Source organism: Rhodnius prolixus, unplaced genomic scaffold (assembly GCF_049639745.1).
Source record: "Rhodnius prolixus isolate KJV_2025 unplaced genomic scaffold, Rpr scaffold_2, whole genome shotgun sequence".
NCBI lineage: Eukaryota > Metazoa > Arthropoda > Insecta > Hemiptera > Reduviidae > Rhodnius > Rhodnius prolixus.
In genome coordinates, this window is record NW_027411592.1 from 61763503 (window position 1) to 61835591 (window position 72089).

Sequence of the window (72089 nt, forward strand, 5' to 3'; positions counted from 1 at the left end):
GAATTTTCGGTGGAACCAGTGTTTGACATGGGGTGGGACCAGTGATTGACATACAAGTATATTCATGAAACGACATAAGGTATGCATTCAAAATCACGTTTAAATCTAAATAAATCACTTAAATCACCTAAATCACTTTTTCAATTGGATTTATAACAAAAATCGGTCTTATTCATAATTAATCAGTTTTTAAATAGGCAAACCTAAATAATCTAATATTTTTCAACATTACGCTATTTTATGCAGTTTTTGACGACCAATCCTTACACAACTGTCCTACTGGACAGTTTTAATTAAGTTCCCCAAGCCAAGACAGGTAATTTGAATAACAGCCCTTACTTTCAATAGTGCCAAGGAGATATTAGCTAACATACATGTTAGATCGTACAAAATGTCTGTCGGCTCGCTTTTATCTCTTTCTCTCAACTCTTCCGCTCTCTTATCCTTTAGTTTCCACTAAATATTTTGTTACTTAAACCTCTTTTTGGGAATTTTTTTTTGGTTCTCACTTTACCAAACTCTCTACTTCCGATTAGACTATGTGGTCACATCCTTGTTTTATCCATTCCGCCTATAACGTTGCTACTGATGGCATCTACGCGTCCTTGGGTTCGCTTTCTAGTGAACAAAATTTCTCCTACGCTTCCCTTCTTTTGGAGCGCTTCGCTAATATTTTCCACAATCTGTGCTGCCAGTGTCATTTGCTTCGAAACCAAACTATCTGAATGTAATTCATTCTTATTTTCTGCATCTAAACAGTATTTGATTGTTTATTATTACTGAGTTACCTCTTGGGCTCATTTATATATACACTGTGTGCACGTTAATCGCGTCCCGCCTCAGGTTGTAAGCATTCGCACTTACAACAGTAATAAATAAATGAAACATCAATGAAAAAAAAACTAGATTAAAAAGTAAGTAATGTGTAACATCACTAAGTCACCAACTTCTCCACTTATGTTTAATTTCGCACCTGGTACTTCTCTTGAGGGAGCTTCATTTTTCCCCTGGCCGTTTTATTTGATGGAATTCTATGGTTCAGCCATTTCCTCCCTTTCTTCTTTGGAATGTATCAAGGACCCAAAACTGAGGGAGAATGAGAGATTTTCAAACTCCGATAAGTGGGCGTCGTTTTTATCATTCACGTTGGCCGCGTGAAACTGTTCGGCGATCTCGACTATTCCAGTTTGTTGTTCATACATTGTTGTTCTGTACAGAATAATAATTCTGCATGCCCTCTTGAAATAAGGCGTACATTTGCTAATTCATTAATTTAAACATATTTTGTTGGAAGTTTTACTATTTATTTTATGTTGCCGATTTTTATCAATGATTTTATTTTACAATGTATTGAATTTTTAATTATAATAAAATTTATCGACCTATCTTATCATTTTCCCTGGAAGTCAATCACTGGTTTCAAAAAAAAAGCTGTAGGACTAGTAATTGACATACATGTCAATTACTGGGCAGATTGCCGTTTCAAGGACCAGTGATTGACAGCCCCATTTTAATCCTCAATGCTTCTTATAATTAAAAAAAAAACTACATAAATGAAATCTACAAGTAATACTAATTATAACAGAACATTGATAACCACACGAATATATGAACAAATAAACGAAAAATAAGAAAAAAGAAAAATTATTTTCTTATCAATCCTCCTTAGCAACGGCTTGTTTTTTCCTTGATTTTGAACTTTTAACACAAATAACCTTCCACTGATACCAAGGAACCTTCCAATAATTAATATTTTTCTGGAACTGCTGCCTAAAGGCTTCTCAATAACGAAATTGAAAGAATCACCACTAAAAATGGCTCATATCCCTTATAATACCAGTTTATATCTGGTATGTCAATTACTGGTGCCCAGTCAATTACTGGTCCCTTCACCCTAATTCAAAAAATTATATTGCTTTCTTAATTTAACGTAACATTAAAGCGATGATCTGCTCTTACACTTGTTAAGGGGAAGTATAGCAATCGTTATACTTTATACTTTATCGTTATACACTGTAAACGCACTATAACTTTTCTTACTCCTCTTAAAAGGAAGTACTGAAATCGCAGTTTTGTTTTATTTACGTACAACGTTCTTTTAAAAGATCTTTCCAGTGGTAGTTACACACCAACACACCATGTGAAGAATAGAGGTAATTTTGGATTAGGTATAGGAAAAAGAAATAACTTAAAAATGGCCTTTGGGAATTTAGATGGTTTTAGTAATCTCTGCAATTTAGATTTTAAAGCACAAGAAGTTATGAAAAGTTTTAAAATAATTTGTTTAGTTGAAACATGGGTTACAAAAAGAGAAATAAGTTTACCCAATTATTTAAAAGATTATAAGTGGTTTAATTCAACAGCAATCAGGGAAAAATCAAGGGGTCGGGCGAGTGGCGGTTTGCTGATTTTAATTCATAAAACTGTAAATGATATAGAGCTAATCGAAAGTAATAATTTGTATATCATTTTGAAGTTTACTATTGATAATGAAAAGTTTATTGTTGGTAATTTTTATTGGCCACCGTCTGCAGAAATTGAATTTTGTATAGAATTATTAGAGCAGTTATTATACAATCTAGAGACTAATTTTAGTAACAATGTGTATAAAATTATATGCGGTGATTTTAATTGTAGAATTGGAAATTTAAATAGTTTCGAAAATGATCTTTTTGATGGTTTTAATTTGGGTGGACCAAGATATGTACTAGACGAGAAAATTAATAATAGAGGTAGATTGCTGGTAGATGCGATGGAGTCAAGTAATATGTTCGTGTGTAACGGGAGGAGTCCCTCTGATACCCCAGGCAACTTTACTTATGTAGCTGAGAATGGTAAAAGTAGCATTGATCTAGTGTGGGTGGATTTATTAACTTTGAACGTTATTTTTGATTTTGAAATCATAAATATTTCGGAACATTCTAATCATTTATTAGGAGCTTTATCGCTGACTTTTATCGATACTAATGATGGACGGGCTTCAGTAAAAGTGGGTGAATATAACGAAATAATTAAATGGGATATTAATAAGCTAGAATTATTTCAACAAAATCTAAAATGTAACATTTATTTTAACAGCAAAAATGTAGACGAACTAAATAATAATTTTTTATTAGCAGTTTATACAGCCATAGTAAACAGTGAAATGTTATTGAAAAGACGAATCTGTATTACCGATAGTAAAGTTCAGCATAACAATCAAGCTTGGTTCAATATTGACCTTAAAAATATGAAAAAGCAAGTAAAGTCTAAATATAAACTATACAAAAAAGACGTATATAATTTTGATTTACTTAAAGATTATCTATTATATAAAAAAAGTTATAAGAAATGTTTAAAGAAAGAGAAAAATAATTATACGCTAGATTTAATTTCCAAACTTTCGAATACTAAAAATAGTAAAGAATTTTGGCTAACCGTTAAACGTTTTAGTACAAAATCTTTTCAAACTGACAACATTGACGTGAATGGTTGGATTAGTTTTTTCAATGCATTCTATCCGCCAAGAGTGGTATCGCTCTATAAATTTCACTGTTTCACTCCCCCTTTTGGATCGTAGTTTTGATTTAAATGAACTGCAGTTAGTGATAAAAAAATGTAAAAATAATAAATCCGCTGGGCTTGATAAAATCCCCAATGAAATTTTTAAATATTTAACTCCAGAATGAGAACATTATCTCCTCAATCTGTTTAATACAATATTAGAATATGAAACCGTTCCGTAAAACTGGTCAAAAATATTGATGACTTTATTATTTAAAAAAGGCGATAGGAACAACCCAGAGAACTATAGAGGCATCGCCCTAATTAACTGCATATGCAAACTATTTACGGGGATATTAGCTAATAGAATAAATGAGTGGGCGGAAGAGAATAATGTTCTACCGGAAGAACAAGCCGGGTTTAGAAAAAATCGTGGTTGCCAGGACCATCTTTTTACGCTCTATGCTATGTTGGCGATTCATACGCGATTTAGAAAGAGTTACTTTTTTTGGCGTGTTTATCGATTTTAAAAAGGCGTTCGATTCTATTGATCATGAAAAACTCTGGCATAAATTGTACTATATCGGAGTCAGTGGAAAATTAATAAGAATAATTAAAAAATTATATGACAATGCTGGTTTGTTTTTAAAGAATAAATCCCACGGTAATGAAATTGAAATCACGCAAGGGGTGCTGCAGGGGGACTGTTTAAGCCCGCTTTTATTCATATTGTATATCAGTGATATAATTGGCTTCTTTGAAGACAATAATTCTAAAGGTTTAAGTATTACTAGTAAAAAAGAACTAATTATGTTGCTGTTTGCAGATGATGTTGTGATATTTGGGCAGTCTTGGAACGATACTGTTTGTAAATTGAAAATATTAGAGAAGTATTGTTATAATCATTCCATAATTTTGAATCCCAGCAAAACAAAAGTAGTTCCCTTTAGTTCGTCAAATAAGCATAAGAATTTTAAAAATATTTTTTGGCAAAATAAAATATTAAATTATGAAAAGCAGTATATATATCTTGGAGTACCTTTTAGTACTTCTTGCAAATTTAGATATGCAGCTCAATATTTTGTAGATAAATCTGTACCTCAAATTGCAAAAATAATAAGTATTTTGGTGAGAAGTAAATGCAGCTCTTGGGATGCAAGAATTAAACTTTTTGATGCAATAGTTTCGGCGACTCTTTTATATGGATCGGAAATCTGGGCTATGAATTACTTAAATATGGCAGAACGAATCCATGTTAGGTTTTTCAAACAGTTACTATGCTGGCCTAAAAATACACCAGATTATATAGTCAGATTAGAAACAGCTAGGTTGCCATTGAGTGTCCTTATTTTGAAAAGAATTTTGTGCTATTGGACTAAACTTTTGGCCATGTCAGAGGATAGGATGCCTAAACTTTGTTTCAATGCATTAAGAATTGTCAGCTTAGATAAAAAACACTGCACTAAAAATTAGTTCACCCAGCTGCGTCAATGGTTTTGTATTGTAGGTGAATACGATTTAATTTATTGTAATGATTTAGATTATGTCAAAAGGGCAATACCAAACGTATTGGAAAAATGGACCAACCATGTACTTAGTTTGGATGTTCAGCGAGCGGTCAATTCCAGTTACAATTATATTTATAGAGATATAAGTGGTTTGGGGATGTCAGAGGAATATCTAAAATATATTGCGCAATTGATAAATTACGAGTAATTAGCCAATTAAGAGTGTCCAGCCATAAGGTTATTAAAGTATGGTTTAGAAAAGGTGGACTTCATGCAATAAATACTGACTCCGTCTGTTCATTGTGTGACCTGCTTAAACCAGAAAGTATGGAACATATCTTGATCCAGTGCCCAATTTATGATTCCATCAGGAAACATTATTTACCACAAGTACTCCAAAATTAAAATAAAATAAATTTATGCCAACAATTGCTAATAATTGAGTCTCTGGACCATCTGAATAAATTGTACTATTTTATTATTGAGGCCCTAAAAATAAGATCTTTTATTCTAAATGAATAGTAGCTCTAAAAGCTATTCATTTGTAATAGACTATTTGGAATTATATGCAGAGAACACCATTTGTTATTTCTTATTATTATTATATTTGATTGTTTTAATATTATTTTCTATTTATTATTATTTTTTTTTTTTTTGCGCATCAACAGCTGAGGTCATTAGCGCCCGGAGCTTTTTCCAGTGCACTTCCGGCCACCGGACAGTGTTCTCTCGTTACAGACAACACTGTCCATCACCGGACAGTGAGCTGTAAGAAACTCCTAGGAAGAGTTTTAGTTATTATATCAGCTGCCAATTTATCTTAATTTATTTTATTTTATGTATTTTATTTACTTTTTTATTATTTAGCACAGAACCCCTGTAATGTGTTAACACAAAATACAGAATTTTTCTATTCTATTCAGTGGTAGTTACGGGTCTGACTTAACACCATGTCAGGTTATAATGAAAGTATTGCTTATAATAGATGTTAAGAAAATCTGTAAAGCAAAACGGTAAATCTATCCAAAAGGTACACAAATCAGCAAGTACCCATCATTTCATTAATACTTCATTGATATCATTTAAGTAATTTTACTGCATTAATTTTCATTAATATTTTTTAGAATTTCATGTCACATACCCTTATGCTGGCCATTTTCATCTAGAAAATATTTGTTCAAGTAGCTCACCATTCAACTTAGATTGACTGTAATATCTATAACAATCAAACTATTAATCACAAGTTAAAAAGAAAAACGTTATATGTTTATTTTATTTATTTAGTTTTTAAATAAAAATCATCGGTTTAAGTCATTCTGCGATTAATGTGATTGATAATATATGTAGTAGTCAAGAGTTAATAATAGGAAATAATTAATCTGACTTAATATTAAAAAATTCTTCTACTACATTCTTAATCTAGGTGTTCTTCCCACAATGTTGTATTTATGTAATATAAAATAAATAAGATATGCATATTTTTAGGACAGTAAATTATTAAAGTATTATTTTACTGCAAGTACTCAATTAGAGGGACAACATTAAATTGCTATTGAGAAATGAATAATTATTGTTGAATAATTCACTTGTTATTAACTGTGTGTTATTTGTGCTCTCCAAACCTTCTGTAAGACGAATTGAAGATTCAAATTTTTTCCTAACTTCGGATTCAAATTTAAATAGTAACCAGCGCTACCTTTTTATTTTTTTCTATTTTATTGTGAATGTGTTGTGTTTATTGTGCATTCTGTGATTACACATTATAAAGGAAAATAGAGATCAATTAGAAAAATAATTTAGAATAGACTTAAAGTTCCTATTTAATTATGAAGAGGAAGTATACGTTTTATTATTATTTTCGCAAACAATTTATTATAAATGAAGTGGCCAGCATAAGGGTATGTGTGTGACATGAAATACTAAAAAATATTAATGAAAATTAATGCAGTAAAGTTACTTAAATGATATTAATGAAATGATGGGTAAAGGAGTAGATTAATAGATATTACAGTCAATCTAACTTAAATGGTGTGATACTTGAACAAATCTTTTGTAGATGAAAATAATCTGTAACATCTAATTCTAAAAAATATTACAGATGTGCAGTCCCGTGCTTTTACGCTATGGATAGAGGGGTATTAGGTGTTAGTTTTGTTAGGAGAAAATTCTGTGGAGCACTCGTTCTCTCACCGAATAGTGGTGGAGTTGAATTGGGGAATGGAGTGAATTATAGTTTAAATCCAATTTGTTACCTTTGCTTAATAGACTGAACTTTGATTTCACCTGGAACATTAATTTCAGTTTAAATGCTAGTGTTAAATATTGCACATTTTATTAAAATACTTAAATAATAAAAAACCAGCTTTGGTCACATAGACACTATCACTTACAATTCTCTTAACACACGTATATATATATATATATATTGCAGAAAAATAGCCTCACATAACTGAATTTTTTAAAATGTTTTTAAGATTTTTGGATATTCCACATAAAAACCTGTAAAATTTTCTTTGATGTCGCACACATTACTCATGCAGATGCTTCCTCTTGAAAACTGATATTAAGGAATATCTGAGAGGTAAAGGGTTAAAAAAAAATGGGTGCTCATTTCATTTCATTTTTTTTTTAAATGTACAGTGGACATAATTTTTTTTTATCTTAGTTTATTTGATACAAATGTTACTCAATTTTTCCAATGTTCTTTGCCGCAGTTGGGCACAATTTCTTGTTAAGACATTTTTCACACTGGGGAGTAACTGGCTTACAAACTGTTTGTCCAAACCCAACCATTAAACGATTAACTTCGCTCCATTGAGACTGAGGCAACCAATCTTGTAAAGCTTTTCGGGTAGCCTCTGGTGTTTTTGTTTCTTTAGGAACCCATCCTAATCTGTTAGCTATTCGATGCACATGAGTATCCACTCCTGTAAAGACAACAATAAAAAAATCTTTTTTAGAAGAGAAAATTGACAATATCATTATTACTTCAACATTTAATATAGTTAATATTAATATTTTAGACAACTTCGTAAGTTAAATAGCGAATGTGGCATACCTGCGTTTTTTGTGAAACTAGATAAAAGGAATATAAAAATAACAAAATTTCTGCTGGATATCAGAGATCTCGACATCCCAACCATATGATCCAACCTAATATACCAACAAACTTGCTCTAACATTCTTCCAAGCAGGGTTACAGAGGGTTGGATACTTAGATTTAACGAAATGATAGCTAAAAAACATAGCTATTTTCTCACAAACGCTGCTTGCATATGTTTGTCTTCAATATGTATGTAAACAAAACTGACATCTAGAGCCAGAATAGACCTTATTATGACAAAAATTAGCTGAATGAAACCAATGTCGACTGAAAAATGGTTCTTAAAAAAACTTGAAAGTTTTAAAAGTTAAATCTAAGGGTTGATCAAACGATAAGATAAAAGGTTAACAAATTGGCAGCTACCAACATTTAATTCACATTTTTCTATCCAAATAGAAACGTTCGAATAAAAGGCTTATGTACTTTATTTTAAAAAATAAAAAGGCGTCATACTTTAGGCGCCACGGTAGCCGAGCGGTTAGAGGCGAGACCTGCGAAGCTAAATGTATTGTGGTACTGGGTTCGATTCCCGGTCTTTAGGCCTTGGATTTTATTTAATGGTTAATAAAAAGAAATTTACAGTAAAGTATGTTTGCTAGTCGCCTCCGTCCACGACACCTAATTGGTAGTTGGACGTTAAGCCCCGCCTGAAAAAATAGGCGATTACTTTACTTTTACTTTACTTACTTTATGAAATTTATTTTTTCAAATCAATCTTCCCTAATCCTACTAAACTGATTTCTCTTACTACTGTTTGGGCTTCTTAAGTACTCTTAACATTCGTCATTTAATAATGTTTTCATGGATCCTTAAGAAGATATACTGTCATTTTGAAAACATTGGACCTTTCATCTAAAGGACAAGTCAGCAAAAGCCAATTGAGGCTGAGTGCCATTTGAAATCAATTTTTAGAAAATGAATGTTTTTTTTCCCCTCAAAAGTACAAATTTTTATAATTTAGTAAGCTAGTCAGTCATTACTTACGGAACTCAGATCTGGGGATGGCAAAAATTTGTTGAGGTAGAGAAACTTAGTTTTCGTAAAAAAAATTACTTAATTAGAGCTCTTTTATTTCCTTCTTCATTCAATCATCTAGAAACTAAAATTGGCCCCTATATTTTTATTTACACAGAAACTGCACTTAAATTATTTACTGAAAATGTTTTGAGGTTCCAGATTATAGGTATGCTAAAATTTTGGCACTTCAAATTGTTAAAACAAACATTCTATGGTTCAAATGCACACAGAATAAATTAAAAATATAACCATGTTAATTTAAATACAGAAAATATAAATAATGTTAATCTGTGGAAAAACATTTTTGATTTAATTAAAAAAGATTTTATAATGGAAGTAAACAACAGTTTAAAATTCCCTTTCGTTTACATTCTAGGATCATCTTGTTTCAATCTGAAGGAGTAAATTATTTAAAAGATGATCAAAACATATCTAATGAGATGGATATTTAACAAAAAGGTGATTTACTTAATTTAAATTATTAACATTTTAAAATTTCATCTTATTTTGTGAAATGTGTGATAGAGGGGTTATGAAGACTTATTTCATTTTCTAGCGAATTGCCCAGCAACGGTCGAGTTATGTGAAAAGTATTTAAGTTTATCTGTCCTTTCCGTAGATAGTGTTATGGATTACTTAAGTGGGAAAAATTGGCAGTCTTGTTAATTATTATAGATCTAATTATAGCCACCGTGTTTAAAAAGACTTTCTTTTCTTCTGCATTGTAATTTGTAAACTTTGTAAAAATAGATATTGAAATAAATTTACCGCATTGCATTTTGATAAAGATTTTTTTTAGAATTTATTAGATGTCATATACCCTAAAACTGACCAATTCATTAATAATATACATAAATAATGAGCCTCAGTTACAAACAACATAAGAAGGCACTCTTTCAAAGCATAGGCATAACGGCAGAATTGTACGCAATAAAAATCGCACAGAATGTAGTCGAAACCTAAACAAAACCAAAATAGTTAAAGAATCAAAAGTACCTCCAGACATTATTACTACAATCTAAATTATCAATAAACGGAATATAATATACACATAGACATCAAGGCAATTTTAATGCCTTGTTAGGAACGAAATTCCTCAGCAGAGGCGGAACAGGGATTGGTGTACAGTAGAAATGTGCATAAAGCGCAGATAGATTCGTTAATTTATACTAACTGTTTGACACGCTCTAGGCTTGTCAAATCAAATTAAATTCACTTATCCACCGAAAAAAATTCCTCATCACACATTTACGAGTATTATCTTTTTAATTAATTAATTAGTTCTTACCAATTCCTGAAACTTCACCCCAACCAATGTCCATTGCAAGATGTGCCATTTTTGGACCTACTCCAGGCAATTTGCACAACTCTTCTACTGAACTAGGAATGTCTTCTTGGTAATTAGTTTTCAAAATTTCTGTAGTCTTTTTAATAAAAGCTACTTTGCGCTAAGAAAGAAATACTTAATATTAGTAATTGACCTCTATACAAAAAAATTAAAAAAGTAAAGGAAAGTAATTCCTATTTTATCAGGCAGGCTTTACGTCCAATTACCAATTAGGTGTCAAGGATGGAGGCGATTAGCAAACGTACTTTACTGCAAAGTTCTCATTAAAACTGTCCGGTAGGACAGTTATGTATAAGGGTTTATTTATTTATTTATTGTTTTTGTGGTCTTTGTATAAGGGTTGATCGTCAAAAACTGCGTTTTTTTTTTTTTTGCAACAACACAGATCAAACATTACGGTAAAAACTTGTCTGAAAATGGGCAAAAACGGCATTTCCAGGAAACGTTCTTGTTACCTTTTTTGTAAACAACGGAATTTTATGCAGATGAGCCTTTTAGGCGTCTCGTCGCTGTATATAGAATGGGAGAGGAGTTAGCCCCATGTATGTGAGACCCCCTTCAAAATTATTATTACTAATCTTCTTAACAAAAACTTACAGTTTTAAAAGTTAAGTTTAAGGGTTGATTAAACGCCAAAAGATACATTTGTGTATTTACTGTAAGTTTTTGTTAAAAAGATATTAAACATTAAATAAAATCCAAGGCCTAGACCGGAAATCGAACCCAGTACACCCACAATGCATCATATTAGCTTCGAGGTCTCGCCTCTAACCGCTCGGCTACCGTGGCGCCTTGCTCTATAAAAAATAATAGAGTTCAAATAATGGTCAGGAAAATACAAGATAAGCAAGGTTTAACAAGCTTTGGCCAATTCTAATGACTTCCATTTAATCATTCGTATCCAATTCTTTACAAATTAATTTGTAAAAAAATGCAACAATAATTAGCGCTTTAATAATTGGTAGGAGATTATAGAAAACTGGCTTTGTCGGAGAAGCTACTTGGAGATCTATTGGGTAGATAGACATTGGGAATGGATGAGTTAAGTTTGGATTAGGATTTGGAGAAAAAAAGGAGGCTCCAGACCGAAAGGATTGTATAAAAGTATATGGGTAACTCATCCTGATAAAATAGTGTCATTAAGATGATCGCAGGCTTCTTGTTGGGTAACTGTTGACTAATAACTAAAAGCCTGTGCTTTCTGTAATGGGCTCAGTGGAGAATAGCCTGAGAAAATTTTATCATGAAGAAGAAAAAACGGCGGTATCAGCGCGAGGGGTACTCTTAACTGTTGGCGCCTTTAGTCGCAATGGCCTAAACTTTCTAGCCAACCACCAATAAATCTGATTCTGATTTTAGGAATCTGATTCTCCCTAAGTAGGATAAATTACAAGTTTTTGTAGGTGAACTGTTTAGGAATGTTTGAATTGCCAGAAATTTATAAAAATAAGAAAGGCGGTGCACACAGCAGAACTAGTAGTGGAACTATGATAGAAATTAAGAAAGCAGTACAGTATACCGTTACGTATACTGTAAACCACCAACCAGGTCGATGTGGCCCGCTACGCCAATATTAAGTGTTAGATCGAGACACACTCTCAACAGAATGCATGAGAATTGGAGCAACGCAAGAATATTATCTGATATTATAGGCAGGTTCGGAGGAAATTTTGAAAATCTTTTGTGTGTGTGTGTGCGTTAGGATGGGTGATAAAGACCACTCAAGGCTCAGGCCCGGGATGTTGAGCATCCTTTTGGATTTAACATCAAAGTCCTGAATATTCAAATTAGTTTAATTATTGTTAATTCTAATTAGATGCATAAATCTTCTATTTACTTTTCCAAAAACCAACAGGATATATGAGTTTTCCAAGCAAATTCTCATCTGTCTTCAAAATATTGTCAACAGTGAGGCCATGATTCCTAAGACGCAACATGGCAGCATGTGTAACCTGATCTTTCGTCTGACTTGATAACATCAGCGACACCAAAGTTTGGTAACGTTGCACCTATAGCGAAAAAAAAAACAATTTATTCCAACTACAGTTTTCTAATAATAGTAATCAAAAGACTTAAATGCTGATATTAATAGGCGTCTGTCATTATCAATAGTAATAATAAATTACTTCTGATCAAGCTTACAATAACGGATGGAATACGCGCCGTCGGTGGCAGGCTTGCCTATCTCGGACATTTCCGATAAATTTATGAGAGAAGTGGGCGATTACTTGCCTCTTTAATTAACTCTAGAAAAAGTAGATTGAAAATCTGGATTACAAACTACTGGAACAATATTCAATTCATCCGTCCAAGTGCTAACACATGTGGATGAAAATGACACAGAGTGGTAAAAGAAACTTTCCTCAACCTCTAGAAAATCTTACGAGAATAGGCAAAAAATCAAGATGTTACCATGTAAGATTGGTGGTGTCGGATGAACAGCCTTTCCACACTTCATGTAGTCACTGAAGCTTACACCTTTGAGTCTGTAACTAAGTTCACTTACCTAGCTAAAACAATTACTTGTCCACCGCCATTGACAGAATTCAATCTTCAAAGTTTGAGTGGCTTCGATTTTTTTTCGGGACCAAAAGATCCTTTCATACTAATCACTGATCCGTCTACGATTAACTTACGCTTTCGAGAATCAGGGACACCTCAAAAGCCAATACCGAAAACAGGCGATCTAAAAAAAAAAATATTACTGCAGAAATATGAGCCAATGTGGGAGAATATAAGAGTGAAGACCCAATCAAGTAGTCAACATCGTTAAACCGGGCTATGGAGGCAAGGGCAAAAGGGGCACATAAAGTTAAGATGGTTTTGCGGTATTCAGCAGTTAGTCATCTACAACTGGATTGTTGCGGCAAACAGAGACGACTGCCTAAAGTAAATGGAGAAGACTAGGACTAGAGGACTGTGTAAGTAATAAGTAAGTATTAATGGAATGTTCATTATATTATTCCTTAAAATTAGTCCTAATGTGTTCAGAAAAACAACGGAATCAAGCTTGGACACTTCAGGCTGACCAAACGTAAGGACGGACGACCAAATTAGGTTGATGAAACATACTATTTCGCTATGATAATTTGTGTGATAATTTTCAAAATTATCTTGTGATACGTTAAGTTACAAAGCAAACAAGTTATTTTTGGTATGCTTTAATGTTTAGCTTTATAAATCTCGAACTACGAAGTTAAACTCAAACTCTTTCTAAGAACTATAATTACAATTAATAATTAATGTTTTTTAATAAGTAAGGATTTCTTTCACCTGTGACGTGGAAAATCTGCAAACAGTACTCACAAAAAGAATACAATGGTAATAAGTAACTATTAATATCAGAATTGCACAAATTCAGTTTATCACGTATTAGACAAAGAATCTTATTAAATAATTTACATATCAGCATTCATTTGGAATTATTTCCAAGTCATTCTTAAGTTTACGATTGAAGATTGACCTAAAAAACTGCAAGTAATTTTTATATATACTATATATAAGTAATTTAAGATCCTAACCACACTTCCTTTTAGAAGGAACCACACACTCCTTTGTCTAAATTTTCATGTTGAGGAAGCTATTTCTATATGGCAGGATAAAAATTATTTTAGGAAACGGTACCTAAAAAATCTTTCATTAGTTACCTTTGTTGTAGAACACTAAGAGTTTAATGAAAATCTAATTCTTCACACAAACCTTATGAACCAATCTCTAATAATAGATGAATGAAAATTAGAAACCTGTTAGAAAGAAGACCATGTTGTGATAGAATCTTCGAAATTAAGCATGTACTATCTATTATCTTTCAATACACTGGCTAACAACCGACTTCACTTTAATGATGCATCTTTATAAATAAAATAATGACCTTAGCATCTGCTGTTCTATCGTGGCACATGTGACACCCCATTGTATCCACTGGCGCATTCAGGTCTTTCCTCATTTCTTTTATATTATTTAAAATAATTTTCCAGTCTTTTGGAATCCATTTTAACTTTTTATTCGTAATATTTTCTCCAGGATTAAGCTCGTTTTCATATTCAATAATGACTGTATTCCTTTTCACTTTTGGAGGTAAAAGATTTAGTGATTTGCGATTCTTAGCGCAATTTGAATCTGTTAGATATGAAGCGTTTTTACCCGCAGAGTTTTCACTTCTATGAAATGTAACTTCATCATTTTTCAGGGGGGTTTCTCCTTTTGTAAAATGACTTAATTTCTCTTTCGGTTGGAAAGCAAATTTTTCAGCCAAATTTTGGGTAAATAACTCACCATCTTGTTTATTTTTTTGTGACATTTTAAGTACCTAATTGACAATAAAAATTTGTTACAAACATTAGGCCCACAACTGTTTATCAAGTGATTACTATATATGTAGATGTTACCACTTAACTTACACTATTCTAGTAGAAGGTAAAGGTATAACTGCTGGCTGTGTATACATATTGCATACTACCTGAAACGTACTCCATATACACACAACACAGTACGCACTCATTAAAAAATTCATACGCCATTTTTCCGCGCTAAAAGCTTGTAGTCAAAACAGATTTATTTCTTCATTTCGCCGGTTTATTATATTACCAAATTTTTTATTGTTTAATATATTTTAATTTTAGTATTTTTAATGTAACGGAACAATTTAGTTACAAATTATTATACTGATATTTCCAATCTCTGCAGCAGAGAACATATGTGCTTTGTAAATACTAAACAGAAGAAATGGCTGTCAAACCTTATAAATCTATATTAATTCCGAATTTGTTATGTAGTTGACATAGTTTTTTCTTTTAATTATTTTTTATCATGGATCTCAGTTCCACAAGTTTACAATACGAAACGGCGCCAGAAGAAATGCTCAGTAAGTTTTAATTGCTAATGTGTTTACAATCCAACTGTAGCCACTGTTTTGCTCATTAGTAACATTCTAAAACTTTTTTCCAGTTTACGATGATGAACCTAGTTTTACTTTAACAAACGATACTTTCATAAGTGTTGAAGAACAATTTACTGAAGATTATATAAACGCTGAATTTCACGAAAGGAGCACAATTCTCGTTGATGGTGGAGAAAATTTTGGTGTTAGCGCCTTGGCATTTGATTCACACGAAGAATTATTGTGGATGGGAAATCATGGAGTAAGATTAACTTAGTTTGTCTGCATTTTGATTTGTATGATTTGGTTTATTACTAATTTAAGTTTGTGTTTAGGGTCACGTAACATCATATTATGGGGCCGATTTGCAGAAGTATACCTCATTTCAAGTTCATGCAACTGATGAAATAAGATGCTTGCATTCAATAGATGGTGGAATTTTAGCTTTAAGTCCAAATTCGCTGAGATATCAGATGAGAAGAGGCTTACCTTTATATACCCACAGGTACTGATTGATTATAATGTTTAAACACCCAGTTTTGTCTAGTATTATGTTAGAGCTATGGAAGGTTCTTTGCTTTACTTTGTTAAGTTGATCGAAAAAAAAAATCTTTCGAAACTAACTAAAAATAATCGAGGAGTTACGCAAAGTTCTGGAACCACTCTTTTAAAATAATATATATATATATTTTGTTTTAAAATGAATAGTATTAGTAAAAGAAAACTCTCAGTATGCTTAATTCTCTTGAGAAGGTGAATTATTATATGATATTTCTGGATGTTGCTTATGTTGCAAGCTTGGCTGGAAGTCGGGTTCAAGTCTTGGCAAAACTAGTTTTCCAAATAATTTTCTTACAAAGAAAATAACGTGAGTAGCTGAAGTTATGAAGGCAGTCTATTTTGTTCTGTTCTAAAACGCACATGAGTATAGTTATGGGGATGGTGTACCCATACTTCAACCATTTTCAGATCAAACAGTGAAGTTAATTGAGGAGTTTCGCAAAGTACTGGGACCACTCTTATTTCAGTGATACATTAATAATTTAGAAATAACTCTTCTGGAAGCAATAGAGTGCTGTAGCAAAAGTACAAGCTCAAGTCAGTTGCAATATTTTTTTTTCGGAAGTTAAATAAAAAGTGCCACCCTCAGTTTTCATTTTCAAACCTTTATTTCTTATGCGTTGACAACCAAAGGGCTTGATATTCTATTAAAATTAGTGTTAAAACATGTTAGTAATAAAAAAATAAACTAGTGTTGACAAGTATACTTATAATACTAAAGCTAATTTAGAAGTATTTTATAAACTACTTGAGACAACCAGACTTTTATCCAGTGTTTTATCGGCAAAAATATTAAGTAAAATCTCTTCAGGATTTCAACAGTCCAAGCGAGAAGTAAGAATCACTTCAAACGATCTATCAGTGGTTGTTTTGTAAAAAACCATTTGTATGACTTGAAGGATTATCATGAACGCCAAGTGGTGTGATAAACCTTCCAAATAAAATAGTAAGTTTTTAGTTTTTTGTTATGCTTATTTTAAAGTACAATGTACAGTTAGTTTAATTGTACAGTTATTCCTTAGAAAATATCTCTTTTGAATCTTTGTTTTAGGTGCTATTTTAGCCTGTAGCAGTGCATGACTGGAGCCAATAAATAAATAATAGGCGTGGACGGAAGGGATCTGCTAGGTTTCCGGGTTTGCAACTGCTGACAGCCAATAGCTATTCTCTTTTTAGGGGCTTCATAAAACTCACTATCTGATAATGTACAAGGTTGTCTGTGGCTTGCTATGCACTGAAGCCCAGATCCGATGACGGCAGAAGTTGACGAGTCAAAAAAAAAAAAAATTATCCAATAGGTCCCTTTGAGTTCTTTTATGATTTCCCGTTTACGAACAAATGTAAACTTTGCGAATTCGTGATCCACTTATTTTCGTAATTGGCAATTGACCGACTAGTTTTTATTATACATTTGATAGCATTACAGTTATATAGGTGGACACAACTTGCCCCTGCAAATATTGAAGAAACAGATAAAAACAATTGTGAAAAGGTTGCAAATTTGTTTTTACACCCTTTCCAATTCTTAGAATGGGTGTAATATTTATATGTTTGCTGTCCAATTTTATTTTAGTTACTTTGAAATGTTCATCTTATCATTTTTCAGTTCTGTTAACATGGAAGAGATGCAGTGTTTAATTCCGATGAAACATTCTCCTGATAATTTTCTTCTAGGCGGACACAATCCAAGAATCATAGAATTAAATCTAGCCGAAGGTCGTGAGCTGCAAATGGTAAGTTACAATATTGCGTATTAGGTTAGTTGTACATTTAAAACATGTATTTAGTATAATCATATTTCTAATAGATTGATGTCGGCGAAGGTGGATGTGCGATAATGAGACAACAATCAAGGTTTCTCTGCTGTGGTGACCCCGCTGGTAAAGTCGAACTGAGAGATCCTCTCACTTTAAAGGTTGAACATTCATTGGAAACTCATTCAGCTAGCTTATCAGATTTTGATGTACATGGAAATCTTTTAGTCACTTGTGGATTTTCTAACAGGCAAGCAAGTTACATTTGAGATATCGCTACCAGACGAATAGCTTTATGGTATTTAGAAAGGTATTTTTCCAAGAAAGTAATATTAGACGGAGTAGTCTACAGGCGAATAACATTTACTTATTTTGCATTTAATTTCATTGGATTAGATCTAATATTTTCAGCTATTAAATATACTTTATAATTTATTTAATGAGTTGTGGTCAATTATTGCTCGTACAGGCTCGTGCCTACAAAAATAAGTTAATAATAAGTAAAAAAGGGAAGGGATTAACCCAATGAACTGTACAATGGATTCCAGTGAAGGAATAGCTCATTTCTGATAATGAACAAGTAAAAAATTCTTTTGATTTCTGTAAGTTAAATGTTGCGGAGTGTATTGCCTGTGAAATCTTTACTGTCTGATATTTTTTATAATATTAATGTATTATTCTATCTTTCAAAAAACTTAAAATAACATGTTTTCTGATTAGACATTATTTCTGTCAAAATGCAATTAAATATGAGAAGAAGCAATTTTTTTGCCTTAGCAGGTATTGAAACAAATAGGCTTGTTCTAAGACAATGAGCTAATTAGCATTTACGTAAATACTATTTGCCAAGTCCAATAATTTTGCCTTTAACGACAAAGTCGATGTTTTGGTATGAGAGAAGAGAAAAAAACAACTTTAAAATTAAGAACAGAAGTGTTAACACTTCCGTTCTTTTCCGTTTTGTGTTGACATTTTATTTTTCAAATTTGAAGTGTTTACGAGGTTAAGCTGTGATCTATCTTCGTCAAATGCTAATAAAAATAAATGAAAATTATTTGAATAATAAATTTAAATACGTTTTTTGTCATACAGACAAGGCGCTCTGTCTTGTGATACGCTGTTGTTGGTTTTCGATTTGCGCATGTTGCGCGCTGTTGCTCCTATAAATGTACTTTTGGATCCACTGCTGTTGCGTTTTATGCCGTCTTTCTCATCAAGGTTGGCAGTGGCGTCTCCAACCGGACAGCTACAGTTTGTAGAAACTGTTGTTTCGGAGCCAGATATGACACTTTATCAGGTACTATGTACACATATGGCTTGAAGAATTATTTTGTTTTTAATTTTTAGATAATTTGGTAAATGTGTTAAAGGTAAATTGGCCGAGTGCAGGTTGCGTGGTGAGTTCGCTGGATGTGTGCTCCAGCAGTCAAGCGGTGGTGGTTGGCGGCAGCGGAGGTTCTTTGCACTTAATGTCCTCAAATCATTCACCACTGTATAATGCTTTTTCGAGACCAACAGAATTTGCTGATCCCCTAGAGACGTACGATCCGCTTATTAATTTGGACGATACAATGGCTATCCTCGCAGCCATTCCACTGCCACTCATCGATGGGCCGTTACTATCAGATTGGCCTAAACAATTTGTCGCCAGGGGCTATAGGTGAGTTTATAAATTTTTATTTATAAATTTAGAATTATTAATATTATGCTTGAACGCACTAATCTGTAAATATCACATGCATTTATTTCAAAAATTATTTATAATAAAATGTAAAATTATGAATAAAGATAGGTACCAACCCTATAAGAATGTGAAAATGGGCGATCACAAATAAGAAGAGTTACTATTAAAAGAACTCCAGATAAATTTATACTTTATTAGTTTCTTTTGGATGGTTGATAGATACGTGCCGATCTGTTCAAGGATTAGCTTACATTTAACCATGATAATGACACACTAGTCTTTTAGGAGCTACTTTACTCGCAAATTTAACAAAGTTGGTGACTCACAAGACCTATATAGGAAGGACGAGAGTTGGCCAATTTTGATAGAATTGGGCTTAAAGAAGTGGTTAGACCTTCCTACGTGATATTAAAGTGGCATCCTACTTTTAACCTTCTAAGGAGATGTATTGCAATCGTTTCAAATTACCTAAGCGTGAACCGATTTTCATGAACGAATTGTTATTCGATTCGAAATTTCATGTAGATACGTCTTTTGGGGATTAATTTTTCTTACATCCCTTTATATGAAGTCATGTAATGTCTATGTATCTCTCTGCTTCCCAACCTGACAGAAATTGAAAAATCACGCATGCTAAGCCGGACGCAATCACCAATATCATCCAAATTAAGAATTTGCTTGGTTTTAATACTGTATCAATATACTGAAGAAATGAATTTAAGTCACAGCTTCCTCCAAACCAACTGATACCACGTCCTCTAAAAAAAAAGTTTGAATCTCACAAGATAGGTCAAAGTTATTATATTCTGTGAACGTTAAATCGAAATACTTTGGTGACTGGTAGCAGATATAAGAAAAATCGAAAAACCGTTTCAAAATCGAGTTTCTTCTGGAGGAATGATGTTCTTTCATTTTGAATTTCTAGTTAGACATTTCATATTCAAAATATTAAAAAGTGTTGGAAGCGTACAATTTAATGAAACAGTGGCAATATGGTTCGCATTTTGTATTTTTCTTTTATATCTAATGTTATTTATTTATTTTTAATTTAAGGTGCGTCAATATCTGAGGTTATTGTCGACCTCAACTTTTTTCAGTGCACTGTCGGCCTCCGGAAAGTTGCTCTTGTTTCAGACAACAATATCCATCACCGGACAGAGAGCTCTAAGAAGCTCCTAGAAGAGAAAATCTAATGGCCAGCTGCTGGATTCGAACCCGGGACTTCCGTGTTGGAATCCAGTATACGCTAACCACCTTTATCTCTTCCGTATATTTAATTGTTATTAATATTATTTGGGAAACGTTTTTTTATTCAAAAGTTATAGAGCTACTTACTGCAATTGGTGTAACTTTATATAAAATCGTTGGAGCAATTTTTGAGACTTTTTTTGAAAAATTGTCAATGTTGGTCATTTGCAACATTTCGCTATTTCGTGCAGTTTTTTGGCGATCAACCCTTATTCTCATTAGCAGTTTTGCAATTAACAATTGTACTACCGAACATTTCTAATAAATCTTAATATTTGTTAGATTATATTTTTATTAAATAATTGCTTAGGAGAACTCCACCCATAAATCCAGAAATTTTGAAGACTATGAAAATGCAGGGCACGGTAGGGTACGCTCCAAATCCAAACACAAGAAGGAGAAATCAGGTAATTTATTTTCTTCATATACAATAAATTAGTAAAAATACATTGAATGTCGCATGACGTGGATCTTAGATTCAATGCATTTTATCATAGAATATTTTATTTGAACATTAGTATATTAATAATACTGACAAGTATTATAAGCAGGGAATGGATTAGCTACGCGGTTAACGAATTGGGTTCCCTCGCGGTGGTCCCGGGTTCGAATCCAGTTGCTGATCCTTAGACAACTTCCTTTAATGTTCATAAGAAAAAATCGAAATATTTATGGCTGCCAACGGTAGGAATACGGCTTATTAAAAGTTTATTAATAGGTGTATAATTCCCAGAAACTTAAAAGATGAAAGATCTTCTTGAATTAAGGGCCATTTTTGGTACAGCGAATGAGAATGTGTTCTAAATAAGAAAAATCGTAAACTTTAAGAATTTTTTGGGAGACACTGTTCATAACTTAAAATTAAGCGAACTCAACTAGGCAGACAAGTTATGTCTAGAAAGTAGGTCAGATTGACACATCTTGGAAAGATGGAAATCCGAAACTACGAGACTGGTTGTTGTGGCCACTTGTGGGCGTATCCTGCTGGGTTCCAGTAATCCAAGTATGGAAGTATTTCATTGAGGAAGCCGGACTCCCCTAGAATGGGAAGAGCCACTAAAATAGAAAAATTACGTACTAAACAATGAAATAAAATTAAAATCTTATGAGATGTAATAAATTATTGATTTGCTTGAAAAATAAAAATTTTATGTCTCTGGAACCCTCTCGTGACTTCACGTATGAAAATTTAATTCAGATTGAATTTCTAATAAAAAAATCGCTACGGATAACTAATATAATTAGTAGATTAGCCCTTTCGAAGAATGGATTACTTTAAATTTAGAATTTCACTAACATATTGATTAACGTTACTAAACTTAATTAATGAGTACTTTACTCTGATATGACACTTTAAACGAAGCTTAACCTAACCCCTCCTGAGAGCGTAAAAGTAAATAAAAGTTATAGATCTACCAATATGTACCGACTATGTGTGGTTTCGGATTTCGATCCGTAGTCAGAGGTAGGTTAATCAGTGTGGAGTTGAATTTGGTGACTCAGCAAGTGTAGTTTGAGACGAAAACATAGTTGAAGTCAAAATTGGTTTGGTTTATAAAATACTTCAATTACCTAACTAACTTTCTTTGATTGAGGTTCGAAGGAAATTTGTCAGTTGAACCTTAAAAATTTTAATAAACAAAATAAAAATTGTAATAGTACACACCAGATTTTTAGAATAATTTTTTTTGCTTCAATTAAGCTATTTCTAACAACCTTTTTCATGCTGACTTGTTTTTGCTCTTGAGATGTAGCGACTTTGAATTAACATTTGTATCTCAGGTAAACATCGGTAAGTATATTGGTTATTTATTTTATTATGATGAAGGTAAGTGAGACCTACACCAGACGATTAGATGGTGGTCGTGGAGGGACACCAAGCGTCGCAGGAAGTGGAGAAGACCAGGCAGGTTTTGTTGCCATTCCGAAACGCTATAGAAAACCAGATATAAAATACAATAAAGCAGGTGGTCAGCTGTTAGAAGGAGAAGCAGATATTGATCATTATAGCAAGTCAGGACTGTCCGGCTTGGAGGCAACGCTGCCAAATTCTTATTGCAACGCAATGCTCCAGGTAGGTTTGTAAGTGCCATACTTCGCTATCGTTTGTTTTATTTTTATTTTTAACATTTTTTGGATTCGTAGGTTCTTTATTTTACCGAGGGCATACGGACCGTGATGCTTGCACATCAATGTTCCGGAGAGTTCTGTGTCTGTTGCGAACTTGGATTTCTGTTCCACATGCTTGGAAGTGGTGCACCTTGTCACTCTGGTAACCTATTGAGAGCTCTGCGGTCTGCCAAAGAGGCATCCGCTCTACGACTGATACTCTCGGATACATCAGCCCAAGACGCTAACCTGCTGCTACTTATACAGGCACGGATTGTTCATCCTTTAAGAAATTATTCCATTGAAGGGGTTTCCATATAAAACTCGCTTAATATTTAAATTTAATTTGGGTAAACATTTTTTATTGAAATTTTTTAAAGTAAAGTAGATTTACTACGTTTGTTAAAATCCAATCGCTTGTGGATAAAGAATAATAAATTGGGGAAAATGAAAATACATATCCATTTACATCGAATCTTTTTTTAAAAATTGCATTGAACAAGTGGTTTCCTATTAATCTTTATTAACATAAGTTATTAAGAAGGTAGCAGTTTTTAGAATACCCAGTGTGGATCTTACGTTTTTTCGCTAATTTTACTAATGCTTAATGTTAAATTGAAGAAAAGCAAATTGCCCAGCGTTTGTTAAAAAAAAGTGAAGTTGTGGTACTAAGTTTCGTACCACGACCTCCATGAAAAACTTCTCCATCTCCATTGAGTAAATTCTTTCAATTCTTAAGATTTCTGTTCTTTCTGAGAAGAAAACGATTTATCGACGGTTTTAGAAATTTTTCTTAGAGCCAGTGAAGAAAAAAATATTGTAAAGTTTTTGTCCTTTTACTAAAAACTTCACAACTATAACTAATGCCTGCCACTAGTTATTAAATATGTGGGTTTGATTAAATAATAAAACTCGCTAAAGTTGTAAGTAATAACCTGATTTATTAACACATTACCTTTACTAACATTAACATGTACTAGCAACTAACGCTATTCATTACAGTTACCATTTACAACAGTCACAACAGTTTTCTGTTACTTACTCACTACGTAACGCCACAAAACTGTTCCCCGACTGACCACTGGTCCGCACTGCACCGAATTGCACTAGTCTCTGCTACTCAAACAAAGCTCTACTCACTAACTGACTAACCGCCTGGCTAGCTAACTTTGAAGCACTCCGCAACACTGACTCTCTCAAAACCAACTCATAAACTTGACTAAAAACTCTAATAACTGTCTGCAAAGACTTCACTAAAAACTCTGTCTAAAAACTTGATTAAAACTGACTTCTCCAGCTGGGTCACGCCCACCGGCCGGTCACTGGCTGAGGAAAACACATGCTGCCACCACCCCAACTGGGGCCGCCCTCCTCTAACCTTCTGTCTTACTCCAACTCCGTCTGTCTTGCTCCCACCTGCCGCTCATTGGCTGGAGAACGCATACTGCCACCACCCCAACTGGGGCCGCCTCCTCCAATTGTTTGTCTCACTCCTACCTGTCAATCACTGGCTGGGAAAACACATATGCCACCACCCCAACTGAGACCTTTCTCTTAGCTCTTTGCCTCTCTGCCCAAAGAAAAGTGTCAGTAAGAGATCCTACAGCAGCAAAAAGACAACTTACTGAGTCAGTCATATTTGACTATATTTGAGCATTAGTAAAAAAATTTATAAAGGTGGTGGATAGAATTTTAATTGAAAAATGGACTTTTTTTTCTTTTACAATCCATTACTTAGTGCAGTGTAACTAGTGATATAAAGAATCAAAGTAGCAAGCAATTATTATTATTAAATTCTTTTCAGAGTTGGAATAGATTCATTTTGCATCAGATGCATTCCGAATTATTGGAGACAAAGAGGAAAGAGGCAAAGATACCAAGTTTTGTATATAGAGATACAGATTTCCCTTGCATAGAATTACAGAATCAACGAAAAAAAAGGACCAAATCGGATATGACCGGTAACGTTTTATTGATTATTTTATTAATTTGTGCTGTGCAATATGGTCAATGGAGGTATAATAAATTAAGTTAATTCGCTATTAATTGCTCATTGCCATCTAATATGATACAGAAACTTCTAAATACAGTAGTTATTCAATCTGTAAATATGATTGTAGATTATAGATGATGATATAATGATCGCATGATTATAGATTCAAACTTCACGGCAAGACATGTGTTGACCTAAAAATCGACAAAAATAGGTGGCACTAACACAGTTTTCTTTTAATAATTGTGATTATTTTTTCTTCAGCTTGAATTTTTTAAAAAAATTACTTAGTTATATCAAATAAAACGGTATTTTTATGGTAAAATGAAAAATTATTATTGTGCACTTAATATCGAAGTGGGCCCAAAACCTTAATAAACTGAATATCTTTTTTAATTTTACTAGAACTTTCAATATAGATTTATAATCAGTCGCAAAACATTTGCCTAACTACAAATGGGTATAAAGTAACGAATATGTAAGGAAACTATGAATAAGCCAAGTTGGTTCAAGGCGACCGTTATTCGAATAGCAATAGAAAAATAGAGAAATTTACACTGAATTGGAAAACAAAAATATCGTGAAACGGCCCACTGGTTAACTTCGTTGCACCAAGTATGAGCCGGAACAAGAAGATGGTAAATGTGTGATATTGCGTCACGTAATGGGGAAGAACGAAACGTCACATTTCAAGCAGCATCGAATAATCAACCAAAGACCCTACTGGAACTAAACAAGGGTGCAGTCAAAGATCAGCACAAGCAGGACCATCAACTACAATAAGACCATAACAAAAACTTCAAACCCATACTCCAACGAACAAAAGAGAATAATCTGAGCAGAACAATCTCAAGTTCTCAGTGAAAAAAGAAGTTGTCAATTGCTTAAATTACGCCTATTTTAAGAGCAATCATACGTATACGTTTATTTGCAATAATTTCAAAGTTGCTGCACATTTTCTGCTTTCGAGAGACTATTGTGATGTCAGTAAATATGTACTTAATATTAATTCATTCAATCTATAAATATAATTCAATCCTTATAGTTAAAACATTAATATTTAATATTCTCTTTTGTTCGTTGGAGTATGGGTTTGAAGTTTTTGTTATGGTCTTATTGTAGTTGATGGTCCTGCTTGTGCTGATCTTTGACTGCACCCTTGTTTAGTTGATTATTCGATGCTGCTTGAAATGTGACGTTTCGTTCTTCCCCATTGCGTGACGCAATATCAGACATTTACCATCTCTTGTTCCGGCTCATACTTGGTGCAACGAAGTTAACCAGTGTTTCACGATATTTTTGTTTTCCAATTCAGTGTAAATTTCTCTATTTTTCTATTGCTATTCGAATAATGGTCGCCTTGAACCAACTTGGCTTATTCATAGTTTCCTAACATATTCGTTACTTTATACCCATTTGTAGTTAGGCAAATGTTTTGCGACTGATTATAAATCCAGAATTTTGAAAGTTTCCTCAACTAAATTCGGCCTGAATCTGGAAAATTTTTTGCTACTAATTGATAGAAACTGATGGCTGGAAAAGTTTAAATGAGAATCTGAGAACTACCTCTTTCCACCGTAAACTCCTAAAATGAATTTTAATATAAAATAAAAGAGATATAAAGATCTCTTTTTAATGGTGAGTAATGACGTGTAATTATAATGATAGATAGATAATTTCTGTGTTTGATGTAAATTTACATATTACAGGGGTTCTGAAGTGTACAATAATTTTAAATACCCACTACTATATTGTAAATATAAACATTACATATAATAAAATAAATTAAACAAAATTAAACACTTCTGTGTAAACAAATAATAATAATACTGATGTAAATTAAACATTTTAGCTATAATACATTTTTTTTCTTTATTCATTTCTTACAAATGATCTTAGTCTTAAAGATTCTATAACATAATGGTAGATCTCATTTAGGCGATCATATGTGTTTTCTTTTAGAATATTTATTAATTGGGACTTTTTTTTTAAGAAACTCTCCCAGGTAGTGACTTCTCAGCGGACATATAGAGAGAAAGTGCTCCAGGGTTTCAATTCTATTTAGATTGCATATTGTGCAGATTGAGTTGGTGTCTATGTGGTAATAACCATTTTCTAGACCTGATTCTCAATGCCTTGCAACTCGATTCTCGAATCTGGCTGACCACCCTGAGTTTGTCTAAAGCGCAAGTATAATAAATATATTCCTCATTAAGACCCAATAAACTGATATCTCTATACAAGCGGCTATAGCCAGAATGAACAGCCCTATCGACATCGAGTGAAAGAACATGATTAGACCATTTTTCAATCAAATCTGGTACCCTCTGTGTGTGTAATTATAATGAATTGCCTGTGATTTTGGAGTATTTCAGTTTTATCATTTTTGTGCAGAAGAAATAATAGAAGATACTTCTAAAGGAGAGACGGAAGTAAGTTGGCTTTTTGGAAGCAGGCAGACTCACATATTTACTTGCCTCAAGTGTAACAACAAATCGAGCAAAGAAGCAACGTTACTTGTGCATAATCTGATCTATCCTCAAACTAAAGGTATTTCTTAAGTGTTGAATTTAATTGCAGTTAAGAAAACTTTCTGATATTGAACAAGTTTCTTCTTTGTCTCTAGGCGAAAATAACGAGGCGAGTTTCTGTCAAGTGCTAGAAATGAGTGTAGGAGGTTCGCAGGTTACACCAGCATGGTGCGAACCCTGTCACAAATTTCAGCCGACTTTGCAGGAGAGAAAAGTGAAAACCTTGCCGCCAGTCTTGTCTGTGAATTGTGGAAACAACAATGAATCAGTAACATGAATTTATTTATTATTTTATATAAATAAATAAATTATTAGTTATAAATAAATAAACGATAGGCTTTTTTTTTTCAAATCTAAGTCGAAGGACAATTATAAACTTTGAGAACTGCACCTACAACGACTTGCCGAAATTTTTTTTTAACCAAAGACAAAAATGGTGCGTTTTACTGGAAAAAATCTTACAGCCAAGAAACATATAATTTTCTATCTTTAAAATGTGCTCTACATAATGGAGCGTTTAAAATTTCAATTAATTTATTTTGTTTAATTACATTTATAATCTTCTTCAAAAAAATAAAAAAATTATAATATTGTAAATAAAATAAATTTTGCGATTATAAGTACTATTGCTGTACCAACAATAGACGCAAGAATATAAGTGATATACTCGTCATATTAGGTGCCTATTCTTTCATTTGGGTTGCAATTTCTTTCATTTACACTGCATTGAAATTGATTTATTTTATTGAGATGCGACAGTTAATTAATTAAAATGTAGTTAAATATTTATTAAGTGGTGTTAAATTTTGTATTCCATGTAATCACTTACACTTAAACTTGAGAGAATTTTGAGAGAATTAAACTTGAGAGAATTCGGATGTAAACAGGAATCTCGAGAACTTAATAATAAATTGCTCTGTTTATGTGTTCTGTGTTATCTGTTTTCAAAACTCATGCCATAAGTAGCTACTATGTAAACATTGTCTTAAGAGCGCTTGAAAGAATCTGCAATTCTCTAAGTTGCCTGCTTAAAACATTCTTTGCAAAATATACACAAGTTAATTCCCATTGGACATTTCCATTTACTGGCGGACTTAAGAACTCTCGCAGAGAGGCTGAGATTTTTAATAGCAACTAATTTTTCTTGGACGGATATTACCTCCATCAGAAAATAATACTTCTTTCGAATTGAACTTACATCTGTTTCTGTTAAGGGTAACTCTGAATTCTTTTAGTCCATGCACAGATCTGTGCCATTCAATATAGCGAAGTTGTACTGAAATGACATCAGTTGTTACCAAATTTCCAAAATATAATGATTTTTATGTGTTCTTAATATCTTCTGTTAAGGATTCATGAAAACGTTGAGACCATTAAAGTACTTAAAAAGCTCCAATAGTATAAGAGAAATCCTGACAGGAAAAAATTGGGATGGGGAAAATAGGAACAAGGTTAAATAAAATACATAAGCTTTTTCGAATGTTCCTAACTGGCTGAAATTACGAGCTAAAATAAAAATGAAATGAAATGTAGGAGGGAGGGTATTTGCTGATTTGTGTACATTTTATCGTTCAATCATTCTTAAACTTAAATTTTAAAAATGAAAGTTTTTGTTAAGGAGTTAATACTAATTATTATTTGAGAGGGACACAACTTCCCTTCTAAAGAATGTATAGCACCGGAACTCCCAGGCAGCGTAACAACACTTGTCATCTTGATGTCGAATGACATTTTATTCGTAAAAATGACTTTTACACGTTAAACTTAACTTTAAGTGAAAAAATAGGCGTTAATTTACTTACCATTTTTAAATCTATTCTTTAGAAAGCATTTCGCTCATTTTAAATTTGCAAAATTGATATTTCATTGGAAGTAGGTGTTTCCGGAGAATTGGGTATTGTGATTTTGTAGAATTGCTTGAATTTTTTATTAAGGATTTTCTGAAAAATTGTGTTTCATGGTTCTTTTAGCTTTTCGATTTAGCTTTTAGCTTTTTGAGTTTAGCTTGAAAGATTATTAGTAAATTAAATAGAATTTTTAATAAATGCAAGAGAGAAGGTTGTGTATTTCTTATATTTTTTTATGTCGATGTTGCGTTGAAACCTAAAACAATCTTTGGAAATCTCTACAGAAAAAATAGTTTTCTAAATCTCTGGAATCAAGTCTGCTTTAATTGTTTTTTTAGTTTTAGTATTGGCCGAATGATTTCTTAATGAGTAATGATGTGATACAGGATAAGAAGTTTTGGAAAGATCAAATGGACGCCGTGGTATTGAAAGTACTGCAAGGATCTGGCGACTTAATGGCTCCCAGCAATGCAAGGCAGTGCCGTTACGGATCTGCATGTACAAGAGTGGGTTGTAGATTTAAACATCCCCAACAGATGACAGGTAGCTTGAAATAATTTGATATCAATGAAGTATTGCGAAGCATATTTACATGTGTATAATTATGTCATCGATGTGTTTTTTTATTATTATTTCTAATTAATATTTTCCTATTTAATTAATTATTATTATCCTAAGCCTAATTATTTCTTACAATTAGCTAGCTGGAATGACCCTTCCTTAAATTGCACTTAGAGCTCGAGTTTACTATCATCAGTTTGCAATCACACACTAATCTTGAATTTTCTTGATAGGAATTGCCAGCCTTTACAGAAGCGTTGATAGTAACATTGTATAATAAATAGAATTTGTAGCACTGTAAACAACCCCCTTTTAACGTATATTATAATAACAGTTGAAAGTTACTTCAGTTTTAGATGTACAAAAGTTTTTTGTCTGAAAAATAACTGATGCGCTAATTTTGAATTATGAATTTGAATTGTGTCGCTATATGACAATTACAGGGTGATCCATTTAAAAAGCACCAATTGCTAATAACTTTTTAGGAAAGCGGAAATCCAGAAAAAACCATGAAGTAAACTATATGTTTTTTATCTAGTTTTTAAATTTGCTATCCCCGATGGTGTATCTTCATTTTTGTCGGAGTTTACGTGCAAAAAACTGGCCGAGGCGTCATAAGCACTACTGGTTTTGACAATGATTATGAAAACTACAAAAACAATTGTGAAAAATGGCGTTGACCCCGTTTCGATATCCCTAATATCCCTGTTGTGCTGGATTACCTGTTACTTTATTATTCTTCTAATGATTATTATTTACTTGTTCGACAAGTGTTTAAGTTTATGCTGTTAGGTTAAATACTGGTCCAAAGATCTTTCTAACAAAAATAAGTAAAACTCAATTTTTAGTTAATGTAATCATCATCTGAAATTATGGACATTATTTTCTTTGTAGATGAGTGTCACGGTAATTTGCGTTAGGCAGCTAGACTTTACTGGGAACGTTTTAGAGGGAGAGCCGTAACTCCGCCAAAAATGAAGATACGACATCGGGGGTGGAAAATTTGAAAACTAGACAAAGAAAAACATAGTTTACTTCATGGGTTTTTCCGGATTTCCGCTTTCCTAAAAAGTTACTTGCGATTGGTGCGTTTTAATTACCCTGTATAATAACGGAATTGTTTAAGAGTTGGGCATCAGCGTGCCGTCGCATTTGTACCAGTCACATTCGTGGGTGCCTTTGACTTTGAGTGCAGCTCTGAGTAGCTCAGGCCAGCTGACCATCTCCTCAAACAGCACTGCAGTGCCAACAGACTCACCGCAACTAACCTACAACCTGTACGCTGTGGTTTGTTATGTCAACGATGAAAAAAAAAATATTATAGCCATTATCAATGTGGCTCCAGCACACCATACTCCCATGTGGTATATTTTCAATGATTTCAGGTATTTTATTTTTTTTAAACACATTTTAAAGCTATTTTTTCAAATTTCTTACATTTGAATATTCTTTTGAGGAAAATACTCAGACCAGATTATGTAAACCTCAGAACGCGAAATTTAAAATAATCATGTGCAACTGTAAACATTTCATGTCAACATTGTTTGCCTACAGTTATCACATCTATAAATATTTAAATTTTCCAAACAATAGAAGTTCTTATTTTAATTTTACATCTATATTCTTAAGAATATCATATTATTGTTTTCCAAAAATACTTATTAAATCTACCCGGTAGGGCAGTTTCTCAAAATCTGCACGAAAAAACGTAATTGTGAAAAGCACCCAACGACCATTTTTTCTCTTTTTCTAAAAAAGGGGGAAAAAATCAGATTTTCTTTAAAATGTAAGGCATAACCTCGATTATAGGTGGTATTTTTTTTTTTGCAGCAACGCAGATCAAATAGATTCAGAGAAAAACTTTGCTACAAATGGGCAAAAACCGATTTTCAGAATTCTTGTTACTTTTTTTTTGTAAACAGCGTAAACGCGTGAAATCATTTTCATGAATGCGGTATCTTTCGATTCGGAATTTTATGCAGATGTGCCTTTTAGGAGTCTCGTCGCTGTTTATGCGTAGGAGGGGAGTTTGCCCCACATATGTAAGGCCTCCTCAAAATCTGTTATTTCTAATAATTCTGTAAATCTTGCATTCTAATAACATATATGATCATCATAATAATAAGTATACATGTTTAACCCAGTTTTTATGAGATTTTTCTTTCATTTTTAAGATTATTGAAATAAAAAAAAAAATAGTAATTTTTAATTTAATTATTTGTAATAGTAATTAGTGAACATCGCTCCTCTTACCTAGTTAAAAGGTGCTCTGTTATAACAACTCAACAGCTTTTTTTACCTCAAAAAGTAATTGGATTTTTTGAAACTTAGAATTTGGGCTAAGATAGTAGGTTTTAATATGTATTCTTACTGCATTAAAAGGGACCTGGTAAAGGAAATATGACGTCACACTTCTCCCAGAATAGAATATATTGGACCAGTAATGAGAGACAGTTTAGAAGGTGGAGTTATCTTAAGAGATTTCTTAAGATATGGCTGTGGTTTAAAGAAAGTTCTGTTAAAGTTGAAAGTTCAAAGTAGTGGGGCATCTGAGAAATATTGTTATTTCCAACAGAAATATGCAGACGACACAACACTTATCGCGAAAAGAAGTGACCTTACCACAGCAACAGAGGGCGCACATAAAAATATTTTATGTTTGAAAGAGTGGTTGTAGCTGAATCTAAATGAAAATAAGTCAAAGAACATGATATTCAGCTTGTGTAAAAAAGGAGGGCATGGTGACACGGCACTGTCTAGGTCAGTCAGCTCTGTTTGAATTTTTTTATAGATTTCCTGAGTAATAAGCTATCTTAGATAGTTGACCTATTGAGAGAATTGAGAAATTAAGTTCTTTTGGAAGTGTAAAGAATTGCTTATTTCGCACTATTCCACTGAAGAATGAGCTATGGAACAGAGTTATGGAGATAAACAGCTGGCGCAAGTTCAGTTTACAGACTGCACAAAAAAGCAGTTTAAATGATGCTGCAAAAAAGAATTTATGAAAGTGGAAAACTGCTTTTTCAACAATTTCAGAGCATGACTCTGCCTTCTCTGTGTGTATATAAGCTAGCTCTAAGGCAAAGGGAAAGTAAAGAAATAGTCACTAGAGGAAATCAGCACTAATACAACATTAGAAGCAAATAAAATATTCGCTTACCTGCGGCAAGGTTAAGGAAAACAGAATTGCTTCCAAATGTTGTTTCAATAAGAATTATTAGTAAAATCCCAGAAAATGTAAGGCAGTCAGAATCTAAAAAATTGGAGTTGATTTAAAAAAAAATTGTAGTAACCAAGTATACTGTTTTTACGGTTAACTGCTACACTTTTTTTTATAGTGTAAAAGAATTTACTGAGGCAAACTGGTGCACTGACGACTTCGAACTGAAGTGAGTAGTGTTTTTGTCGTTGGTTAAAGTTCAGTGAAGTTCAATGTGTAAATTATATTTCAGTCTTTTAAAAGTTTGTTTACATTATTTTATTGTAAAGAATTGAAATAGTTTTGAGGCGTCTTTTGTATATTTTATAAGTTCAGGCAAAAAAAGTATCAAGAAATCAAGTATGTCAGAGAGTTTTGATAAGGATATAGACTAGTAGGTTGGTTGATCTGGTGAAGCGTTATAATTTTTTTTTTTTTTAAAAAGAACATACATTACGTCGTGCGGCATTATGATTTTCGGCTCTTTGCGTAGTGCATTATAGTTTCCTCCTGCAAGAGATTATTGGTCCTCAGACATTAGATTTATTTATTGGATTGGGAATGTACAGTAGCAATGTTGAAATCGTGCGGTTAAGTGGATGAGGTGATTGCAGAGGACTTCAAATAGTATGTAGCAGAAGGAGGGAGCATATTAATAAAGTACGAAGTTTCAGAAAATACCATGTCTTGTAGTCGTTGATGTTAAAGTGAGATCCGTTTGAAAAGTGTATTTCCGTTAGTAGGGCACCATCAATGCATAGCATAGCTTTTAAGCTCATCGCTATTGAAGTTTGACCCGTTTGCAGTTAACAAAAAGTGATTAAGGAAAGTTGAATCGGAGAGATGGGACCCAGGGTATTTAGTGCTTCTCGAAGACAGTATGCGCCTAAGTGTTGACCCGCATAATTGGCACTTCTTGCACTATAATATTTTCATTAGGCATTTACTCTTGACAATATTTACAATATTGTACTGTTCCGCTGCTCGCATAATTTTTTTGAGTATCCTGCTATATGGAGAAGGGTAAGTGACTCAGGACTACTCAGAGCTTTATCCTTGTTGAGCTGGTACTCAATATTTTTCTGGTGCAAGTAGCGAATAGTTGCTGTATAAGCTGTTATTGAGATGGTTGGCACCAGAATATTGCTTGCGCATGCTTTACATATGTAATTTTTTTTTTCGAGGAGTTTCAGCTCGTTGTGAATGTTATAAAATTTGTTACTTAATTTAGGTTAACTTGAAATAGGGACTAAGTTGAAAGCTCGAAAGTAAGAAAAAAAGTGACTGAAACTGACAATTATTTCTCATCTCTTTAGGGAAATATTTGTCTGGTAAGAGAGCGATTTAAACTAATTAAAACATTTGAAGATCAAAAATCAGGCTATTTTTGAAAGCAAATCATATTTAAAATTGTCGGTCATCAAAGTTGATTGATTGATGATTTCTCTATAGTGGTATTGCTATTAGAAGTTAGTATTAAATGTTTAGTATAACTCCAGTTGGAGGTCATGAAGCTGTCTGGTTTTCAATGGATTGGAAAGTGCCTTGTGTATTATATTGGCGCCAGAGTTCGGTTTCATCTTTAGAAAATGAATTTGGCGTTGGAGATCTTTTTGCTGTAACACCACCAGCTATCAGCCCGGAAGTACTGATAAATGTTCCCAAATGTGCCACCATAATTCCCCTTTCGCCAACGGAAATACCAAAGCAAGGTAAGTTCATTTTTTCCCTAGACTGTTGGGATCTGTTAATGTTTTTATTATTATTTTTTTCCGGTGCATCGACGTCTGTTGTCCGGTCTGTTATTAGTTAGAAACATGAACAAGTCCTGTTTTCCATGGCACTCTAACGTAAGAATCTTATTGTATCATAACGATTGAACCTAAAGCCTCCGCACTTTTCAAGGACTAAAGTGTTATTCATTTGGTTATATGATTTCCTTTCGTTTTAGGGCGCCAGAATGTCATACCCCAACCTAGAATCGCCACGCAATCAGGATATGAGAGACCTTTGCTTTCTCCTCCTACTGACGTAGTTTAAGTTGAGTCTCTTAAGTTGTGGTTTTAGATAGTCGAGGCATTATCCTTTTACCGAGTTTGATTCCTGGATATTCATACCAGTGTAAATTCTTTCTAAAATCATTACTAAACAACTTTCACAAAGTTCTCTTGGAAGTTTGTCGGCAAGTTTGTTTCCCCTGATGTCAGAAGTGTTGGCACCCACTCAATCTTGTTGTGCCACGAGAGCCGCAACAGGCCATTCTAACTAACTTGGATAGTGCTGCAATACTCTAGGTACATAGACTTGGTCAATCAAAGAATTCCAAACACTTGTGAATATTGCTCTCAACCTCTTATCTGCACACCCCCTCTGATGTCCTCTTCCACGTTGACAAGCCCTAGAGATCACGATTTCATGGTTCCTACTTACTGCCACACTCAGTTTTGCAGGAAGGTTGTAAGGATTTTACATCCCCTGACATTAAGTCTATTCTTTGTCTGAACCCAAGTCTCACTACTGCCACGGGTTTTGTATGTCTTGTCACTAACTGCTAAAGTGAACTGCTCTTATAAATGTCAGTAAAAAAAAAAAATCTTTTTATTGTTTTTCTAATCCCCTTTTCAAAGTTTGTTGTTCTTTCAGGAGTAGTTTTATGTTTTTACAGAATTATAGTAGTTATCTACATAGATCTATTATTAATAGTGTCAATGTTTTGATCTTCGTGAACTTTATTTGAATCTAAGGTTATATTTAGGTGACTTGGTAGCGATAGATGCTGAGTTTGTCACGTTGAACCAAGAAGAATCTGAACTAAGGAGTGATGGTAAACTGGCGACAGTGAAGCCTTCCCACATGTCTGTAGCCAGGATATCTTGTGTAAGAGGGTTAGTATAAGAATATTGCTATATAAGGAAAATTACTTTAAAATGCCAGTGTAGATACAATTACTCTATAAAAATTATTCAATGGTTCTTGTTCCAGGCAGGGTCCTTTGGAGGGCACCGCTTTCATAGATGATTACATTTCCACTCAAGAGCAAGTCTATGATTATTTAACTAAATTTTCTGGCATCAAACCTGGTGATTTGGATGCTACATGTTCTTCAAAGAATCTCACTACCCTGAAATCAACTTACCTGAAACTAAGATATCTCATTGATAATGGAGTGATTTTTGTGGGACACGGACTAAATAATGATTTTAGGTAAGTGAAAGGATTAACTCCAAAAATGTCCAATATTCTTACTAAATAATTCCACGAATTTTAAATCTCTTTCAAATGACTTACAAAATTTAATCTCAACATAATAGACGGTTAAAAAAAATTTGGTGATTCCTATTTTGAAGAAAAAAAAGGTTCTGGGAAGTCATTCTGTGACGTTGAGATTTAATGAGTTGCTCTAGTAAAATTCAACAATACGTCTGCCGACACTTGCTGCGGGACTAGAGTATTTAAAGACAAGTAGCCGCCAACTTCATCCAATGGAAAATACATAGGTTTATTTGTGCACACGGCATACTGGTTACTAACCAACTTTTTTAAGAAATCCTGTATAGCGATGTATTGCGGGCGAACGAATTTAGAATACAGAAATCTGAAACTGCATCAATAAGATTTTGAAGAGTAAACAGAAGATTTGCTGAGTTGTGAAACGAGAGTCCTTGATTGATGATGATAGCAGTGGAGGAATCGTGAACTTATGAAAGAAAATTAAGAAAGCAATACAGACAGCTGGGTAGAAACTTTTAGGGAACGGAAAAACTGGAGAGAAATAATAAGTAAGATGATAAATTGAAGATGGCTGTAAAAAAAGAGCTTAAGAGAAGAATTGTACAAGTTGGTGCTAGGAAGCGTGGCTAAAGGCGGAGGTGAAGAGCGATCGGTAGAATGTTTTGATTTACCTCATTCAACGTCCAGGGATGTCATTATGTGACGTTGAGAATTAATGAGATTAATTATAATTAATGAGGTAATGAATTCTCCAGTAATCATCGATACATCCGCTGACATTTGCTGTAGAATTGGGATATGCTTTGACACGTTCCACACGAGTTTGGAAAAAATTGAAGAACTTGAAAATATTGAACTTCTTTTACATAACGACTTAGGTTCATCAAACTACTACTTAGATTTTTTGCAAGATAAATTTATAAATTATCCCGAAGTGCGTGTTTTTTTAGCAGATAGTCGATTTATAATCTGTCATTGGAGGTTGTTCATTTAAGGTGAGTCAACAAATTCATAAAAAATTAAAAAAGATCTATTTATTAAAAAACGGGCATTAAATTTCTTTTTACTCCATAAATAGAGGGTTTATGTTAGTAAACAAGTTATTCTTATTTATTTTCAGAGTTATAAACGTGGTAGTACCACCAGGACAGATAATTGACACTGTTCAACTATATTATTTACCTCATCAAAGGATGGTCTCTTTACGTTTCCTAGCTTGGCATTTCATTGGTGGGTAACATATTGTATTATTGTTATTTCTCATTTTTAAAGAATTTCTTGAAAAAGGTGATATAAAGTCCCTCTTATTTTTTACCGCTTTTTATTACAATATTGCAATGCCGTCTTGCATTATAGGAGGAAATTATATCTCTTTTAAACCGAGACAACTACATAGGTTGGATTATACAAAGAATGCACTATATTACAGGAAATTTATTATTGAATGTTTAATAATAGTTTTATTACCAATAAGATTTTGTTTGACGCTAATAATCCAATAGTTGATGCGCCAGACTAAAAGAAATCAGATTTTGTACTCTATTTTTGTGAATTTATTTTATTTTTGTCTTTTCAGGGCGGTTTCCTAAGGTTGTTTTTATTTGAGCTTGTTTAATCACACTTTATTTGTATTTTACAAGTGAAGTTTATTTCTTGTTTGTGCATTTCTTTTAGCTTGACTACTTTTTGGGCACTCTTTTCATTTTTCATCTGTTCTTACCACTGTTGAACTATTGAAAGTGTATTTTTGTTTTATCTTAAGCATTAGCCCTTTGAATCTATTAGTGTTTATAATTATAAATTTATAAGTCGCTACTCGTCAGACATCTTGATGTTATTGACTATGATATTTTGTTTACAATTTGTTGTTTGTATCTTTAACATTTATAGTTAGAAAATATTCCTTCTTTCTAGTAATGTATGGACCACTAGTATGCCACTTTAGAAAAAAACTTAAATTTTTAACCTATTTACACTTCCCCTAATACATCCACTTCTTTGTAAAGCTTGATTAGGAATCTCTCTTATATGTTACTCCTCTAATTCAGTACTAGTCCTGAGTTGCTTTGCCCCCCGGCATCCAACACTGGCTTTTCCCTGAAACCAAACCTATTTTTGCTCTACTTATTCGCGAAATAGCTTACACCATTTTTGTACAGGTACATGTTTTACTTACTCAAGTTCATATCACGATAATACAGAATCTAAAAATTCAAGTTTATTTTTTATAAAATTTGTGTGTATTTATATAAAATAAAAAAAATAGAAGTACACAATACTTTAAAAATTTCGATTATTAAACATTTAAAATTGAGTTGTGTTATACGTTAAACGTTGTATAAGCAAAAAAATAAATCAAATTTCTGTTTTTTGTCAGAACCCTAGGTAGGGGCGAAAGCTTTATTTATTATTTTTATTTTTTAATTTGTGCGTTTGTTTTTGAAGGTATAAAAATTCAATCAGAAACTCATGATTCAATAGAAGACGCGAGAGCTGCCCTTCGTCTTTACAAAAAGTACTTAGAATTAGAAGCACAAGGAATCTTACAGAGTAGCCTGGAAGAAATGTACACTGTTGGTAAATCACTGCACTGGAAGGTGCCCGGAGTTGAAACACATTAGTAAATGAAATCACTTACTTATCAAGAACATTTTCGCACTAGCAGTATTGGAGCTTTTGTTTTTTTTAAAAAATGTATTCTCTCTTATCTGCTTTAGGTTGCTTTTACAGGTCAGGTCTCCTGAAAAATACAAATACAATTTTTTTATAACTTTGTTTATTTGTGTTTTGTTATTTTGACCCAGGCAATAAAGAAAACTTCCAGAGAACTTCAGATAATTAAACAATTAGTAAGGTGTAAAAAAAAAAAGTTTTTCAGTGAAAACAAAAAATATTTTTTTAATGTAAGAATTTTTTCATTTCCATTCAAAATTTGCCCAATGCTTACTCCTGTTGGATCCCTCTCTCCCTCGCTTGGGTTGGGAATCAAACAACTCCGGACTTATACATTCAACCACGTGAAGTTATTTTTAAATTTTCTGTCGCAAAGAAAGGTTCTTAGACCAAATCTAGTTGAAATCAGACTGGGCTAAGTCAAATAGCTTAAGATAGATGAAAAAGAAATTGATTGATTTTCGAATTCTGTAAGTTTTTCCATTATTTTCTTTAGGCCGACTGGATCTCTTACTGTCTTGCAATTAAAGTTAGATAACGGGTCTTTTTAGTGAATATTTTATCTAGGTAGAGGTAAGCTTACGATTGACTATTCTCAAATTTCATTATTTCACTACCAAAAATTTCAAATGAACTTTTAGGCAAATATCCATTTTTCTGGTTACCTGTTTGTATTAGGCCATCTTTTCGCAATTTGCAAATCACGGAGAAGGCTCATGGTGCAATCACACATTGCTATTGCTGCAGCTTTTTACACGAGGACTTTGGTTGCGCCCATTTTTTTTTTTTGGAAGATCGTTAATCATAAAATCGTCCAATCATCACGGAGTGAGACACCTTTCCTCAGTCACAACTTCATCTGTGCGCACCATAGATTTTTCTCATGGAAAATAAATAGATAATCGTAGGGTGGTATATTTAATGAAACATATCTGTTACTCACCGTTCTGTTTTATTAAATAAGCAAGATTTATTTTTTCAAAGCTTTCGGTTAGGAGTCTTACATTATAAAAACATTTTACCTACATACATCTAAGTTGAAGTCAAGTTTTACTAAACGTTAAAGTCCCTTCTAGCGCTGTAGATAGATGGACTTGCGCAACCACATGCTTTAGCCGTATGAGTTCCATTAAAATATCCTCCCTGTGTAAGCGGGGTGGAGCCCCTTAGGGCTTTCCTATTTCCCGCACACGATTTGCTAGAAAACGTGTATACCCTATGCGGGATAAGAATAAGGTCCAGTAAAAGAAAAAAAGAAACTAAAACTACCTCTTAAAAATAAGTTTTATTTTAACTGAAATTAATAAAAAAGGTAATTATTAAGAAAAAAACATTAATTTTAAAAATGATAGTTAATCTAACTTGTACAACTTATAAATGTAAAAGAATGAAAAGGAATTATTTTGAGATAAATAAATAAATAAATTTAGAGCCAGAATTTAGTAGAGCCAGAAGTGCAATTATAGTTTATTTTTTTAAAATAAAAACCATCGCCCTCAAGGGCAACGCCGGCTATTTCATCTAAGATTGAAGACAAAAAAAAAAATTACTAATTCATTACACGAATGTCTATTAGACGAAATTTTTTTGTCATTGTAAAAACAAGTTAAACCTGTCAGTGATATTTTACCTGGGATGCAGTCTTAAATTTCCAAAAGTGTCGACTAAAAACAAATTCTGTTTCAGTATATCAGCGCTCGTTTACTTAGGTGACCTAATAATTTTATGTCTAGTGAAAACTAATAATTTGAGTATTTGTTTTGCGTGAGTGAATGATGTGATGAGGCCGGCAGCGAACAAACTTTTTCCTTCTAACAGGTATAATTTATTTATTAACTACTAGTTTCCCAATTTCAGTCTTAAAATATATTCACAGTGATACCATAAAACAAATTAAAAATGTATGAAATAAACGTAAATTAATAAAAAATTATGAAGGAGATTAAGTTCACCTGCATTCTACTTATGTAGTGTAGCAAGTACTTAAATATAAAGCACATTCCAGCAATGAATAATTATAAATCAAATTTTTGATAATAGAACGCTATTAGTAAACAGTATTTCAATTCTTTCTTTAAATGGTTGTTAATTATTATAGTGACAAAGATTAATTATTTATAGAATCATGTGACGATTAAACATAGCCTGGCAACCGCAATTTGCACAAACATGTGCAACACAATGCTTTAAACAGAATTCAAATTTATTATTTTTTCATCCATTTGAGTTAATAAAATTGTCAAAATAGTGCAATTAAGAGAGGATGAGCGGATTAGACTCGCTGGAGAAGTTGTTGTTGCTGGAGATATTAGTAGATAATGTGTACTACGAGAAAACAACTGTCGATCCAGACCTACTTGCTAAGCTACAGGATACAAATGTTAGATTTAAATTTGGCGACTTTCCTTCTATCGATATTGGAGAAGTAGATTTTTGTCAAACAGAAGAAGGATATGATAATTCAGAAGTAACATTTAAAAGTGGTAAGTCGGTGCTTTTTGCATTGCCAGACGTCCGTGGACCAGGTAGACAAGCTTTTGATATCAATGTCACAGTCTCAAGAAGAATGGTCACAAAAAAACCGGGTCCCGGCGAAAATACCGAAGTTGCTACTGAATGGAAATTACACGACTTAGGGAAGACGGTTATCCACTTGGGTGATAGTTTCATCAATCTACTGGAAGCTACAGCCTATGAAGGTATTTGTCCTGCTTCTAGAACTGTAAGAGATTCATATCCTTTTGCCAACGAGGATGAAGTGGTAGTTGGTTACGTAACGGTGTTTGTCAGACTTTCCTGCTTTGGAAAGATAATAGTTACTCAGTTCCAGGCTGATTCTCTGGAAGACAAATCGTACTGTTTCAGGGGCGGCGAGGATGAAGGCGCCCCGGCTATGCCCGAAGTGCAGATCCACGAACAGAGACAATTGTATGGTGGCGGAGAACCCCAGATGATGCCGATGATGCCGCCATACATGCCACCAATGCCGTCCTCATGTCCGCAGACTGTTAAGGTCCCATTAAAAAAAAGGCCAGTCATACCCAAATGCGGTCGAGTTCCATCAGATATTGTTTCCAGTGGTTCAGAAGGTGAAAAAAAAAAATCTTACTGCCTTCATCGAAACTGTCCTCAAGGATACCCTCGGCCTCCATGGTTCAATGGAAAACGAGGGCCATCTGCTGCTGCTGAGAGTAGATACTACTCCGGTCCTTTAGTAGGTTCAGCAGCCTTCAAAGGAGATGATATTGTATTTCAAACCAGTCACCCATTGTATCCATCAAAGCCGGCCAATGTGAATCACGATGCAGTATTTAAACTGAACCAAGAACCTGACCAGCCACGGCAGAACGTGCAGCTAGCTAGCCAGAAATTTCTTCCTGAAATTGACGATGAAAACGACATTTTTTTATTAAAATTTGATAAGCAAGATAACAATAACAAGCCTGCAAAACTTATAGTTACACTAAAAACGCCAAAAGCTCCACAGTTATCTGCTCACAAGTGCACATCTGATAGACCCTGCCAGACGGAAGGCGTTCTTACTAAGAAGAAACCGCCCGCATTTACAACATCGGAAATAGCAGATGTTTTTGGCAAGAAAGGGTCGGAAAAATCTTTAAAGGGAAAGAAAAAGGAAAAGTAAAGTAAGAGTAAGGTGGGTCTATCTGGTACACAATATTTTGAAATAAACAGTAAATTTGCAGTATTTTATAAATTATTTATTTAATAAAGGGAGGGTATTTGCTTAATGATCTGTTAAGGGAAGGCGCAGGTTCATGCCCACCTGGACTCCTTAGAATTCCTTTTTCTAGAGGCACTTTTTCTTTCTATCAGATGTCAGACTGTAAAGAGATACGCTCTCCGGAGGCTGGCAACATTGCGCAGAAGCCTCCAAATAACCTATTTTCTTTCGCAAAAAGAATTATTGCGAACATTTTTAAGATTCGATGTTGAGTTTTCACTGGAAATGTGCGGTTTCCGGTCTAATAAAGTTTTTTGTGTTTATGTGTGTGTGTGTGTGTGTGTGTGTATGTGGGGGCCAAATTCACTAGTAACCAGGAGAGACAGGCAGTGAATGCTTTCTGGAGTTCAGCTTCATAACGCTTTGCCAATGTGTGTAGGTGAACCTGCTGACGGTACTTTAATAATGGATATCTTGAAAACTTGTGGGGAGATGCTTCCGTGTAAAGAAAACCCTCAAAATTTCTGGTTGTAGATTGTTCCTGTAAGAAAGATAGTCGCAAGAGTCCGTGAATATACAGATTATGTTAGTTAGACGTAAAATCAAGTTTAAAGTATGTAAAAACATATATTCTCTGTGAAAAAATGAACCAGATTGATAGACGTCCCAAGTTATGTCCACATTCACAAATTAATTTCTTTGTGAACTACCAAGAAAATTTCAGAAAATGCAAAAAACTTCTGTAAAATCTCTCTACAGGTGTAATGATATTGTATACTAGTATACACGTCACCTAATTGGTAGTTGGACGTTAAGCCCCGCCTGAAAAAATATGCGATTACTAGTGTTAGAACCACACATTGAAAATGGCTCTTTAGTGGAGGAGCTTACTTCACTTTTCTTTAAGAACCTCGCATAAATGCAAAGTATTGGTAAAATGTTTCAAATAAACGTAATAGTCTTACATAGGAAAGAGATTAGCTCATTTGGTAGCGCAGTGGACTAGTATGCTGGAGATACTGGGTTTAAATCCAGTTGACTTCCCTAAGATTTTCTCTTTCTATGAGCTACTGTTTGCTGCCTGCTTGTCTAGGATAGTGCTTGTAGTGAGAGCAACGTGCAAAACCTCGAAGTGCACGGCGGTGACTACCTTCGGGATCAAATGATGTATGTGTGTGTTGATAATTTTATATTTAGATTAAGTCCAACTATCAGGACCCACATTAATCTTTTGGATTAAATCAGCCAATCAGAGTGCCACTTTACTGAATCAATTTTTCTGTTTTTGGGGGGTTTCTACAATTAGAATTGTAATATTTATTTGCAACATTTTCTCAGATTGATTCAAATAGTAATTTTAGAGTAGAGGTACAGTAGGCCCCCTTAATTTCAGTAGAATATTTGGACTTGGATTTGACATTGCCCACCAGTGATAGGGTAAGTTTATATAATTGAAATTTAATTTCTCTTTGCCTTTTAGGGAAAAGTAGTGTAAGTACAAATACCTTCCTATTTCATTCAAAAGTTTTCCCAAGGAAATTTTATTTGGGATTTTTTGGGGACCGCAACAAGAAGCATTCTTGTAAAATATCTCTTCAGTATTTACTTAACACCTTTTCAGGTTATAATGAATGTACTGCTTATTCCTAATGTTAAGAAAATGTGTAAAGCAGATATGTAACTTTAAAGAATGACAAAAATAAAAATCTTTCCAGAAGGTACAAAAACTTTAAAATGTTACGTATAAGGGTTGATTAAACGCCAAAAGGTACACAAATCATCAAGTACCAAACATTTCATTTATACTTCCGCCCTTAATTTCAGCATTACTGCATTAAATTTGCATTAATATTTTTTAGAATTTATTAGACGTAATATTTGTCCAAGCAGCACCCCATTTTACATACATTGATGGTAGTATCTATTAATCTATAACAGTCAAACTATTAATTACAGTTCAGTGCCGGTTTTTGTTACACCGATGGTTGCACTATCAGTTAGTTTTCAATATTGACGTTTTTGTAGTTTTCACTGGAGTGTTTCAATTCACCAGAATCATCTCAGAAGGATAAACGTAGTCCTATAATTCAGTTAATGACTCAATACCTTATTAGATTCGAAATTTTATGTAGATTGCCTTAGGGGGATCTTGAACTGGGCATCTTAGGAAAGAGGATTAGCCCCACCCATGAAAGACCCCTCGGAAATTATTATGAATAATAACTCTGTAATTTTTAGTATGATTCTGTCAAAATTGTCAGGAAATTGGAGTTTCAACAACCTTACATTAAAGTGCCATCCTGCTCTTCCAACTTCTGAGGGATTTATTCAATCGTTGAAAATGTGATTAGGTCCGCAAGAGCCGGGTGTAAGTCCAAAACAGGTCAGGAATGCAATAAAAATGCGTGCTACAAAAGATAAAATCCAAGAAATTATCGCAATCGTTTCTAATTATCGACGCATGAACTGATTTTCATAAATGAAGTGACATTCGGTTCGAAATGTGTAGTTGTGCTTTTGAATCTCCTAACGCAGAACAGCTTTTTTCGGTGCACATTGTTCTGCCGTTGCAGACAATAAACAGACTTCAAGGTTCAAGAAGAAACTGTTATTACTGAATGGTATATCTTACTGCTCTTAATGGTAATAATTTTTTTTCGTAAATGATTTAAGGCGCGTCAACATCTGAGGTTATTGGCGCCCGGAGCTTTTTCCAGTGTACTGCCGGACTTCGGACAGTGTTCTCCCGTTACCGACAACACTATCCAACCTCGGACAGTGAGCTGTAACAAGCTCCTAGAAAGAGAAAATCTAAGGGTCAGCAACTGGATTCGAACCCGGGTCCGCTGCGTGGGAATCCAATACGCTAACCGCATTGTAATCGCAGTTTACTTTCATTTACAACCCTTAAGAATTAATGTAATCACAGTATAATACATCTGAGTTGAGGCTAAAAAAATTACTTCTATGAGAGGATATCCCCTTTATTTTAAAGAAAATTTTGGTATTTTAACTTTTATAGGAAATGAGGCAAAAATTGTCAAAGTTGTAGGTTTTTCAGCATTACTCTTTTTCGTGTAGTTTTTGTCAAAAAACACATACAACCATCTTAGATTACAGTTTTAATGAAGCAGACGAAAAATTGTTTGTAATTTCATAATTTTCTAAGATTGTAAGAAATATCAGAATAATGCTACTACTTTTAACTTTCTCGAATAACTGGTAGATTCTAGTAAGGCAGCCTTAAATGTTTTTTGTGGCTCGGAATTGTGGCTCTTACTGGTAAGAAAAGATGTTGAATTAGTCAACCATAAATGAGGCGTAATAGTTTTTCTAGTTTTTTAGATTTGCGGATAGAACTCCGGGAGCAGCCCCAGAGAAATGGAGATTGGAGCCTGCGTCAAAAAGCAGCCAGAAAACAAGGAGGGGTGTTGGCTAGAAGTTTAGGGTAGCTGTATGGGGGCTTGTTGACAAGAAGTGCATATATCAGGGCTCCCAGCAGCCTGTTATTAAGACAATATAAAATTAAATCTAATGATGCGGCAGAAGCAATAAAAGTAATTAACTATTTTTATGCCTCATTAGTTTTTATAAAACTACCAGTTTATCTGTAACTGACTATCACTAAATTAGATCTAGCCAAAGAACGGCTGAGTGGTAATTCAGCAAAGTGGTCGCCACGCTCTACCGACTGTGGGTAACGCTCGTAATTATAGATCTCGCGCGTAGATTATTATTATGATAACTCATGTTTTTTCTAATTGTTATTTGTTATTCTAATGTAAATCATGTGATATAGTATATAGAAATAACTGTTTGCTCGAGGGTGAAAATGCATAATTTTTTATTGGTTTCTTCTTACCGTACTTTAGTAATTTTAGAGAAGTTTAGCGTAAGTTAAACTTTTGCTGGTAAAACAGCGGAATGAATGCCAATGTTTGGCTAGATCACTAGCTCGGCTTTTACTCATGCACTTTGTGTACCCAGTTCCCTTAAATTTTACATTTTTCGCTAGCATTTCACTTTCGTGCAGCAAGAAGAATTATTTCAATATTCAGCCATTTTTATTTGTTTTTGCTAAGCTTCCCATCAAGGGACCACAGCTCATCTTTAGCACATCTCATGCTAATTAAAATTTACTTCACCTATTTGTTTTGATTACATATTTAAATTGCACATTAAATACGTTTAGCAAAAACAAACACAAAAAAGAATGAAATGAAATTGGCAATAACTTATCTTCCATCTCTGATGAATATTTAGTGAGCAATAGTGAAGAATACTACTCTACAATTTTCTCTTTCTCTATTACTTTTTAACCAGATATGTATATATATATATATGCTTTAGAGATGTTTAAGCGAATGCATGTGTGTTATATATAAACTCATATTGTCCATGGTTTTATACTTATGTCGCTTCAGATACTAAAGTTTCCGCCTCCTAAATTACCACTTTACCGATGAAATTTTTTAATTTTTGAAATTAAAATAAATTAAAAAAAATAAAATCGTTACAAATGCGATATCCATTTGTTTGGGTAAATACTACGAAAATCATTCTAACTGTTTTGGTAATAAAACAAAACGACCAGTTTGAGCATTCAACCTTTTTTTCTCCTTTCAACAGTTTCTCCATTCAGTTCTGTGTGTTCTCCTAAAATTGCTTTTGGAGTATCACTAAGATACAGTAGGTACTAATAATAATAATAATAATAATAATAATAATAATAATAATAATATTACTTTATTTAAAAAAAAAACAGAACAAAACTATACACATTAACAAAATAAACAGTAATGTACAGCATGGAACTAGTCCGTCTGCTGGAGGTCGACGTAAAAACAAAATATTGATTCTTATTATTATAATAAAGCAATATACAATATAATTAGAATACAATACAAGGTAGAACATAATACGAATAGATAAATAAATACTCAACGAAGACAAAATAAAATTAAATGTCTAATAAATTATAATAACTGAACAGAAAAAGAAATCTGAGATTGAAACAAAATAAAATTACTACCTCGGACTGACTATAAACAGTAAAAGAAATATAAATATCTTGCAATATGAAGTGGCGAAAAGTAAATAAAAATAAATAAATAAAAAATAAATAAATAATAATAAATAAAATTAAATGAGTAAATGAATAAAATAAAATAATAAAAGGATAATATCAAATATAAATCAATAGTTGAACTCCAAAACCAGCTGATAACGATAGTGCCAAGCGTGTCGGGCAAATTTAATTAAATTTTTAAAATTATTACTCAGCTGATCAATAAATTGGCTTTTCGTAAAAGAGGCTGAGTTCAAGTGCAACCGACGAATCTCTGCAAGTATGGTGCACTCGGCCATGAAGTGCACAATATCCTCTTTAACACGCGCATTACATAACGAGCAAATTACTACTTCCCTCGTCCATATTGGAGCACCATTGAGATACAATAAATCCCCTCTGATCTTAAAAAGCCACCTTAGCTCAGTCAATGACAGACCCTGAGTCTGATCAGAGATTAAGCTAAACATATCAACGTTATGTTCCAATTGTTTGTAAAATACGAAACGAGAGGAAGAGGCAACCTGCTCGTACTGCTCATTCTGAAACTTAATTGTTAGTCTGTTCAACAAATCATCCAACATCTTTGGCCATTCACTTACATTGTTCAAAGAAAATAGCGAATCGCAAGAGAATTATGTACACAAAGTGTTCCACAACTTGAACCACAGTGCATTACTATTAATGACTCTAAGGGCGACTATTTTAGAAAGTCGGGAATCCGGGAGTTTGAGTAATTTGAATATGTAATTAAAATGTAGCCTAAACGTGAATAGAAACAGCTGATCCACCTTAGTCTCTAAATAGAGCATGAAATTAGGGGTCGTCTTGGGTAGAGAAAAAAGTTTTCTAATAAAAAAAACGCTGTGCCATTTCTAATTGCTCAAATTTCTCATAACCCCAGACTTGACAGGCGTAACACAGAATAGAACGGCAGATAGAGTTAAATAGTTTGTATTTTACGGAAAGAGAAACTGAATCCTGAGAGATGAAGTCATGCCAAATACTTTCAAGGCCAATTTTGTTTTGGACACTTTAGTGGAGATGTAGCTATTAAAGGAGAGGCGAGGTGTTAGATTTACTCCCAAATATTTATAATCTTTTACAATATCAACCCTAGTATTGTTGAAGTACCACTTCTCTTTAGCTGCCAGCCTGCCACCCTTCCTAAATACAATAATTTTTGACTTATCTAAGTTAACCGATAAATTCCATTCAGTACAATACATCTCTAGGAACTTAATGTTCCTCTGCAAACTGACGGCAGTCTCGGCAACCAGGACAACATCGTCAGCATACATAAGAACTTTGATTAAAGTATTCCCCATCCTCACACCTGACTCCAGAGCCGCTGGTAAATCGTCCAAAAACAAGGCAAACAGAAGCGGAGATAATACACAGCCTTGCCTAACCCCGCTCTGTACGCTAAACCAATCCGAAACTCCATCTCTACCACGAACAGCTGACTGCGAATTTAAGTAAAGTGAACGTAAAATTTTTATAAATTTGTAGTAGGTACTAGTATTTAGAGGTAGGTTTCTAGTCACAGATACTTAGGGTCGATATGCGACGTAGGAATAAGTTCCAAGTCCTAATCAAACCTAAGAGACAGAATAACGTTTGAGTAATTTTATAAAAATTAAGGTGGGTTCACCGGTTATGAACTTCTTTGTACACAACGACAGCGTTACATGAGGCACTAATCCTACATTTTTAGTCATCAACTCTGGCGGGTTTGCGTAAGCAAGAGAGCTTCAAACATAATTTTGTACTGCGCATGAAAATTCTGAATAAATTATTGAATAAACTTAACTGGAAGCTACTAATCAAAGTGATGTGAAGATTTGGTTCAGCCGCAAAAACCTTGCCGCGCTGTTAACACTTTAGTGTGTCGATGCTTTTCATTTTATTAACTTTAGTTAATAAACTATACGATAATAAGTTAGACGGTCAATGTGCAACCAATCTTTATGAAGTGTTCCAGTAATTGTACAGACTACTAATAATTTCAACAAATGTGATATAGATTATGGAATTGGCTAGCAGCCTTGGTCCCTGCTACTGTTACCTCACTGCAATCTCTACTTCTGACCTCATTAACGACCTTAGCGATTGCTACCTCAGGGCAGGCAATAAATTCTACTACCGGTTTTCAAAAACTTGCGTGAGAGGTAGAAGGAGAGCATATTATTTTTAATGTGAGCACCTTAATTTTATCATTGGAAACTATCTTATATTATATATTATACAGGAATGAGTGAGATATAGAAGGCAGTTGGGTGTAGTTGCAGAATGTAATATGGCGGCTAATGTTGCCTTCAGTCAGAATCAGATATATGGGGCGCATTATTCTCAGAGAGATAGCGTTGCTCCAGTTTCTCAATGTACTAAACTGCAAACTTTAGATTTTTATCAAAATTTATTAGAAAAGGCATAAAAAAAAATATATATCGGTACCTGTATAATTAATATTATATAATAAAGATCCAATAACAATGATTATTTTTTTATAGTGATGGCGGCCAGCCCCTCCTTCCATGGATTCTATTCTATTAAATAGTAATTTTGTGTTTTTATAACGCTTAACAGGATTATTTTTACTGACTGTCTGCTACTCTGATACTAATGTAAGAGATGTACACCTTGTGAAAATTGAACACTCCAAAATACGATCCAAATTTAAATTATGGCTATATCATCGAACACACATTAAAGTACGAGTAAGTCTGGCAAATATTGTTCTTTTCAGTGAATTTAACCAATCCGCTACTTGATAATAGGTAAGTTACAAGAACGTCGAGGAGAGCTAACTGCTGATGTGTGTTAAATGTGTTGGTAGGTAGTGGGGAAACTGCATTAAGTTCTCAGGGAAGTAAGGCCACTGAATGATCAGAAGAGAGTATTGTTAAAATGATTAAGAAGATTCAGTTTGGTTCCGAGGGGGTAATCGTAGTATGGTGGCCGAATATCAAATAAAGACTGAATTCCAACCAGCTGGAGTACAGATTTTCACCATATACGCTGAAAGAAGTGAGGACGGGGTTTAAGCCTAAATTATTCGAATTACATGAATAATTAAATTTTTGTTTAAAGAAAATCGTACATCAGGAAAAACCACAGGCAAAAAGAGAAATGTTGATGGGTGTTTAATTTACTTATTTAAAACAAAATAACGTTTATTGTAATGTTATCAGCTTCTATAAAGACTTGTATTGAACACACATTTCAGAAGATTGGTAGTTTGTGACACGAGCAATAGAAAGTTATTCTCTAGTAAATTAATCTTTTTATTTATTAGTATTAATTAACACCCGCATAACACTTTCCTGCCTGAAAACGCATTTAGACAAATTTATTATGAATGTGCTTTCTCAAGAGAGCCATTGATGTTCGCTGGAGAGAGAAATATTTTTGAAGTTACGTAAGGAGACAGAATATTATCGATGTACAACTGTATAGTTGTTGTAGCGCTCCGGTATGGTGTTACCATTTAAACGTGCACTATTTCCACATGGACGCCATTTGCCAACTTATTTGGCTAAGTTATGGAATAACCCACCGGTTTTAGGTCTACATTATCCAATCTTGTCCATAGGATGAAAGATGACTTTTGCCCCTTGTAACTTAAAGTACTAAGCCTTTTTGGACTCCTGGACATGAGGGAATTCCTAGTAATAAAACGGTGAATGAGCTAACGAATGTGGGTTCACCACTGCCGTTCATTGCCTAGAACAGACGTTAGCCATTTTAGCGACTAGTTAATGTTAGCAATACCAATGAAAAAATAATTATTATGACGTTAATTCTTTTTTCTTTTCTTTAAAAAAAAAAAAATGCATATACCAACGTCCAGAAATAAAATTCATATCTTCCATTTTACAATGGGCTAAAAAGGGCGTGGTGTGACATACATGGTAGGCGTAGTTTAATTAACAGTCGTCGCTTCTGATTGGCTCTTCAACCTACCTACTTTTCACACTGCCATTCTTTCTGTGATTGGTCAATTCTTTATTGTTATATAATACTATGAAAAATAAAATTTCCATTTTTTTTACTAGTTTTTCCTCCGTTGGTATTTAATGAAGAATCTAATTACACAATAAAACATTTTCTCAATAAAAACATAAAAACTAGAAGATTTTGCTTACTTAATGTCATGTTTTCAATTCTGACAATGTAACAGTAAACAGAAAATTGGAAAATAATGGTTATTTTCTTGGGAAGTAGGAAAAAGAAAATTGTGGGTCATGTTACATGTTCACCTATTGCTCCCTACCATTTAGTATGTCTATTTGCTTAGGGCTATTTAATGATTTTTAAAGATTTAATGGCTCAGCAATCTCTTCTTTCTCGACAGTGGGGGCGGGAGTGCCGCAGGGGAGTATACTTGGCCCCATTCTCTACACAGTACACACATCAGACATACCTGTACAACCCTCTACACTACTCTGTACATATGCAGACGACACAGCCATACTAGCTACAAGTACACATCCTTCATCAGCTTCATACAAGTTACAGACACACTTACATAAAATAGAATGTTACGTAGGGATACCTTAACTCCTTCGACCTTCTAAATTTTATCAAAATCGGGCTCTAGATTTACTGAGTAATGGTAATAACAATTTAAGAGGGGGCCTTACATACCGGGGGCTAACTCCTTCCCCATGGATGGATATACAGTGCACATCTACATTCATTCATGAAAATCGGTTTACGCTTTTAGGTTGTTTACAAAAAAAGCTTGTTACTATAACAAGAACAAAAAATTTTTGAAATGCAGTTTTTGCTCAATTTTTTGACTACTTTTTTCTCGAAAGCTATTAAATCTGCGTTGTTGCGAAAAAATTACTCCTGTTACCAAATAGTTTTAATTTTAATTGAAAAAACAAAATTTGGATAAAGTAGTTCTTTTTTGTTTTTGTTTTATGCAAGAGAACCTTGTTTTGTATTTTTTTGTACCGACTGAACTATGCACCATGTGTTCGATTAATGTTTGGTCAAACTGTTGCTATTAGACAAAGTAAGCAATAAAATGCCAGATAACCATATTATGTAGATCCATATTTATTTTAAGAATTTCATAATTTATAAGAAGCTCAAAATATTAAAAAAACCATTAAAAGCGGTAATTCCAGTTAACTGATTATCGACCTTATTTACCAATTTCGCAAAGATCAGTTTCTAAAAATCTGTGCAAATGATCTTGTCAAGACCAACATACTCGCATGTGACCTCTTAATGGATTCTTTTCTCGGCAATGTTTTAAGTATTTATCATAACTTGTGTTTCTATATCACATAATGGTACGAAAATAGAAGGACGGCCTAGTAGCCGGGTAAATCCAAATTACCTTGTACACCTCGAGTGTAAATATAGCAGAACAGCTCAATGCCACGGCGCATCTACCCAAACTGCCCTTCGCCTGTGCTCCTCCTTCAGTAGTCTGGGTAATTTACCGCTTGCCTCCAAATACGCAGCAGCCTAAACCAAGACATTTATATCAACACTAATATATGGCCAACCGGCGCGTACAGAAAAAGAAAAAATCACCAAAGTAGTCAGTCCCCTTCTAGGTAAAACCAAAATTTTAAACTTTTATCTGCTTAGATAGAGAAAGGGGCATTTCGACTTTTCAGTAATACACCATTTTATTTAATTTTATAGAAAATACCATCTACGGTAACAATAATTCATTGTTTCCGCAATACAAACAGATTGAATTGCTTTACCGGAAGTGGGAATATCTATAATTTCTGTTTTTGCTGACTCATCCCAAGAGGAAGTGTAAAATTTCAAAATTTCGTTTCTTTCGGTAAGTAATGTTTTGCGAAAATGTTTTTTTAGGCGTGATGCATTATCACAACACGTACCCTCGAAAAGAATTGAGTGCACTTCCACTCTACAAAAAGAAACCTGCGTTTTTTTGAAAAAATTCACAAAAAAATGAATATTACTATTTAATTGAAATGTTTAATGGTCATGTGGAAGTCAGATCCTTGTATTTTATATAAACAAAACAAGAAACCATATTTTGTGAACTTACAAACTAAATATAAGAATTTATTTTAAATTTCAAAACTCCAGGAATTAAAAAAAAATTGCTCTTACCTTATAATTATACTATGGCTTGAATAATTGCGGAAACAAACTGTTGCTGTTCCTTATCAATGTCTACTGCCTTGATTAATGTTGACTTATTCAATATTTTCAGTACTCTACAGCTTAAAATTGTAAATAAAATAGCTTGCTGCTTAAACTGTTGCTGTTCCTTATAATTTCAAAACCAATTGGTTTGTTGGAGGAAGCTCTGCGAATAGATTAATTAATGAATCTTGAATTGAATATTATGTTAGAAGCAATTTTTAACCACAGCAGTACCAGCAGCTACCACCAGAAGTCTCACTGTGGACAGTGTCCACCTGTTGCGCCACTCCCCCAAACTGTATATTCCAAGATGCTGGTATTTTAAGAAATTAAGTTTTACAGATAAATAATTTTAGGTAATTATGGCTCTTCGAAAGAAGAAAGAAATAAATCGCTAAAATAATGTGCATCCTTCCGCTTGCTATCATTCAAATGTGCATAATTAGCTTTCCTTTCGTTAAGGTTTTTCTGATCCCTTTCTCAATATGATTTTAAAAAACTCTGATGACACCGACAATATTTTCTTTATCCTGTTTTCTCTAAGTTCCGTAGCCTTCCTGGTTTTTAGGTACATGTTCTTTAGCATTAAGAAACTGCCATCTTTAACATATTTTGGTTGAGTTTCTTATTAGTAAGCACTGAATTATAAAACCTCAGTAATGGAGCTAAAGATGGTTAGAAGTTATTTCCAGTGTCACAAAGGTCTGATGATTCAAAGTGGGATCGAAACGAGCTGCGCCAGCTGAATAGGAAATTAACAATTTTTTCCCCTTAATATTTGTTAGTTATTAGATTTAAAGGATATTCGCAGTGGTTTATAGCAATGATACAGCCAGTGATTTTTTAGTCTGAGACACTCTCCATTGTTTCTACGCTCCAGTTTCTAATTTGGCTTAAATACGAAAAAAATTAAGCCTATATGTTCACGCTACTCTGGCCATTGTCGGTTTGGAAAGTTATATGCTTTGTTGTTGTTCAAAGGAGCAACGAATTGTCAGCCAGAAATTCCTCTTAACAATGCCGCCCGGTGTCAAGTTTGTCGAACCAGTGATAGTGCATGCATTGCTCTTTTGAATAATATTGTTGTTATTGGTATGATTAAGCAGGGCACTTATAGTAGGTTGACCTAAATTTAAATAATTATTTATTACTAAATATATCGAGCCATAAATTTCGGTTTAAAAAGTAAACTAACAAAATGTACAGCATTGCAGGCATGTAGACAGAATTAATTCTGGAGAAAGTTTGTGAAGATGCTGGAAGCAGATTTCGATTGGGGGTTGTGCGCACGCAAAATTCATTTTTCGTTGTGTACTTGTATGAGGTAAATATAACATAACATTGAGAAAGACAAAATGAAATCTAGGTAATTCTAAATTGGCTATAAAAGGTCATGACAAGCATTTATGTGGAAGTGTAGTGGTGTGCAAGTGTGGGGAGAGATTTTCACCGAACTTTGGGGAGTTATAGCCTTCTATAACGGCGCTCATCACCACATCAAACACACATACAGATGTATGACTTGTGGGGCACGTGCTGCACTGTCGTTTGCCACAAGTATGTTCATACACGCTGGCTTTTTTTACAATGCCCCAGCAGAGATAACGGTTAGCCTGGGCAGATGTCTGGATGATCCAGCATGCAAGCAACAGATGAGAGCTTGAAGAAGAAAGGACACAAGGAATTAAGGCCCGGTGCGCATTCATTCAGACCGACACTGGAAATAGGTCTGGATTAGCTCTCCACCCTGCTAACTCTGACATACTAGGCCTCGCTCTTTCACCTCATCTCGTCTATTCTTACAATGCTTTTACAACTCACACACAAACTTGTCAAACTATCCAAATGTCTTTCTTACGTCAGTTCCTTTCTACCTGAGATGCATCTACTTCCTCTGTTAAGTGCGAACTTTCTGATTAAGAGAATATCGCCAAATCTGCTGTTCGAACAGTACCTTCCCTTTTTTCCGAAGTACTGACCAAATAAAGTATTGATTTCCATCAGCATTTGTGTGACCACCTTGCCTTTCACTTAGCCATTTTCCAATCATTTCCGCCTATCATTCATAAATCTCCTCTTTAGGGGTTATTCATAAATATGCGTATTTATTAAATGCGAAATAGTAAGGAGTAAGTACGCCAATTGGACACTAAGAAGGAACATATGCTCATGTGCAAGTCAGTAGCACACACATACATCTTTAGCATCTGCCAATCCTAATAGGAACTTCATAATGTGCACATGAAGGGAAACAGGAATTAAAAAATAAATAGTAAGACTATTCATACAGCTACTAAAGGAAGTATTGCAATCGTGCGTATCTTATCGTAAACGCACTTTAATGTTTCTTACTCCTTTTAAAAGGAAGTACTGAAATTGCAGTTTAATTTTGCTACTTACGTACAAGAACTTCCAATTTTATTCGAAACGTTTGCCCAAGAAAATTTTATTTATGGATTCTTTGAGGACCGCAACTCTAAGCATTTTATTAAAAGATCTCTTCATTGGTAGTTACGGTTCCGACTTAACACCATATTAGGTTTCAATGAAAGTATTGCCTATTCCAAATTTTAAGAAAATCTTTAAAGCAGATATGTAACTTTTTCAGGTTCAGTTTAGACAAAAAGGAAAAATCTATCCAAAAGGTACAAAAATCTCCTTAAAAAAGCTTACAGTTTAAAAAGTTAAATATAAGGGTTGATTAAACGCCAAATCAGCGAGTACCCATCATTTCATTAATAGTTCATTGATATTATTTAAGTAATTTTACTGCATTAACTTTTCATTAATATTTTTTAGAATTTATTAGATGTCACAGACCCTTATGCTGCTCATTTTCATCTATAAAATATTTATTCAAGTAGCACTGTAGATTGACTTTAATATCTATTTATCTATAATAATCAAACTATTAATTACAGGTTAAAAAGAAAAAATTATAAAAAAATCAAAAACATTTTGAGGCTAAAAAATTCAAATACTTTTTTAAAAAAATGCATTCACCAACATACATCAATGATTTTGTTCCTTTAATTTATTTTATTTTTAAAAAATTAAATCGTCGGTTTATGCTAATTCTCTGATTAAATTGGTTGTAATTGTTACTTTATGTAGTGGTCAAAGGTTGAAAATAATAGGTAATAATTAATTTTGGTTAATATTAAATAATATAAATAGTTTTCTTCAATTACCTTCTTAATCTAGGTGTTCTTCCCACAATGTTTTATATATGTAATATAGAGTAGATAAGATACGCATATTTTTAGGACAGCTAAGATTAAAGTATTTTTCTACAAGTAAAATTAAAGGAACTACATTAAATTACAATTGTGAAATGAATAATTATTGAATAATTGATTTGTACTCACTTCTGTAAGACGAATTCAAGATTCAATTTTTTTTTTAATTCAAAATTCAACAGTAACCAACTCTATCTTTGCCTTTTCCTATTTTAATGTGCATGTGTATGCGATTACTCAGAATAAAGGGCATAATAAAGATCAATCAGAAGAATAATTTGGAATAGAGTTAGTGCCTATTTAGTTATGAAAATGTAATACACATTTTATCATTAATATAACAAAAAAATTATTATGGATGCATTGACCAGCGTAAGTAAGAAATTCTAAAAAATATTAATGAAAAGTTGATGGAGTAAAATTTCTTATATGATACCAATGAAGCATGGCAGAAATTTCGGGTACTTGCTGATTTGTGTACCTTTTGGCGTGTAATCAACCTTTACACTTTACTTTTTAAACTGTATGTTTTTGTTAAAGAGCTATACATATATATAAATCAAAAGTGCAAATCAACCGAATGTTTTTCCAGTTTTTCCGTTTGTACTGGAAAATTGATTGAACACTAATCTGAGTTCATTAAAAACACATCATAGAGCTTATCACTTCTATAAGGAAACGTTTTTTCTTCTTAGTAGGGCTTTCTTCAGAGAGAAAATTTGGGATGCAACCTAACGTGCCTAGGAAGTTTACGATCTTTCACACTTTTATTTCTATTTGAATTAAATATTGTAACAAAGTTGACCTGGGCAGAAACGAAAGGCCTAGATTGTTCTAGGGGTTAAGCGACCAAAGTCGGTAACAGGCCACCACTGTGTAAACAAAAGGGCCGGTCTCTACCTGAGGAGAAAAGAAAGGCCTAGATTGTTCTAGGGGTTAAGCGACCAAAGTCGGTAACAGGCCACCACTGTGTTGACAAAAGGGCCGGTCTCTACCTGAACTGAAAAGGAAAGGGCTAGATTGTTCAAGGAGTTTAGTGACCGTAGCCTGTAACGGTCCACCCCTGTGTAAAAGCCAGCTAAGAGAGAGGCCGCAGTTGGGGTGGTGGCATATGTGTTTTCCCAGCCAGTGATTGACAGGTAGGAGTGAGACAAACAATTGGAGGAGGCGGCCCCAGATGGGGTGGTGGCAGTATGTGTTCTCCAGCCAATGAGCGGCAGGTGGAAGCAAGACAGACGGAGTTGGAGTAAGACAGAAGGTTAGAGGAGGGCGGCCCCAGTTGGGGTGGTGGCAGCATGTGTTTTCCTCAGCCAGTGACCGGCCGGGGGGCGTGACACAGACGGAGTGGGGCAGTCGCAGTTAAAAGGAGGCAGACACAGCTGGAGAAGTCAGTTATTAGAGTTTTTAGACAGAGTTTTTAGTCAAGTTCTGTGTTAGTTTTGAGAAGTTAGTCTTTGAGTTAGTTTGGAGAGACACTTTGGAAGTGACAGTTCGAGAGCGTCAGTGTTACGGAGTGCTTCAGTGTTAGCCAGTTAGGCAGGTAGTCAGTTAGTGAGTAGAGCTGTGTTAGTGCAGCTGAGACTAGTGCAATTCGGTGCAGTGCGGACCAGTGGTCAGTCGTGGAACAGTTTTGTGGCGTTACGTAGTGAGGAAGTAACAGTAAACTGTTGTGACTGTTGTAAATGGTAACTGTAATGAATAGCGTTAGTTGCTAGTAAATGTTAATGTGAGTAAAGGTAATGTGTTAATAAATCAGGTTATTACTTACAACTTTAGCGAGTTTTATTATTTATCAAACCCACATACAATTTAAATTAACTAGTGACAGGCACTAGTTGTAACTGTGAAGTTTTTAGTAAAAGGACAAAAACTTTACAATATGATAATGGAATATGGCGATCATGGAGAAAATGCGCAGAATATTGTCTGAAGCATAAGAGTATTGGTGACAGGGAATGTCTTGTGAGTAACGTGGGCCTTATTGGGTTGAAGAAAAGGGGTGTTTGTGACAAGAGTGATTCAAGAACTGCGCAGAAGGTGAAGAGGGCTTGTTTGTAACGGTGTAACCCCCGAACAATTGTCCACTGCGAGAAACACATTTCTCTTTCCTCCAAATGAACTTGGAGCTCTTAAAGATAAAATCAGGTATTCCTCTCTAACGGCTTCAACAAATGGTAAACTGAAATAATTGTTAATAAAAGAACATGGTTGATGACCGGCAAGTTGTAACTTATCCTTCTTATTAGGGTAACGATTGTGTTTAGCATTAGGGTGGTGTATAAGATGAAACGCGTTGGGCACGTTCTTCAGTGCTGACAGAAACTCTGTCTTAGGGGTAAGTGTCAGGATTTATAGAACGGTTAGAGGATGCGTTCTCACGATGTAAGGCTTTGAAAATGAGATAAGGGAGAAGAGTGGAATGGTCATAACGGGCCAACGTACTGGAGAAAAGGGGTACACAGCGATATGCCTTCCCACTGTTTTAACCCTTGTGTGGCCTTTACCCTAATTTCTAGAATGGGATGGTGCTTGGAACGTATTTCAGTCTTTTCTTTTTTTACGACCTGTAAAATGGGATTATTGCTTTTTTAGAATTCCCCCTTAGATAAAAGAAAGAGTAGAAGACGATTATAGACGAAGGTGTGCGAACATAACAAATGGAGAAGGGGAGTTATCCGGTCCATTAACTGGAGCAGCATTGCTTTCCACACCGTGTTTCCGGAGAAATGATACAGCCGTTCTAGAAATTGCATCTACAATTCCAGCCAATCCATTTGGACACTCCTCCAAAAAAATAACCTTCTTGCTGAAACCAACGGACCTCACTTTACAGAAATTCAAATCGTATATTTTGTCACAACAAAATGGAATGAATGAATGAGGAAAAACTGTTTTGTGTGCTCAGAAGTTTGTTGAGATGAACGAGCTTTTATGATGGTAGAGAACGAAGAAGTTTCATGATGGTTGAGAATAAACGAGCTTTTATGCATCTTAGTTTATTTGCGTGTGTGTAAGAAAATTCAGCGATGATTGTACATGTAGTGAGCCGTTCGATTGATCGTACGATAAATTGTACGATAATTGTGGGCCGCTCAGCCGGCTAGTCAGGAAGTTTCAATTGAAGTAAGAGAAGAGTGTCTCTATAGCTGGGCATTGTGGGGGCGTACAGCTCACAATTTGCGCCTCATAAATACGCTGGCCTTTATTTCTCAGCTTCACTCACATGACCCCAAACTAATCAAAACTCCAATTTGACCAAATTTTTTTTTAATAATGAATTTGAAACAAACTAATAGCAAATTGAATTTAACAGTGAACATGATTGAGGTCGCTAATGACCTCAGAAAGAAATATTACTGAATGTTAACGAGTTAGTTAAAGTAATGCATAAACACCAACTCAAATGTTATTAGATTGATTTCTGAAATATGCAGGTTGAGATAATCATGTCAGATAGTTAGAGCAGCAGAATTCTTTCGGCTATATGACTATGATTTTTCTCAATTTCCTGTTAAATTTCAAGTCAAATGTATGTTCTGGTCATATTTGAATTTGGCCATCCCACAGCTTTCCAAGGAGGTTATATGCTATAAATGAGGTTTTCATTACTGTAATGAAGATGAAGATTTCAAGAATATAGTGATGATTAGTCGACGGTAAAAAATGAGACGAAGTATTTGCCGTTTAGTACTAATAGTTAGCAAGCGCTCTCCAGTTCGATAATGTAATCTCCTCTACCAACATTTAATTTTCCAAATCTCTGCTACTTTTAACCAATTAATATGAGGTTATTTTAAGACTAAGTTTAAAATAAGAAATATGAATAATATTTATGCGTAACTGAGTTGCCTGTTGTACTTCTGGGGCCGTTGGTATCCCTAGCTGCTCTTTTGCTTGTCTCACAAAACTCCTATTAGCAAAGAGCGTTCAAGCTTTCGGGTACTATCCCTGGAATATGCCTTCTGAAAGCAGTGTAGTTCCACGGAATTGTTCGTCTTGAACTATTGACGGAATTGTTCGTCTTGAACTATTTACGGAATTGAACGTCTATTGACGAATTGGGTTATATATATATATAATTCAATCAGCACCGTTCATACCCTCGGGCATTTAATGTGGATTCTAGTATGGTGGGTCCCAATATTGCTTTCTTTCAGGAGTTGTAGACTGGGTAAGATGGTTGGGTCCAGGGTGCGTTAGCGATTAGGCCAAGTGCAGATGTCATGTCACGAATACAAAACATTTTTGGTAAATTTGAGTAGATTATCAAGTAGTGCCTTTTTTCCATTGGACGATCGCGCTGCTGAGGCATGAGTTGCTAATTTATTCAAAATTATAGTTATTATTAATTGTAGCCGATGAAGTCGTACTACACCTAGTATCTACTAGCAGCTAGTCTACGAATAGTAGCCTAGTAATCTACGAATGAAATGGAAAACAAGATTTATGATAGCAGAGCATTAATCTCAACTGCCACTATTGGGGAAATAAGGTAGAAATTGGTAAGGCTATAGAAGGAGAGAGTATTCATGCAAACTGAATAAAAACAAACATTTTGGGAAGAAAAAAGATAAGAAAATGGAGATGGGGGTTTTGATATAATTGGATGAGACGACGGTAATCAATTTCCGGAAATTAAGCGCAATTTCTCTCCCCCCCCTCTCGGCGGGGCTCACACTAAACTACACACACACACAGGTATATATATACGTCTCTCGAAAACTAGATCGGTGTGGATGAGGTACCCTGATGCTCCGATGGACAGTGGACATGCAAGCCCACATGCAGCTGTCCGCGCACACCCTCCTGCGAGTCAGTGGACCGTTCCCAGTTGGAGCAGATATCTGGATCACCTGCCGCTACTTATAGACTTACTCTAGAAAAACTTTCCTCTCAATCTGAGCTCGACAACACTGATTCCACAGTGATTCATCACGGTGAAAAACTGAAAATAGGTTTTCCCTAAGAGGATCAGTTAAGTTCTAATTTAGTAATGAGAGTAGCGATCTATTTCGCAGCAGGTTTAGGGTTTAGGTTTAGCATCTGGGCACAAATTATTGATCTTCTCTGTGAAATTAATTATTTTTAAACAATCATTCATTCGCTAAATTAGACGATTACAACTGACGTCCATGTATGAGACTGTTTCTTGTTTTTTTTTATTTTAGAAAATAAAATAAAGCCTAAGCAGTTGGATTCAGGCAAAAGGAAAATTATTTTAGAAGAGTTCTGGCCGCACGAGATAGCTTTACCACGAGATAGTTCTACCTTCACCGGAGCGAGATTGAATGAGTATCTAAATCAGGTTTAATTAAACTATAATTATGATAGCATATGGAAATAAAATTCTTCAGAAATATGTTAATGTTGGCTCATTCAAAGTCTGGCGAATAGTCACTTCTAATTGAGGCTGCCAAAAAGAAGGAGATTGCGGCCGCGAGATGGAACAGTGGTAGTCATGGCAGCCACTAGTGGTGATTTGGATGATTACAAACTTAGTTCAACCTTTTTCCCTTTTCTACAAACATTATGTAACTAGCGAATGAGATAGCACAGTTAAAAACGTAACAGAATTTGGGTCGCCTTCGTTTGTCTTATCCACAGTGCTGAAGCGGGTTTCCGCAAGATACTGCCCTTGGTTAGTGCAGGCCTTAAACAGTATGAACTTCTCAACCCATCCAAAAGTTAACCTTCTCGCTGAAGACATTAAAATTCTTTCTCCTCAAAGCGATCTATTAGGGGCACACTAAACCTTCAATCCAATCTTAGATTCCAGAAAAAATGATTTAAAAATGATCAAACCAAGTCCCAAAACTTACTTTTATCCTCCGCCACTAATCACTACTTCCAATTTATTAATCTTCATCTTCATCTTCGCCTCCTTCAAGTTTCTATAATTCATCCCTTATTCGTCTCACTAATCCATCGTCGTCCGGTACCGTTGCTTTCTCACAGACACAAGAATAAATTAGAACTCTTAAGCACGACAAACAACAACAGACTTACCGACTTTTGAAAATACTACTTGACAGTAGATGCAGTCAATAGATCCACTCTGTTTCAAAGCAACAAACTGCCATATCCAGTACCTTTTTAAATTTCATTCGGAATTGAACTTTAGGGGTTCAGGTTATTTCGTGTTGCAGTCATAAAAAATCACATTTGTCAGGCTAATCTTTCATCTGCCACCGTCTTACCTTACCTTATGTCTTACCTTATGCTTTCTGTGAAGCTTAGAGTTACACTCTTCCTTTAGATGATGGTTCTGATATCGACCGTAATTGACGCTCTTACTGTAGACCTTGTTGGCGGTTACATCAACTATTTTTTACCCGCAAATCATAATAATATGTATCTTTACATTAGACATTTGTGGTGGGAGTAATTTTTGTGTAGAACACATTGCGACGTTTGGTATCGCTCCCATGGAATGTTAATTGGTAGATACATAAAGATATGAAGAGTATTGTAGTAATTCGATTGTATACTCATGTGACTGCAACAATAACGTAGTTGAAACTGACCACAACTATGCACCACAGTTACCCATGTTTATCAACTGGGACAGCACAAGTGGTGCAGGACAGTGGTTGGCCAGCCCTAGTGCGGTTTTACAGCAGCAATCAGCAGATAGCCCATGCTGCACACTGCCCTTCCCCTTCCGTCGCTCTTTCCTGTTTTATTTATGCTCTCGGTATATTTCTCTTTGCACTTCCTAGCTGCATAACCGTTCTTCTCTTACCTTCTACAAATCGTCAGTCCTAGTTTCGCCGTTTACTACCAAACTAATTTTATTTAAATCAAGTATTTTTTGGGTGAAGCATTAACTGTGGCGTTCATTAGTGCCCACAACTTATTCTCTTTTCCATTCTGGAACAGGGAGAGTAAAGTTAAAGGCAAAAGGCGAAATGCTATTTTAAATTATGAGGGACACCTATCAATTTAGCGAAATTCTTTCCATGCATCGTCCCTCATTTAACCAACCTAGTCGACTAGGTAGAGTATGGATATTATTTGGGCCACCTCTTATTTTAAAATCTTGTTCACTTAATAAGCAATTATTTCAAAGTATTTTCGATTTATTAAGCATCACAAATATGTAAGAATTTTTTTAGATAAGGTTACCTGTACACTAAAGTTAAAGTTAATTGTTGGCATTCTATTTTTTTTCCTTCTATTTGGCCCAAGAAGTCACTACGACCAAGTTGTCAAGCTTGAATAGGATTTCGGCATAAGTTGTGTTCAGGTACGGCTGTGTGGGAATATCAGCCGAGATTACGGTTTACGACTGGGTAAGGATGCTCACTTGCGGTGCGTGGGGTGCATTAGTTCTAGAATTTCGATAGGCCGCGCCTATCTCTGAAGTAGGTCTTTCTCATCACATAGGATTTTATGTCAGGTTTGGAATACATAGGGGAGAAATCACCCTAGAAATGATTTATATTCTGGGGTGTCACATCCTGTCAAAAACTTGAGTTGTGTCCTGTAGGGCATCCAGACACAAATTTTTAATTTTCTTAAGCGAAGTTTATTTTGCATATTCTATAAAGCATTGCTGTGATGAGGAATGTTGTGTTGCGATCGAAGACCAAATAAAGGATAATATTTTGGAATTCTATGGAACGGATGCATTTTAAGGCTTCTTTCATGGTCTTCCATAACGCCGGAAGGATAATATTAATCGGGCCGAAAGCAAAAACGGATTTCTGGACTAGTTACGGCATTAGAGGACCCTTACAAATTCTAAATTTGGAAATCGCTTTTGGAATATTCGAGAATGGCGTTGGAGGAGGGTTGCTTTGGCATCATTCAGCCCTTAACCCTGACTATGTAGGCACCCCTCTGTTTCTCTAGTGAGGCTGTCCATTAATGTTGGAATTTACCATTTTGACACGAGGGTAGAACAATACTTCTAGGTGGTTAGTTAATTGGTCAAAAATATTCTTTCGGTACTACAGGTCAAACGTGGTATTTTTAATGCTTGGATTATTTCTTTTAATTCTACCTTGTAAGGCAGGTTTTCTTCTTCTCATTCTTTAATGTTTGTTCCTCGATATTGAGGCGATGTTACTTGTACTTTTCATTTCCTCTAGATTCAGTCCTTCGCGGGACTCTCCACCCAGTACATTTCATCTTTATCTTTACCATAATCCTTAGTTTGGACAAAGCCAGCATTCATCTCTTTGATCCCCTTTAAAGTAGAATTTCTACTTTGTTTGTCCTTAGCAAAGAATTATTGCTGCATAAATGTTGACAATATTTTCAGAAGGAATCACTTTTATTTTTAGCATATTATAAATACTTTGGGGGCGCAAGGCTGAAGGAGTGCGTCCCTGACGTAAATCATATTCCTAAGTGATTGTAAGGGTGAGTCATGCGCACAATGAATACCTCTGGATGTCCCATATTTCTCCATTATCTATGTCGGCTGTCCCCTCACAAGGCAGTGTTATTTCAGCCCAGATTACTCCCCAATTCTGTATCTATTTCCAGAAAGGTCACAACATTACTTGGCTCTGGTCACAAACTAACTTACAAAAGAGACTCGGAGCGAATTCCCTACATTCCATTCTGTCTTCTAATAGGGAGCATTTAAAATTATTGTTTCACAATATATTTACTTTTGTGCGTTGGAACTTTTATGTTTAGAAATGTTTAAGTTGGCAACATTGTGAGTTACTTTGGTGATTAGAATCCAGTAGGGCGGCCTTAAAGGCCCACGCCACCGCGACCCAATGGAATTTGGTGATACTACGTACATAGAAGAATTGGGAGCGAAGCGATCCTTCAGCTAATATAAAACATTAAGAAATGGGATGTGCATTTGTGGCGATAAATTCACCGAAAATATATTGAAGATTGAGAAGTTTTAATTAGAACAACATTGTTCCATAAATCAGGCCAAACAATTGGCTGTTTATAAAGCCACTGAAAGGACCATTGAGCAAGGAACAGTTTTTAATTAATACATCATTAAAACTGACAGTGAAGTAACATTTATTTTACTGTTAAAAGTTAATAATTCTTTCTTAATTGAACAGACTAAACAAAATATAAGTAGACTGGCAGCTAGAGGGATTCTTATCCAAGCAGTAAAAGTAAAGTGCCCATATTGGGATTGATGGCAACGAAATGGCGGATATCAACGCTAAGAGTGCTGTTTTGGATGATCATCTACCTGTAGTATATTACAAATTCCCCACTTCATACCTAAAGAATGTACTATATGAAAATACTCTAAATTTGTGGGAACAGTTATGGGGAGCAACAGCCCAAAAGCTGCTGTTACAAGAAAATATTTTTCTAATGTGAGAAGTAGATTGCAAACGCACTGCACTGATTACATTATCACATAATATGTAACCGGGCACGGTGCATTCAGTGAATATCTGTTTAGGCTGCTACTACTTCGTTCTCCGCTTGTTCTTGCGACAGTGAAACTGTTTAGTTTCCGGACCACATTCTGTTCCACTGCAGGCTCTGAGAACAATATCCGTCATTTCTGCCGGCCCTCACAATGTCGTATCCAGATATGCTGAAATTCTCTTTCTTTAACCAAGTTTTTGAGACCACAGCTATATCAACTTTATTTAACTTCAAATATGATTCTAAATAATTTTTGTCACATTCGACTGACCGTATATTTATTTTTTTAAAAGTCTTTTTAGGGTAGATTTTATTAATACACTATTGATCTTTTAAATAACCTTACTTACAAATTTTTTAGGTAAGGTTAGGTAAGATATTTTGATCGAGTTTTTATGAAAAATATTTGAAGTATTTTGAAGCTGGTCTTAGTATAATTAAAGCTGTGGTTTGTTTTGTGCAGTATTATCTGCCCTTTGCAATTCATGTTCGTGAGATGAGATGTTAGTTTATATTAATTGAGGAGGTTTTTTGATAATATTACAACTATTAATAGATTTAGCAAGAATTTCTTCTAAATTAGATTTGATGACCTAAATTATTTCGTTTTTGTTGGAATGCATATTATTTTTTTTCTGAATTAAGTGTACTATATACTCTACTCACTTAGCTTTGGAATGGGTTATTAGAAAATCCGGAATACAAACCACCGGAACTATATTTCGTAAGTCTGTAGAACTCCTCGCGTATGCCGACGATGTCGACATTACAGGAAGATCTGCCGATGCTGTAAGAACTGCTTTTGTGGGGATAGAAAAGGCTGGCAGAAGTATGGGCCTTCGTGCAAACGAAAGAAGACCAAATTTTTTAACAAACGATCAAAGGTTTGAAGGTCCCCTTAGAGTCGGCAGCTACTCATTTGAGAAGGTCGTCAGCTTTGTGTACCTGGGATCTCTAGTGACTGCTAGTAGTGACGTCTCGAGCGATATCAGCAGGAGGATCATATCCGCGAATAAGTGCTACTTCGGCCTTTATAGGCACATGAGAAGTAAGTTGTTGGACAGGGCAACCAAGCTAAGAATTTATAAAACTCTTATTCGCCCTATCCTGGTATATGCCTCCGAAACCTGGACAATCACGAAAGCTGATGAACAACGCCTTTTAATATTCGAAAGGAAAATACTACGTAAGATCTTCTGCCCTAGTACGTGAGAACACGACTTGGCGTCGCAGAACAAACGGGGAGCTGTATGCTCTGATGAAAGAGCCGAATATTATAGCGTTAATTAAGCTAATCAGATTTAGATAGGCTGGACATGTCGCAAGAAAGAATGACCCACGAAGAGATCCTGTACAAGCTTCTACGGGAAGTCCCTCTGTCTGTCAGAAAATTCTGTTTAATTAAGTTGATACTTTGTCCATCTGACGGAGAGTTGTGTTATTTCACTTGCATGGTTATTCTGTGCATCTTACTTTTTGATTGTTTTATTTCTTCGCCACTATTAACAAAACAAAAAGAAACTTCTGGTAATTCAGGAAATTCACCCTTACTCAGTAAATCAAAAAAACTTTTATTTAGTATTTTATTTTTAATTTCATTATTTTGCATTATTTTAACGGAACGTAGATCTATGTTCACACCACAGGCATTGCAGTCTCGGCTAGGGGACATTCCCTGACTTTATGATTTTGCAAGCAATGCTCGCATCTCGTTTTGCGTCCACACTGTTCTTCAGAGTGTTTGAAGCGTAAACAATTTTTGCACTGGCTAATGGAAGGAATGTAAGGGTTTACTTTACATTTTGCTTCATACAATGGAACGTACTAAGGGAGAATTTGTCAGTCAAAGTATTATACAGGTAATTTTTCAGTCAACAGTTTGTTACAGGTAACTGTAATTGTAACTGAGGTCACTGTCATTCTATTATGACCCGTAACTGAAATACCGACCATTTCATCTTTATGTGTATGATTTAATGTTTGACTTATGTATGACTAGATGACTTAAACACCCACTTACCCAGAGCCATTCTATGTAACTCACCCAAATTGCCTTATTTCCTTCCAAATGTACTTCGTACGGACCTTTGTCAGAATTACGATAAAGATTTTTAGTGTCCTTGTCAATGTAATCTGATTTACTAGGAGACTGATTTCTTGGACATGAACCTTATTAACGCCCTACTGGGGGGGGGGGATACTGAATCCCCTCCTATTTTATTGCCTCGAACCATAGCTTCATTAGGTGATTTAGTTGAATGAGGTGTGACTTTGTTCTACTTCCATGTTCTTAGTTCCATTCTCACATTTTCGTCTAGTAGTATTAACAACACTCATGATATCGTTATCGACACTTTCGTTAGCAACGTTTAACTTAGTTCACTTATTACTAGTAAACAACGGTGGCCCGGGGCCACCGCTACTCACAGACATTTTCACCAAAAAAAGTTCTAATTTTTTAATCAATTAACTGTAACAGTAATTGTAGCTGTAGAGCAAGAAAACCAAACTAATTTCTATTTTTAACTGAGAAATTAATAATGGAGCACAGTGCAATACAAAAACACTTTTTCCGATGTTTACATTTACTTTATTTGTAAATTGGGCACATTTGGAGTTAGCAGATGTACATTCTAAGCCAATGAGAGTTTTTCAAGAACTTGAAGGAGAGTTATGACGGGTAGGGCGCCAAAGCTCCAATTTGGAAGGTAATAGTAAACGAGCTGTAGCTGGTTCACAGTAGCTCTGGACCAGAGCTATCCGGCACTATGCGCTCAGGCAAGACTTGGCTCGTCGGGCCTCAGGCATCCATTTATCTTACTTAAGGAGCTGAGGGAGGGAAAGTGCAGGCCAGTACACCAGCCTTAGTTGTGAACTTCCTTACTTGGAACTAGCAGGTGTGGTATGGACTTTTACAAAGAGATTAGAGCCTCTCTAAGCAATGGTAACCGCTTGTGTAAGTAATTGGTTCGGTCGGCAAATGGCTGCCCATTTAGAATATATTTTATTAATTGTTACTGGTCCAAGTCAGGCTGCACATATAATCATCCGTTAATTTGAAATATTGCAGCAGAGAAGAAGTCGCAAGACATTTATGGAAACTGAGGACCGGCTTGCAGGAGATGCCTCCGACGGTGGCAGATTCCAGCTACAACTCGGCCCATAAGTTAACACAGCCACCCAACCTGCTCTTCGTCAGCGGCGCTCTGTACGTGGCATTTTTCCAGCTTACTGCATTCCTCAATCATCTTTCCCAATTTCCTGCATTGTTAGGAATTGATTTTTGTATTGTAATATTGTTGACCCAATAATGTAATAATCATTAATGGTTAATAAAGTGCAGGGCAGGTAGGATTTGCTATGTGAGGGGAGGGTTTCAAAATTTAAGAGAAAAGCTATGTTATTTCAGTTATATTGCTGTGTTATTTGTTTGAATACAGTTTTACATTTCTAGGTAGATGTTGTCTGTAAATAGTTTGTAAATTGGCCGCTAGAGGGCAGTCTGTCTTCAGTACTGCCTTCCACAACTGTGATCCCTGGCGTTGGTATATTTGTCACAGGCCAAGATTATTTGATCGGCGTCAGCTGTTGATTCGAAATCATACGCGCAAATATTTTATTTTTTAAAAAATAAGACTTTATTTGAATTCCGATACGTGCCAAGTGATGTGGGGAATAATTATGATTGAATTTTAGCCTGCAGATCGTGCTATAAAATCTTCCTCCTTCTGTGACTGATTGTGCCACTGTTTTACTGGAATGGAAGGTTGGCTGGTTGTATAGAAATGGCCCCCCCTTTGGATTTTTTGAAATTGAGTAAATTACTTCCCATTTTTTATAATAACTTTTTATATCTGAGGGAGAAAGTCAGAGTGGCCTCTTTCGCCGCAGCGTCAGCCTTCTCATTGCCAGCCAGTCCGCAATGACCCTATCAGATATACTGTCTTACCATTCTTAATGAGTTAGTTCAGCAAGTTTAAGGAATCTACATTCAAGAAAGAAGGGTCTCTACCGGGGTTTTTTAATTTTTGAAGTGCGCCTTTGGTATCACTCAAAATAATAGCGTGCTGGACAGTCGATGTTAATATATAAGCTAAAGATTTATTGATGGCTATTAATACTGGTGCAAAAATAGAGGCTGAATTATTGAGTTTATATTGAAAACAGGTATCAAACTGGGTATCATAAATTGCACCACCTAATTCCGTCACTACATTTTGAGCGATCGGTAAAGAAACAATCGAAGTGTTAGTTAGTTAGTTAGTGAATTAGTTCTCGAGTTTGGAGAGAAGGTAAGATTTATTTACTGAATTGGGAAGGTCAGGGTCGTATTGGTAGAAGTTGACGGAGATATGAGAACAATAGTTTTAAATGAGTATAGAATAGTCAAAATGATATCTTGGAAGGAGATCAAGGTGATTTAAGTGGACTGAGAAGTGCGACAAATCACAGAAAACTTCTACTAATATTGGGGTTTTCTTTTTAAACCAGTATCTATCTGTGAAAACTCGAGTAGCTATGTGACTGATTCTGCAAGTTAGTGGGTGATTTTTGATTATCAGTCTGTCTACAATGAAGCGGGAAGCTAGCGTCTTCCTTCTTATATTTAGAGGGAAGTCACGGGCCTCTACTAAAAGGGCGTAGGTAGGAGTGCACTTGAGAGCACCCAAGCAGGACCTCGGCGCTATCTACTGGATTCTTTCTATCTTCATCAAGTGATTATTTGCAGCAACCCAAAAGAGGAAACAACCATAGTCTATTCTAGAAAGAATTAATTGTCTGTAGAGAATTAGCGATGTTTTGATATCGGCTCCGTAGTTCAGACAGTTGATGCATCTCAGTATGTTTAGCGACAGTTCACATCCCTTAACCAACTGTTCAATTTTTATTGTTTCCAAAAAAAAAAAAAAATTGTTATCTATTACCACCCTCATGATGGACTCAACCCGTAGTTGATATCCACCTAGCGATATCGAAGATAAAATTGAGCATTTTCTGTGACTAGTCAACACAGTCACGCTGCTTTTATTCTCAGACTGAGAGAGACCCTTGTCTGAGCACCACCGGCTGAACAACAACATTGCGCTGCTTAGTTTTCTAAAGCTTTCGTGTAACGTTAGCTCTTGACTGTACAGTTTAATGTCATCAGTATACTAAGATACAGAAACATCCGTACCCACGGCAGCCTTAAGATCGGCCGTATAGATGTTAAAAAGCAAGGGACTGAGCACCGCCCCTTGCGGCACTCCCCAGTGCGTTACACGAGGACCATATGTTATGAATGGAGCGAAAGGAGAGGAGGTTATGAGTGTGTCTGATACTTCTAGATGGTATGCCCATATTAATCATTTATTTATAAGCACCGAGATGCTGACATTATTATAAGCGTTTTTAAAGACAACGTTCACTACCATCATATATTTGTTGTCAGAGAAACAGTCAAGTATGTCAGACACAAAGTCACCTAACGCATCGAGAGTGCAGCGCTTCTTACTGAAGCCATTCTGATGTTGTGGGACTTCTCCTCTACCCACCACTCTAATCTGGCTTTAATAAAGCGTTCAAAGGTTTTACCTATGCAGGAGGATAAAGCAATGGGACGATAGAAGTCGTGTAGGGAAGGATCTTTGTTGGGTTTTAATAATGGCACAACTATTTGATTGCTCCAGACATTTATGCGTTTCTGCGTAAAAAGCAGAGCTTTTTTACCATTGGCTGACAGAATAGTCAGCTTTGGATAGGGGATGTTGTCTACATCAGGGGAAGTATTTGAGTTTGTTTGAAGGGCTAGGATGAGCTGGTTGAAGGAAAATGGTTCATTAAGTTTGTGGTGGGTGAGGGTGGGGGGAGGGCCA

General features: G+C 34.6%; 3 protein-coding genes and 1 long non-coding RNA gene across 5 annotated transcripts; 2 read left to right on the forward strand and 2 right to left on the reverse strand.

Annotated features, from left to right (window-relative positions):
- Positions 1-7597: 7597 nt before the first annotated feature.
- Nthl1 (Nth-like DNA glycosylase 1) lies at positions 7598-15007 on the reverse strand. The gene is made up of 5 exons (XM_074120167.1): positions 14860-15007; positions 14331-14768; positions 12298-12468; positions 10400-10559; positions 7598-7918 (listed from the first exon to the last, which is right to left on the reverse strand). The coding sequence occupies exons 2-5, from the start codon at positions 14757-14759 to the stop codon at positions 7674-7676; spliced, it is 1005 nt and encodes a 334-aa protein (XP_073976268.1). The 5' UTR covers positions 14760-14768; positions 14860-15007; the 3' UTR covers positions 7598-7673.
- Positions 15008-15158: 151 nt separating this feature from the next.
- PAN2 (PAN2-PAN3 deadenylation complex catalytic subunit PAN2) lies at positions 15159-38835 on the forward strand. 2 transcript variants are annotated; one of them, XM_074120153.1, is made up of 20 exons: positions 15159-15323; positions 15407-15600; positions 15674-15843; positions 17506-17632; positions 17707-17903; positions 18746-18950; positions 19024-19313; positions 20896-20992; positions 22414-22659; positions 22731-22961; positions 24499-24655; positions 27082-27237; positions 27314-27486; positions 29452-29608; positions 30753-31011; positions 34314-34537; positions 35581-35710; positions 35808-36029; positions 37177-37286; positions 38502-38835. In XM_074120153.1, the coding sequence occupies exons 1-20, from the start codon at positions 15269-15271 to the stop codon at positions 38675-38677; spliced, it is 3576 nt and encodes a 1191-aa protein (XP_073976254.1). In that variant the 5' UTR covers positions 15159-15268; the 3' UTR covers positions 38678-38835. The 2 variants fall into 2 exon arrangements, with proteins under 2 accessions (XP_073976254.1, XP_073976255.1); XM_074120154.1 differs by lacking the exons at positions 15159-15323; positions 15407-15600; positions 15674-15843 and having other exon boundaries at positions 17723-17903.
- Positions 37280-40835, reverse strand: LOC141450104 (uncharacterized). Its single transcript, XR_012455926.1, has 4 exons — positions 40682-40835; positions 39395-39588; positions 38233-38796; positions 37280-38153 (listed from the first exon to the last, which is right to left on the reverse strand). It is a non-coding gene; the product is annotated as an uncharacterized lncRNA (long non-coding RNA).
- Positions 40836-40869: 34 nt separating this feature from the next.
- LOC141450097 (uncharacterized) lies at positions 40870-42435 on the forward strand. The gene has a single exon (XM_074120155.1). It carries the CDS (start codon positions 40993-40995, stop codon positions 42370-42372), a length of 1380 nt encoding a protein of 459 aa, XP_073976256.1. The 5' UTR covers positions 40870-40992; the 3' UTR covers positions 42373-42435.
- The last annotated feature ends 29654 nt before the right edge of the window (positions 42436-72089 follow it).

Excerpts from the sequence above, each read along its gene's own strand:
- Nthl1 (XM_074120167.1), bottom strand. The coding sequence starts at position 14,759 with ATGTCACAAAAAAATAAACAAGATGGTGAGTTATTTACCCAAAATTTG. Across the intron at positions 12,469-14,330 it reads ATAGAACAGCAGATGCTAAG|GTGCAACGTTACCAAACTTT; the intron begins GTCATTATTTTA and ends TTTTCGCTATAG. Across the intron at positions 7,919-10,399 it reads GGGTGAAGTTTCAGGAATTG|GAGTGGATACTCATGTGCAT; the intron begins GTAAGAACTAAT and ends TTGTCTTTACAG.
- PAN2 (XM_074120153.1), top strand. The coding sequence starts at position 15,269 with ATGGATCTCAGTTCCACAAGTTTACAATACGAAACGGCGCCAGAAGAA. Across the intron at positions 15,844-17,505 it reads TTACCTTTATATACCCACAG|TTCTGTTAACATGGAAGAGA; the intron begins GTACTGATTGAT and ends ATCATTTTTCAG. Across the intron at positions 37,287-38,501 it reads CCTAGCTTGGCATTTCATTG|GTATAAAAATTCAATCAGAA; the intron begins GTGGGTAACATA and ends TTGTTTTTGAAG.
- LOC141450097 (XM_074120155.1), top strand. The coding sequence starts at position 40,993 with ATGAGCGGATTAGACTCGCTGGAGAAGTTGTTGTTGCTGGAGATATTA.